Source organism: Ovis canadensis, chromosome 8 (assembly GCF_042477335.2).
Source record: "Ovis canadensis isolate MfBH-ARS-UI-01 breed Bighorn chromosome 8, ARS-UI_OviCan_v2, whole genome shotgun sequence".
NCBI lineage: Eukaryota > Metazoa > Chordata > Mammalia > Artiodactyla > Bovidae > Ovis > Ovis canadensis.
In genome coordinates, this window is record NC_091252.1 from 60,334,145 (window position 1) to 60,406,233 (window position 72,089).

The 72,089-nt window shown below is 41.6% G+C and overlaps 2 non-coding genes across 2 annotated transcripts; one reads left to right on the plus strand and one right to left on the minus strand.

Annotated features, from left to right (window-relative positions):
- Positions 1 to 29,895: 29,895 nt before the first annotated feature.
- Positions 29,896 to 29,968, minus strand: TRNAG-CCC (transfer RNA glycine (anticodon CCC)). Its single transcript has one exon. It is a non-coding gene; the product is annotated as a tRNA-Gly (tRNA).
- A 1,966-nt stretch (positions 29,969 to 31,934) lies between these two features.
- On the plus strand, positions 31,935 to 32,007 carry TRNAE-UUC (transfer RNA glutamic acid (anticodon UUC)). The gene has a single exon. It is a non-coding gene; the product is annotated as a tRNA-Glu (tRNA).
- The last annotated feature ends 40,082 nt before the right edge of the window (positions 32,008 to 72,089 follow it).

Consider the following 72,089-nt stretch of genomic DNA (forward strand, 5'->3'; position numbering starts at 1 on the left):
CTCTTTGGACCGATGCTAAGGACTGAGCCTGCAAAGTTCCTCTGTCCATGGGATTCTCCAGGCAAGAATACTGGAGTGGGTTGCCATGCCCTCCTCCCAACCCAGGGTTCAAACCCACGTCTCCTGCAGCTCCTGCATTGCAGGTGGACTCTTTACCACTGAGCCACCAGGGATGACCTCCGAATAAGTATACACATATGCTTTAAATACAGCACCCCACCTTTCACTGTAGGGTATGTGGATTTGGTCCTTGGTCAGGGAAATAAGAGGAGCAGCTAAGCCCTTGTGCTGCAACTACGGAGAGTCCACATGCCACAACCAAGACCCGAGGCAGCCTAATTAATTAATTAATATAAATAAATAAATATAGCACCCCAAACAGCAGTGAAGCCTCCCTGTCCTATGTGCATGTGTATAATATTGGTTTATCCCCAAATCATAATAGATTCTTATGGCCATGCATGATTCTGTTTTATCTTACATGAAAAAAGGAACATTAACTATAAGCTAGGGACTAGATCTGGGGGTAATGGAAGTAGGGGAAAACCCACATCTTTCGGCATTTTTTTTTTACTGTGATCATTGCTAGGGAAACCATTTCCTATCCATACATGGCACACATTTCCCCTACTTATTATTTTCCTACTTATTATTCTTATTATTCTTATTCCCCTACTTATTATTCTTATTATTTTTAATGTGGTATTTAAAAATTTAAAAACATGAGGACAAGAGCTCAGTAACACATATTCAGAAATACTCAAAGCTCTGAAATAATTGGGAAAAGACTCCTGAGGTTGTCCTAAGAGTTGGGGACCAAGGTGCATTCAGCCAAGAGAGAACCTGCTCCTTATGGTTAGTACTCGCTATCCAATCCAAGGTAGAAGGAATGCCCTGGGGCTTCAGAAAAGGGGCTGCTTCTGTTCCCATGACTCCTCCTCCATCAGGCAAGGATGCTGGAGCTCACAGTTCACAGAATCACACAGAATGTGAGAGCTAGAGGAGTTCTAACCTAATTGAAGTTCCTTTTTTTATATCGAGGAAGCAGAGCGGCTTGTCAAGGTACCCTGGCCGGGTCATGGCTGAACCAAAACCAGGAGTCATTTTCTGACCCCCCAACACAGAAAGAGGAGTTCAGGAAGTGTTGTTGGATGGCTGGAACCAAAAGACTTGTAAAGTCTTAGCATGAAAAACAACTGACAAAGAACAGATATATATGTATGTAAATACATAAACTAATTCACTTGGCTCTACACCCGAAACTAACACAACATTGTAAGTCAACTACACTATATGTCAACTATAAATTTTTTTAAAAAATTTTAAAATCCAAAGCAAAAAAAAATCTTAGAGTGAAATGATAGCTTGAGGTCTTACAAGTTCAACTTTGCCCTGCAGTACAGAAATTCCCCAAAAGTTTCATTTTTATTCACACTATGAACTTGGGTAATTATGACTCCTTCCTTAATCCACCAACAAACATCTACGCACAGTTCACTCTGTCTGAGGAAGCAATGGAGGTTAAGGGCAGTGTGGACCTCTATGGCACAGATGTGATCACAATGCTCGTTCAACTCTCAGGAGTGTGCCAAGGCTGCTTCCAAAGCTTTTCTCAGGGCCCTAGAAACTTCCTGGCTGACCATTTTCCTCTTCTCCTATTTTCAGCGCTCTCTCTCTCTCTTACTGTGCCTTTATTGGCTACGCTAACAGCCAAAGAGATATCCTCTAAAGGAAAGAAAATAGAAGAGAAAGGACCAGGAGCAACCAAGAAACAACCAAGAAAAGAACCTAGGCTTTGATGGGATAATATGGTTGATGACAATGGTGGTAAAGGAGAATTTTATACCAATTTGGCTTTCCATCAAGTTGGCTTTCCACTGCTGCAAATCAGTTATGTGAAACAGCTAGGTCAAACTGCAGTTATCTAAACTCCTCTTCTCCCCACTAACAAGAAATCCCTTCGATTGCCTGAAGTTAATTAGAAGTTTGCAAACATTAAATAGATTTCTTTTGTTTGACAGAATTATTGCATTTTCTTCTCCGCAAATGCCTTGATTGAAAATATTTCAGCACAGTGGCATTTATCAGTATGTCAGATGTCCATCAGCCCTAGGAATATAATCCTATTGGTGTTTTGTCTACAGTCCATTAGCTCTATCCTTTCCCATACTCAGTCACTAAGCTATAAAGAAATGCACACACCACAAAATACTATTCTGCCTCCACCTTCTGAAAAAATGTTAATCTAATAATTCTGTTCTGTGGCATATAGGAAATACACACGCACTTGAAAGCAAATATAACTGAAATTTCTCTAGTTTGGATTTTTTCCTTTTATGGTTCCAAACTCAAATATGAGTCAAAGAAACTGCTTCCCTTAATTGTACACCTGATCTCTGGTTAACACAAGGGAGATATAGTGAGTGACAAAAAGAAAGCAAGAAGAGTCTTAGCAAACCAATCTGACTTTCTTTTTTTTTTTTAATTTATTGGGAGTATAGTTGCTTTACAATGTTGTGTTAGTTTCTGCTGCAAAACGAAATGAATCATCTATGTGTATAAAAATATTCCCTCCCTCATGGACCTCCCTCCCATTCCCACTCCCCAACTTTAAACTGTACTTTTCCTCTCCTGTGCTTTTGAGAGAGTAATGCCACCCTTGATATTATCAACTGTTTGTTCCCATTGTATTTCTTGTACAATTTCTAATTCTATGATCAAAAACATATGTTGGTCCTTAGCTACTAAGAAACTAGATATGTCTTTTTCAAACATGGTCAGAATATTGTTTCACATTATGAAATCATTAAAAGATGTGTGATATAAAAAATATGAAGTTTCCTCAAGAACTGTTTTCATAGTATCTTTATTTCTATACAGATATGTACTTTTGAAAATACTTTCTCATGATAATAGCAGCTAATATTTACTGAACACTTATTTTCTGTTGGACATTGTTTTACGCTTTTTACATAATAACACATTTCATTGTCTTGTCTGCAGTTTAAAGAAGAGAAAAAAAACTGAGACATTTTTTCCTATGTAAATGTTAGCTCTTCTATAAATCAGAAATTATCTCACTTAAGCCTTCACCAGTTTGTAAGAAAAACTAAATCTACAGCTTCCTATCCCTGCCACTGTATTTTATCTGTGAAGAAACCAAAACTCATTCATTTTCTCTCAGAGAATTTTTCATGTTTTCAATTTAATTACTTGGTTGTGAAAATACAAAGTCCCAAGTTTTCAAATATGAAAACCAAATCCCAATTAATATTGGTAACAAAAAAAAGAACAATTTGCAGGTTACAGACTGATTTTCTATTAGTCCTGTATGGCTTAACCATCACCATAAATAAAATATCTGCCTCAAACAAAAAACAAAGAGGATTTATTGAACACAGGTCTTGAGTAAAATACAAACTCTTGAATTTTTGGATTATGAGCAGAGCAATGGCCTTACATTAAAGAATGAGTCTTCAAAATATTAAGTTGAAAAACAAAATGCATGTATTTACCTACTTTTTCTTTTCTCACTGCAAATTTTTTGTGTGTGACCTTTAACCATAGCTCAAGTGCATCTGTATTTATGTCTGTGTGTGCAGAGAGCTAGAGAAACAAATGGACAGTCAGAATATCAGGATCTTAGAGAGATATCCAGACATTTGTAACTGGAAGTCAGATCTTTTTCTTTTTAACTCAGAGAAATATTTAGGATAATTCTAAATCCATAACGTTTTTTACTTTAAGATATGCCCCCTAAAATACCTTCTCTATTACTAGAGAAATTAATGCTATCGACCTAGTTCATCAACTAACGTTGCTTTGGGACTTCCCTGGTGGTCCAATGGTTGAGAATCCGCCTGTCAATGCAGGGGACACGAGATTTAGCCCTGATCCAGGAAGATCCCACATGCCTTGGGACAACTAAACCTGTGCACCACAAATATTGAGCCCGAGCTCTAGAGCCTGTGCTCCAGAGCCTGTGCTCCAAAACAAGAGAAGCCACCGCAATGAGAAACCTGCACACTTCAATGGAGAGTAGCCCCCACTCACTGCAGCTAGAGAAAACCCCTGTGCAGCAACGAAGACCCAGCACAGCCAAAAAAATAAAAATTGATTAATTAATTTTTTAAAGTAAAGTTGCTTAAATATATTAATTTAGTCATGTTGTCAAGTTGCAGAAGTGCAAGGACACATCCTATTTATCCTTGCCTCTCCTATAACTCATAGCATTACACCATGACTTGGGGGAATCACAAAACCGGAAAATGGGATCCCTGAGTTCTCGTCCTTGGTTCTCCAACTGGCTAGGTGGGCTATGAGCCCCTACTCTAACCCAGACTACAGCATCCTCTAAAGCTGAAGACTTTATCTTGACACATAGTGAGGTTGTTGTTGTTCAGTCGCTAAGTCATGTCCAACTCTTTGCAACCCCATGGACTGCAGCATGCCAGGCTTCTCTGTCCTTCACCATCTTCCAGAGTCTGCTCAAACTCATGTACATTGAGTCGGTAATGCCATCCAACCAACTCATCTTCTCTCATCCCCTTTCCCTCCTGCCTTCAATCTTTCCCAGCATCAGTGTCTTTTCCTTAGTGAGGACAGAGCACCTATTCATCATCGAAAATAACAAGTTATGATTCTAACCGATAATCACAAATATTTCTCCAAACTGGAATCTGAGGTGATGTATCATTTATATTCCAATACTCATTAATGATAGCACAAAGTCTGCATCATCATTCAGAATATGTTCAGGCATTTTGGAAAGTACTCAACTGGCCACTTGCAGGTAACTGTTCTTATTTATGCTGCTAATTCACTTCAGTCGTGTCCGACTCTGTGTGACCCCACAGACGGCAGCCCAACAGGCTCCCCCGTCCCTGGGATTCTCCAGGCAAGAACACTGGAGTGGGTTGCCATTTCCTTCTCCAATGCATGAAAGTGGAAAGTGAAAAGTGAAAGTGAAGTCTCTCAGTCGTGTCCGACTCTTAGAGACCCCATAGACTGCGGCCCACCAGGCTCCTCCAGCCATGGGATTTTCCAGGCAGGAGTACTGGAATGGGGTGCCATTGCCTTCTTCAGTCCTTATTTATACATAGGGACAAAAGCTAATATTCTCAGTAAACTCCTTTCTTACTAGCAAGCTTGCAAGAAGAGACCTCTGTTTTACTAAATAAGAAATTAAACATCAGAGAAGTTAGATAATTTGCTCAAGCTCACATAGCTAGCAAGTGGAAGAGCCAGAATCTAACCCAAGACTGATAGGTTTCTTGGATACCAACTTGTTTCTACTATATTTGGCCATCTCAACCCTCTATATTAAAGCATGTATTAAGGTAATACAACTCCTCAAGGGTAGAAAATGAGTCCTAGTCATCTTTTTCTTGCTAGCACCAACAGATAAATCTACTGAATGAAGGAATTCATGCTCAAAAACATGCAGTTTCCCAGCCCTCATTAGGAATGTGCCCTGGACTGTGTTTGCTTCTCAGGGCAGTTGGACAAGACTCCATCCATAAGCAGCCTTATTTGTTACCGATGCACCCCACTTTGTCTATGAATGTTATCATTGTCTCTATGTAATGTTGTGGGAAGGATTGGGAAGCAGTGCATAACTTGCCAGCATGAGCAAGAGAAAATTATATGCTCATTGCAGTCAGGCTGGGCTGGGAAGAAAAGAAAACTTGAAGTTTGAAAGTCACAGCCTAGCCACAGTTGGAGTGGAAACCACAAGAACCAATGGACACTATGGCAATGAACTTCCTGAATCAGGAATGGAGGGAGAGTTTCTTGGCAAGGGAAACAGAAGAAGTCCTGTACCCAAAGCAAAGAAGGAGAAAATAGCACACTGAATCATTCATCAGAGCAGTGGGTGGGGTCGAGGGAGAGCTAGAGGGTAGGGGGCAGGGAGGTGTGTGATATGAGCTCCCAAGGAGTAAGACTCAGACTGATTTTGCTTAAGGAGTGTAGAAATGCAAAGGAATCTTAGGAAAAGCTCCCAGCCCCTATACCACTCATAATGGCAGTAGTTGCTATTTATTATGTATTATATACCAGCCATTCTACATACATGTATAATTTCATTTTTAAAATCTCACACCGCTCTCTAAAATGTATGCATTGTTCTTATTTACACAGCAGAAAACTGAATCTCAAAGGAGTTAAGTAACTCGTCCAATGTCCTACACTTGGTCAGAAAGGAATAGCCAGGACTCAATCTCAAACTGCCCATCTCTAAAGATCACATTTTTCCCATCATGCTTTGCTGCCTCCATCCACCCAAGCTCCATTTGAGAGGCAGAGTCTCCTTCATCTTTCTTAGCAAACATCTTCTGTGAAAAAGAGTGGGGCAAAGATTTATCTAACTCCCAAAGCCCTGTTACAGCTTAATGAATCAACGGTGGCAGAGCACTTTGAAAATGCCAATGAAGCTCCATGAATGCCTGGGGCTTTGCTGGGGCCTAGAAGCCCTGAGATATGAGGTGCCACAGAGCTTATATGTCATACAACCATCACTAAGCAGGATTCCAGGAGCAGAATAGAGCCCTTCTCTTGGGAGGAGCTTTCAGGACCCTGGGCTGATGGGGTGGTAGGAAGACATCTCACACAGTGTGTGCATGCTTAGTCACCTTAGTTTTGGTTGACTCTTTGTAACCCTATGGAGCGTAACTTTCCAGGTTCCTCTGTCCATGGGATTCTCCAGGCAAGAATACTGGAGTGGGTCGTCATGCCCTCCTCCAAGACATCTTCCCCACCCAGGGACTGAACCTGCGTCTCTTATGTCTATCGCATTTGCGGGCGGGTTCTTTACACTAGCGCTACCTGGGAAGCCTCTCACAACAGAGCTGTCTCCAATTAAAGCTTCTACTCAACAAAGGGGGAGAAACAGAATTTAAGCTTCCAGAAGTACCTCAATAAATTTTTATAAAACACGCTGAGCAGAAAAAATGGGATAAAAGAAAACTTGTTTTTTTAGAAGAGTCATGAGTTGCCTTGCAAGGATTTGCATGGCATTAACTGAGTCTCAGGAAGCCTGGGGTGAGGAGGGTGAGGAGAAAAACCCTGAAATTTCCCAGATAAATACTGACGAACAATTAAAAGCTACTACCACTGGCTGGATCACTGAGCCACCAGCTTTTTACAGAGCTATAACTTGATCACGAACCTCAGAAAGCCATCCAGAGAAAAGACTGCTTAAGACAGCAGAGATAGCAGCATTTTCTTTTTTAGTTTGTTCTTTGTTTTGTTTTGTTTTGTTGTAGTTCTGAGACAAACCCCACAGTCAGATTGACTGAGCAGCATATAGCTGATTATATGTATGGGAGAAGGCAGAGTTTTGATACTAGAAGATACTAGTATTGATACTAGAGGACAGAAAAGCTTAGAAGACAAACAGTTATGGCTACTTGGTTCTTCTTTGTCAATTCTAAGCTCGCTTCATGTTTATATCACAGCACAGTTCATGATGGCATGATTTCCCAACCTCCGTCTCTCGTCTACTTTGCTTCTCCCCTGCTCTACTACCTTCCCAAGACCACATGGGTGTCTCAGGTAGCTTTCACTGTGTTATGAAACACTGCAGATCTTAGCAACCTAACACAGCAATCACTCATGTAGTTCACAGTTCTGTAAATTAGTCAGCCATTTGGGCTGGGCTCAGCTGTGTTGTCTTTCTGTTCTTGTCTGAGCTCACTCGTGCTGCTTCCTAGCTAGGTGACTCATTCTGAGGTTGACTGGCTATTAGCTGAGGCCATGGGGACAGCTAGGCCACCATCAGCCAGCAGGTTAGCCTTGGCTTGTTCTTAGGGAGCTTGGCAGGGTTCCAGAGTTAGAGCAGAAGGGTGCATGGCCTCTTGAGGCCTAAGCTCAAAATGAACAGAATCCACTTCCCTCAAATTCTGTTGGCCAAACAAGTCACAAGTTCAACTGAATTCCAGGGCCAGGGAAACAGACACCATTTCTGAATGGGAAGAACTGCACAGTTACATTTCAAAGGGTCATGGGTTTACAGAGGGACATAATCATTCCCCTTTCTGCAAAATATCTAATGTATCTGTGTTTAGGGAAAAGGATCACTATTCCTTTGCTTCTCCTTCCCTTTTCTCTGCTTTCCTTTCCCCCTTTTTAGTCAATGCCTCACTCAATCTCTATGGGTTTTTACTTCTTCTCTCTGCCACAATCTCTTCTGAGATGATCTGGTCAATAAGATTTTATACAGCTATCTCCCTCTCTGTTTAGCTTTTTTTGGTAATGTCAAATATCTTGCCAACACAAGACAAATAACATTAGGAAAATAGCAGATTTCCAGAGCCTGAAGAATTTAGCTTGTATTTTTTTTTCTCTAAATTAACAATACACTTTGCACATAGTCCAAAACCCAAACCACTCTCATATTCTTGGCATACTATTTGCTCTCAATAGCTCCAAGCTTCCTCTTAAATCCTCTGTAATACTGCTGGAAATCATTAAGCAATGAGTCATGGAAGCTCTCTGATGGCCTTCAATAATGATTTTACCATCCACACCAGAGTGGTTTTTTTTTAAGCTCCGTTTAACCAATTTAGTCCATTGCTGAGATTTCTTCTTGGGAGGATCCCAATTTTTCCTTTTTTCCAGGAGGAGCCTTAGGGTCACTGAGCCCCTGGCACTCAAGGTGCTATAGGGGCCAGCTGGTACAGTCTGATAAACCAAGGTGCCTCCTGAAAAAGAGTACTCATTGCTGCTGCTTCTGCCCTTTCTCACATTCTGGAATTTGTTCTGAGATCTCCTGAGCCTCTCCTTTGACATATCTCCTGTTCGCAGAGTTTCAAGAAAGGAGATCATCCTCAGGTCAAGAGCTGGAGTTTGTGCTGGAGAATTGAGCTTCTTAAACCTTCATGTCTATGGGCATCTACACGCATAATAGACACTGAGAATGCACTAACATCAAGCTGCATAATTCAAATATCAGTATAAGTCTGAAAAGACTCACCATATTTCTTTGCAAATTCTCAGTGTATCTTCATATTCTTTACCAGTTGTTATCATCTTCCTTTTCGTCCCAGGGACAGAGGCAGCCCTACCCCAGCTACAGATGGTTCAGATCCATCTCACCAAGTCTTTCCATAGCCCCATTTACCATGCAAATATCCCACCATTAGTATTCTCTCTTATTTTCATTTCAATCTCTTCTCCCTTGTATCCATGCCCTCAGCCTCCAGACATGACCAAATCCATGACCTCAGCCTGCAGACATATCAAGGGTTCCTATCCCCCAAATAAACTTTCTCTCCCTCCACCTGCTGCCCTTTTCCTGCTGCCTGTCTACTCTTCACACTTCCACTTCATCTCCTACCCACAGCTCAACCCACTGCAATTTGTCATCAGCCCCCATCTCTACACTGAGTTAGCAATGGACAAATCAAATGGCTTTTGCTCCACCCCTTTTCTACTTGTCTTCTCAGAAGCATTTGACTCTCTTGATAACTGCCTCCTTCCTTAAACTCTTTCTATGACTTTTCAGAGAGTTACCTTCTCCTAAATCTCTTATTTCTCTGTCTGCTCTTTTCTAATTTCTGTCAGACACTCCCCTTCTTCCACTTCATCCTTACATTTTGACCCTCTTTCCCTCTCTCTAAACTCTCCCTAGGTAAGATTGCCTTCCCCTGTCTATCTTAATGGACATCTCTCACTAGATGTGCTGCAGCCTCTTAGATACTTCCCAACCCAGATTCATTTCTGCCTGCCCACAACTTCCTTACCAAACTTGCTCCCCTTTCTGCATTCTTTGACTCAGTTAATGGAAATACCACTGATTATCTCCCCAATATTCAGTCTAACTTTTATAGTAATAGTTTTACTTGGGCACATGGCTATCCAGCTAAAGACTACATTTCCCAGCCTCCCTTACAAGTAGGTGAGGTCATATAACTAGGCCATGGCAAACAGATTGTGAGCCTAAGTAGTGCAAACTTCTGAGTCATGCCTTATTAACCAGTGTGGATATTGTTGTCTACAAATGAAAAACACTGAGTAATAGAGTAATGAATGCCAAAAATAAAGTTTGTGAGTTTGGTTCTCAATCATCCAATGCACCCCAATGTCCTTTATTTCAATTCTGTGGGCCCCACTCTTCCCTGTGTCTTAATTTTTACTTGAGAGACCTGGCAAGACTATAAATTCAAACTATGTTGTAATTCAGCAACTCACAGGATTAGATTCTGAACATGATTTTCAGCTACAGAAGTCCTTTGCTATTAAATATTACAAAAATTCTTCAAGACAATCTTAGAAATTTCTTAGTCTTCTGATCACTCACTGAGCTGAGAATTTAAAACTTGAAACTGTTGTTTTCTTTATGTTTTTCAGGGTACTTTGGAGCAATAAGACAAACCCACAGATCTTAGATTCTTCATGTGGCCCCCACAGTGATTTCTTGCAACAGCCACTCACATTCAAAGACTTGCATGGGTGACCACTTACGTAATTCTTCCCCCACCTTACAGGTAATAAGAGTTGAAAAACTTTCATCTTTAATAATAACTGCTTCTTATTGCCTTCAAAATCCAACCCAAACATGTATCCAATCCTAGCTTCTGATTCCTTAAGGATCTGTTTAGAATGAATGTGTTTAATATTTAAAAATGATGCTATGGACATTTGGATATTAAAGGATTAAACTAAGGTAGAGAGTTCTAGTTCTGTCTTCCCTCTTAGTAACAGAGCCCTAATTTTATTTAGGATGGCAAGACAGCCAACCTAAAAGTCACATTTCCCAGGATTTCTGGCAGCTGGCTATGGTCACATGTCTGGCTAGTAAGACAAAGTAGAGGAATTATTTAAGACTTCTGGGTAGCCTGCTTCAAGGGAACTGTCTCAGCAAAGCTGTTTGTCCTTCTGTCTCTCCTCTTGTTTCTGGCCTGCATCACAGATAAGACACATTGCCTTGCAACAACCATCTTAGATTATGACATGAGCTTGAGAATGAAAATGTTGGACTAGAAGTATGGGACAGAAAGATACAAGATGTCTATGTTTCTGATGCTTGCAGCATCTAGCTGCCTACTTTCAGATTTCACTTACATGGGAGAGAAATAAAATCCTCACTTGTGAATCCTCTGTTATTTGGGGTTTTACTGTTATATGCAGCCTAACCTAATTCCAGCTGATACAGACAATGCTTCAAGGACCAAAAAAAATTTAAAGGAAGAGAGAGCTTCAGTAATAAACGAGTGCAGGACAAACAGCTGAGTGATTCCAACCCAAGAATGTCTCTCACCTAAGGAATGATTTTCATTGCAAACTTTTTCAATAACCCTGGGAAGTGACTCAATTATATTATCCTCATCTTTCATTGAGATAACCCAGCCTATGAAAATTTAAAGGACCACGCTAGAATTTTGAGCCTACATGGCAGAAAGATGACCAAAATTCAGAGTATATTTGCCTATATGTGTGGTTCCTATGGTCAACCAATGAAAACAGCAAAAACATGAGAAGGCCATAACAGGATTAGCCAACCTTCCCCTCCTACAAGATAGGGTGAGTTTGGATGATTGATCACCTGATCCCTTTTAGATAAGCAATATTCCATGAGGGCTTGTCAGGCCAAGTCCCTCTATGGATCATAAAAAGAAGGGAGTCTTGGAGTCATATTTAGTCTTCTTCTGACCTTCCTGAGAAACTCTGGTAGCACTTCTGTTCAACAGGTATTCTGGATCTCAGTGTGACCATGGGAGTCTGAAAGAAAGGGTGTGGATCAACTCAACTATAGGTTTTAACCTTTTCCTTTGTCTTTACAAATGTATGTTACTGAAGTATAGTTGATTTACAATGTTGTGTTAGTTCCTAGTGTACAGCAAAGCGATTCAGCTTTACATATTTATATATATTCTTTTTCACATTCTTTTCCATTATGGTTTACTACACAATAGTAAATACAGTAATGGGCTTCCCTGGCAGCTCATGCAGGAGACAAGGGTTCGATCCCTGAGTTGGCAAGATCCTCTGAAAAAGGAAATGGCAACCCGCTCTAGTATTCTTGCCTGGGGAATCCCATGGACAGAGGAGCATGGCAGGCTACAATCCATGAGGTCACAAAGAGTTGGACATGACTGAGCAACTAAGTACACATAAATATATTCATAATTCCCTGTGCTATACCGTGGGACTTTGTTGTCTATCCATTCTATCTGTATATGCTAATTGCAAATTCCTAATCCATTCCTCCCCCAGCTTCTCTCTCCCTTGGCAACCAGTCTGTTCTCTAGGTCTGTCTGTTTCTGTTTTGTGAAGTGAAGTGAAGTGAAAGTTGCTCAGTCATGTCTGACTCTTTGTGACCCCATGGACTATACAGTCCACGAAATTCTCTAGTCCAGAATACTGGAGTGGGTAGCCTTTCCCTTCTCCCGGGGATCTTCCCAACCCAGGGATTGAAGATAAGTTCATTTGTATTATATTTTAGATGTCATATATAGATGATATTATACAGTATTCATCTTCCTCTTTCTGACTTACTTGATTTTAGTATGATACTCTCTAGGTCCATCCATGTTGCTGCAAATGGCATTATTCCATTCATTTTTATGGCTGAATAGTACTCATTGTGTATATATATATACAATATATATTTTTTAAAGATGTGGTATATATATATCTTCTTTATCCATTCATCTGTTGATGGACATTTAGGTCATTTCCTTATCTTGGCTATTTTAAATAGAGCAGCTATCAACATAGGGGCCCATATATGTTTTCAAACTATAGTTTTGCCCAGATATGTGCCCAGGAGTGGGATTGCTGGGTCAGGTTTTAACCCTTTTCTAGGAGAGGCTTTTATTCATTTTCCCCCATATCTGGATGAGCTAGGGATAATGTATAAAAAGATTTTGCCTTACAAATTAGTGATAAATATAACTAGGCCAACTAAGGGTTCCTGAAATTGAAATCAACAAACCAAGATTAGGTTGATGCTTCCGTGGCTTTCCAGGTAGCACTAGTGGTAAAAAAAAAATTCACCTACCAATGCAAGAGATGCAAGAGATGCAGGTTTGATCCCTGAGTTAGGAAGATCTGTTGCAGTAGGAAATGGCAACCTCCTCCAGTAATCTTGCCTGGAGAATTCCATGGACAGAAGAGCCTGGCGGGCTACAGTCCATAGGGAAGTCCGACAAAAAGTTGGACACATGGAGCATGCACACATACTTCCACGGCTATGATGAAAATGGAATGCATTTTTCAGATGCAGGCAAAGCCAGCTTTTACAGTCTGGTTCATCCACCTGGGTGAATATAAGGATTCAGCATCCCCTGCTGATTTAGAAGGTTTGATATGTTCAGTTTTGCATATTTTAGAATACATTTGGACACTGCAAATCCTAAAGGAATAGGCCTTAGTGAATAATAGAAAACATCAAACAAACAAATGCTGCTTTCAAGATGTATATGTCAACAAGTCATTTGATCATAAACTTCCTGTTAGAAACCAGCTTCCTGCCATTTCACAGAGGATTCAGGCTTCTTTCCGGCAATTCCAAAGCAAAATCTTCCACAAGGAGATCAGAGAAACCCCAGGAAGGGAGTCAAGGTTCTAGGAACAATGGATTGTCGAAGATTCTAATGTCAGGTTTTCAGATCCTACTGGGGAGTCTTATTCAGAACATTGGCACATTCTTCAGAGGGGTCCAAAAATGACCAACCCAGAACTGTGAGTTGAGGGCTGTGTGTTGCCATGAAATAGTCTTTCTAGAGAACAAAATCTTTGGAGCTATTAAACTGATTTGAAAGCAAAGTCTTCAGCAGTCAACTCACTAGTAATAAGAGACTCTGCATCAGTCTTCTTCAAGCCCTGAGCTTCCCACTCATCAGTCTATTTGTGGTTTCCTAATTGCACTGTGCTTGCTGGAGACCTGCTCCTTTTGCCTGTGATATCCTGCACTCACCCTTTCTTTTTTTTTAACATGTACAATTTTTCTGATTTATTTTATTTCTTATTTTTGGCTGTGCTGGCTATTCATTGCTGTAGGCAGGCTTTCTCTAGTTTCAGTGAGCAGGGCCTACCCCCAGTGGCAGTGTGCAGGCTTCTCGTTGTTGCAGAGCTTGGACTCTGGATCGTGGGCTCAGTAGTTGTGGTATAAGGACTTAGTTGCTCCTCAGCATGTGGGATCCTCTCAGACCAGGCATCAAACCCATGTCCCCTCCATTGGCAGGCAGATTCTTAATCACTGGACCACCAGGAAAGTCCTCATTCTTTCTCTACCTGGTTACTACCCACTCAGCAAGTAACTCCCTGCTTCAGGGGTCACTTCCTTCAGAAATGTTCTTCAGCCACCTTAGCAGCAGGCAATGAGCTTCATCTGAGCCCCCTACACCCCAGGTATACCTTTCACCATAGTATTATCACACTGTATTATAATTTTCACATTATTTGAAGGCAGGTTCTGTTTTCTTTTTTATTCTGTGCTATCAGAGTGCCTAGCATAGTGCCAAGCCTGTAATAAGTCCTCAAAATCTGTCAAGTAAACAAATTAACCAATTACCAGTGGTAGGAGCACAGTACACCATAGTATGACCAGCATTGGAAGTAGCATCAAAAAACCTGCTTCCAAAGCATGGCTCCATCACTTATTCAACAGATTAAAGTCTCTTAAATTCATGTCAACTACAAACTTGCACTTGCCAAGAGCATTGCCAACAACTGAACAACAGAGGCTTTTGCTTTCTGTCTTTACAGAGATTGAACCCCTTGCTGCTATAGCTGTTAATCTCCAACAACCCCTGAGGGAATTCAGGGTGGAGTGAGGTACTCTGTGCTCCAGGGAATCTGGTGGGACAGGTCTTTAGGTAGTTGGATATTTTTAGAAACAGATTTTATGACCTTCTTGGCCTTTTGGCTAAGATCAAGTGGTGGCTCAGATGGAAAGCGTCTGTCTACAATGTGGGAGACCTGGGTTCGATCCCTAGGTCAGGAAGTTCTCTGGAGAAGGAAATGGCAACCTACTCCAGTACTCTTGCCTAGAAAATCCCATGGACAGAGGAGCCTGGTGTCCATGGGGTTGCGAAGAGTTGGACACGACTAAGCGACTTCACTTTTTTTTTTATGACCTCAGTCCTTGCATCTCCTCATATCTAGAGAAGCACTAAATCCCTTCATGGTGACATCAGATCCTTATGACCAGCAAAAAACCTTTTGTAAAATGAGTGCTTTAATGGTGTTGAACTCCCCCTTCACCAAAACCTTATATTTTGACCTTACCCCACTGCACTTTGCAGCAATCTCTCAGAGCTAACTGAGGGGCTGCCTCCTGGGCTGCAGTTCTCATTTTGACCCAAATAAAACTTAACTAGCAACTCAAGTGTTGTGCATCGTTTTTAGTCGATACTCAGTTGCTCCACTTGTATAAGGAGAGTTGTAAGCCCTGGTCCATTCAATGGCTGAAGGATTAAATAAGATAATACGGGTAAAAACACTGTGCTAGATTTCTAGTAGCCACTTACAAGATGTTATTTAAATGCTCTTTGAGCATTTGTATTAACAGTAATGTACAATTTGTACTATCTGCTTTGGAAAAGGACTTATAGCATCATAGATAACAGGAGATGCATACTTCTTATGCTAAACTTGGCTCAGTCTAAAGGAAATTATTCTTCAGCTATTTCACTTTGTTATCAGCTGGGATATCCACTTCACTCCACTGACTGCCCGTGTTAATATTTTTCACCCATAACTACAATCCCCAAAGAATGGGCAGTCTCAGAGTCCTCATTTCTAAAACAGGGAGTCAAATTAGACGTCATTTATCTGCCTTTGACTGATGAAGTGTCCTCTGGGTTAAGTTCTTTATGTGTCCTCTGCTATATTCCCAAAGCCTAGAACAATGTGTGGCATATAGCATACCCTCAGTAAACATTGATTGAATCAGTTCTGTTCAGTTCAGTCACTCAGTTGTGTCTGACTTTTTGCAACCCCATGGACTGAAGCACGGAGGCTTCCCTGTCCTTTACCATCTCCCAGAGCTTGCTCAAACTCATGTCCATCAAGTCGGTGATGCCATCCAACCATCCCATGCTCTGTCATCCCCTACTCCTGCCCTAAATCTTTCCCAGCATCAAGGTCTTTTCTAATGAGTCAGTTCTTCACATCAGGTGGCCAAAGTATTGGAGTTTCAGCTTCAGCATCAGTCCTTCCAATGAATAATCAGGAGTGATTTCTTTTAGAATTGACTGGTTGGATCTCCTTACAGTCCAAGGGACTCTCAAGAGTCTTCTCCAACACCATAGTTCAAAAGCATCAATTCTTCAGCGCTCAGCTTTCATTACAGTCCAACTCTCACATACATACATGACTACTGGAAAAACCATAACTTTGACTAGATGGACCTTTGTCGGCAAAGTCATGTCTCTGCTTTTTAACCTGCTGTCTAGATTAGTCATGGCTTTTCTTCAAAGGAGCATCTTTTAATTTCATGGCTACAGTTACCATCTGCAGTAATTTTGGAGTCCAAGAAAATAAAGTCAGCCACTGTTTCCACTGTTTCCCCATCTATTTCCCATGAAGTGATGGGACCAGATGCCATGATCTTAGTTTTCTGAATGTTGAGCTTTAAGCCAACTTTTTCACTCTCCTCTTTCACTTTTATCAAGAGGCTCTTTAGTTCTTCTTCACTTTCTGCTGTAAGGATGGTGTCATCTTCATATCTGAGGTTATTGATATTTCTCCTGGCAATCTTGATTCCAGCTTGTGCTTCTTCCAGCCCAGCGTTTCTTACGATGTACTCTGCATAAAAGTTAAATAAGCAGGGTGACAATATACAGCCTTGACGTACTCCTTTTCCTATTTGGAACCAGTCTGTTGTTCCATGTCCAGTTCTAACTATTGCTTCCTGACCTGCATACAGATTTCTCAAGAGGCAAGTCAGATGATCTGGTATTCCCATCTCTTTCAGAATTGTCCACAGTTTATTGTGATCCACACAGTCAAAGGCTTTGACATAATCAATAAAGCAGAAATAGATGTTTTTCTGGAACCCTCTTGCTTTTTTGATGATCCAGCAGATGTTGGCAATTTGATCTCTGGTTCCTCTGCCTTTTCTAAAACCTGCTTGAACATCTGGAAGTTCACAGTTCATGTATTGCTGAAGCCTGGCTTGAAGAATTTTGAGCATCACTTTACTAGCATGTGAGATGAGTGCAATTGTGCAGTAGTTTGAGCATTCTTTGGCATAGCCTTTCTTTGGGATTAGGTTGAAAACTGACCTTTTCCAGTCCTGTGGCTACTGCTGAGGTTTCAAATTTGCTGACATATTGAGTGCAGCACTTTCACAGCATCATCTTTTAGGATTTGAAATAGCTCAACTGGAATTCCATCACCTCTACTAGCTTTGTTCATAGTGATACTTCTTAAGGCCCACTTGACTTCACATTCCAGGATGTCTGGCTCTAGGTGAGTGGTCACACCTTCGTGATTATCTGGGTCATAAAGATCTTTTTTGTATGGTTCTTCTTGTATTCTTGCCACCTCTTCTTAATATCTTCTGCTTCTGTTTCAAAGGCAAAAATACATCCATGAATGGGTGAATTGATGATACTTAGAATAAGCTAATGAACACATTTTTCATGAGCATCTTCCATGAATATTTTATGCCCCTCTGGAATAAATCATTTGCTGAGTATATTTTAAATAAGAATCCTATAGTAATAGTTCTTCAAAAGCAGCAGCAGCAGCTATTCCACTTGTGCTGCTGAGCAGGGACAAAAATGGTAGTCAGGCTAAAAAAAACCAAGAGCATATTGAGGGTCTTCTCAGCAGTGGACACCACCGATGCTGCCAAACTGTAGAAGGAAGTGGACACCTGTCCCTTTGACCTCATCTAACCACTTCCACAGAAGAGCCAACGGCCATAACCTGTGTATGGTGTAGTGTTTATGATAGTGAAGCAGTTGAGGACCACCCTACATTATCTGCTTATAAAAGACAATCCAACAGGCTTCTCTGTGCTAATGTGTTGCTTGCTCCATAAAACATCTCATATATGAGAACAAAGGAAAAATCCCAAGTCTCCCACAGAAGGCAGGAGCTAAAGGAAGCTGGACTTCTTATTTCTTATCTCTTCTCTTCCCTTCTCTTCCTTTCCCTTCCCTTCTCTTCCCTTGGGGTAGGAGGAAATTTTGACCTGCGGGGAGAAGTTGGTCTCTGCCTCCACTTGCCAGGGTATTCTTCAATCTCAACCTTGCTCTTTTCGAGTCTTTTCTCTTTTGTGTTTGTCAATCCCCAACAAATGAGTTTGAATACAATTGAATAATGTTGCGCAATGTAATTTTCCTTAATCCTGTATAGTTGAGATAGGAGCTCTGTATTGAAGAAGCAAATGAGCACAGCCCTGGGCCTCTACTGCATACCCAACCTCATATTATACTCTGCATCCACTTCCTCTCCACCTAGGAGGGGCAGGAGCTGAGTGATTGTGTTGGAGGTACAAAGTGCTTTTCGGCACAAAGCTTGTATGAAAGACCCAAGTCCAAAGTCATTAACTCTGTTGGCTCCTTTTCCTCTGCTAAAACCTTGTAAAAGGCATTCATGCTATCTGAGTCATGAACCTACTCCTGTGTACCAATTCATTTCACTGAATGAGTCCTAATCACTTAGATTCTGAAGAGTGTAGTCAAGTTGTTAGATCTGACTAATGAACCTTTCCAACACATACACCATTTACTGTAAGCAATACTAGACCCACACAGCTAAATTACATGTCATTTAATCTCCAAAAAAAGCAGGGAGCTTAAATAGTGGGATTCAGCTCTGAATCAGTCACTTAACAGGTTTACCCTGTAATCTTGGTGTTTAGTTAACATTCAGGAAAGAGCAGAGCCATGCAAGTCATTCAAGACTGCCCAGTAGGTTGGAAATTGGTAGGTGTGAACACAGAGTACATGATTTTCACAACTTTGAATGAAGTCGTTCATATTTTGGCAATGTTGTGACCACTGTGAATAAATAGAATGGCTCATCTAGTGGTTTCTCAGCTACCAAGAATATAGGCAAAATTCTGCCTTCATTTTTAAAATGCTTCAAGGTCATGCTATAGGAATGAAATTCACCCTCACTTAAGTGCAAAGTCATGGACCAGGCACAGTGGGGCACACAAGATTGGGTCTATTATGGTTCCTTCCCCCTGGAGTCCACATTCAAGCGGGAGATGAACATTATACAAGGCATAATGGGGTGAGTGTCTTCTAAAGAAAGAGTTCCTTCTGTAGAAGGTGGGAGGAAGGAGACCAGAATTCTAACTTGCTGATCAAGGGAAGATGACAAAGAGGAAGTGGACCTAAAGGATGAAGGAAATTTCAGTTGGAGGAGAATGAGGATGATGGCATTCCAGAAAGATGGAATACCAGGAACAATGGCATGGAGGCATGAAACCATTACAAGCGCTAGAACTATATAATTATATCAACTCCTAAATCTTACTTACATGTCCTGCCTACACTGTGCTCAAAGCATAGAGGCCTTGAAAAAAAGAAACCTAGTACTGCCTCTTCTTCTGTGCTCTAAAGATACATGAAGACTCCCAAGCATCTTTTATCACAGTTATAGTCAGAAGAAACTAAACAGTATCTTCATCATTCTATACCCAGACCATAATAATAGCTCCTTATTGATCTTCTGGCCATGGGCTCTGTTTCTAGTCCATTCTGTTCACTGAGGCTTCATGAACCTTCCTGTAAGATGCATTTCTTCAGGTAAGAAGAACTCATGGAGTGGAAGAACTTATAGTCCTCTTCCAGAACATCCTAATATTCACAAGATAAAGCTGAAACTCCTCAGCCTGGACCTCAGATCCCTCCTTGATCTGGTTTCAGTCACTCATTCCATCTTAAACTTCTGCTCCTCCTCATCGTGCAAACCAGGAAGGCATCTTATCACTAGGAAGCTACACAGAATTCAGGATGTAGAAAGAAGACAACTCTGTTGGGATTGATCAGAGACAAGGAAAAGAGCAAGACTCTGAATGGTGTGCCAGAGAGAGAGGCTTGCTAGCAAAGAGCTGGTGAGAGAAAAGACTTGTTTTTCTCAGTGAAAACTGCATTTCAAATTTGAACTTTAAAAATAAAAATAAAGTCTTAATGAGATTTTAACTCTCATCATATTTGGTCTAGTGAACCTCCTCCACAACTATTTAAGATGATCATTTATTTATTTGCTCAGCAAACACTGACTGAGTGCCCATACTATGCCAGGCACTGTTCTAAGTTCATGATGTTAGAGTGGTTAACATGACAGAAGTAGCCACAGAGAGTTTAGTAAAAACTAATATGGTAACATCAAAATGAAGTGGTTATGTAATAAGAAAGAATCTTCGTATACCATTACAAGTTAATCATTAAAGGGATGTTGCCTGTAAGTTTATATTATATATAATGCCCTGGTGGCTCAGACAGTAAAACGTCTGCCTACAATGTGGGAGACCCAGGTTCGATCCTTGGGTCGGGAAGATCTCCTGTAGAAGGAAATGGCAACCCACTCCAGTACTCTTGCCTGGAAAATTCCATGGACAGAGGAGCCTGGTAGGCTACAGTCCATGGGTTCACAAAGAGTTGGAGACGACTGAGCGACTTCAATGTCAATGTCAATGCCCTATCTATGGGAGCCCTGCCTCCCAGGTGAGTGCCAAAGGCATGAACTGTTAGTCGTTCAGTCATGTCCAACTCTTTGCAACCCCACGGACTGTAGCCTGACAGGCTCGTCTGTCCATGGAATTCTCCAGGCAAGAATACTGGAGAAGGTTGCCATTCTCTTCTTCAGGGCATCTTCCTGACCCAGGATTCGAACCCAAGTCTCCTACATTGCAGGCAGACTCTTCACCATCTGAGCCACCGAGGAAGCCCAGATAATGAGTGTTCATCAAAACTACCTTTGTTTAGTTCACAGAAGACATCCTGACCAGACCCAGCAGTGAATGGCTACAGGAAGGAAGAAATTAACACATCTCCTCCAGAGGCTAGCTGGAACCAAGAATTTACCTTCTTCCCTTTTAATAGAAAAGAAGCCTAAACTCTAGCTTGGGGAAGATGATTCTTTGGGACATTAATCCATCAGCTTCTCAGTCTTTCTGAATAAAGTTACTGTCTTCTTGCCCCAACACCTTATCTCTCAGTTGATTGGCCTATTGTGGGGTAAGCAGTACAAGACTGGACTCAGTAACAGTAAGACCAGAAGGTGTGTATATGAGGTGCGCTCACACACCCACACTCCAATAAAGCAGAGAAGGGACTGGGTAACAAGATGGGCCAGAAAAGACAGATGCTCCTTCATTTCACTGGCAGATTACCCATCCACCACATTCTACCTGCCCTTCTGAAGAAAGGTGACGCCTATAAACATTGCTAAAATTTTAAATAGGGACAGCGAGATACATTTCCTTATCAATGTCCCTATTCTTTCTCTTAAATTATTTTTAGTTCTTTCTGAGATATTTTCTAATGCACCCTTAAACAAGAGTAATACCGTCACAAAAATTTCAGTTCTGTAGAAATTGAGTCTGCATTCAGATCTGCTTGGTTAACAACAACAGAAATCAACTTGAGCTAACTTTATTGAAAGGGAAATTTTACTTTAAGGTTACAAGGGTAATTCATAAAACCCAAGGGCATGAAGACAGCCAAGCTTCAGAAGGGTCTAGAGCAAAGACCCAGAAAACCATTGGGGACCTCTCGATTTCTCCTTATTTCTCTCAGTACTCCTGTCTCTCTCTCAGGTCATCTTTATCTGGGTGATTTGCCTCTGCTTGAGTTTTCACTAACTCAGTTTAGGCCATAAAGAAAAGGTTACTGGCTGTCTCTGAATCTCAGCACCAAATTTCCGAGAGTGAGACTCTAATTGGCTGAGCTTAAGTTTACTCTGTTCTATTCAACAGTATCAGGACTTGGTATCCATAACACAAACATCATGCCAGGGTCCTGTTAGTAGAAGTAACACGGTGAGCTGGTAAGATTATCGGAAAGTTGTCTCCGATACCGGGAAAGTGCAAGTTCATGAGAATGCAATTCCATTACCTCCTAGCACTGATAAATTTCAAGGTTCAGTAACTTACAAGTTTACTCTGCTAGAAAGGAATACAAAGAAAAGGAAGAATAACATGTTTAACAAATACACCCAACATCCTTTTCCATCCAAATTTTATAGTACATAAGAGCAGTGATTCTCAAACCTTGTGATCTCAAGGCCCCTTCACAATCTCAAAAGTTATTGATGATCCCAATGAGCTTTTGCTTATGTGGGTTACATCTATTGATAGTTACCATATAAACATTGGGCTTCCCAAATGGTGCAGTGGTAGAGAAGCTGCCTACTAATGCAAGAAATGCAAGAGATGTGGGTCTGATCCCTTGGTCAGGAAGATCCTCTGGAATAGGAAATGGCAATCCACTCCAGTATTCTTGCCTAGAAAATTCCATGGACAGAGGAGCCTGGTGGCCTACAGTCCATGGGATCGCAAACAAAATTAAAATACATTTGAATTGGTTAGAATAAAACTAAAGTCAAGTCCTGTAGAATAATACTAGAATACTAGAATAATACTGGTTCTACTCCAAACCCTTTTTTTAATTTTAATATCTTGACTCAAAGGAGTATTTCTTGGAGGCCTGCAGAAGTTTCTCTTCTGGTTAAAAGAAAAAGGCAGCATCTGGGCATGGTGCTTTCTCATTGGCAACTCACAAATCTAGCTCTATTCTATTTAAACTTCATCTTCTACAGGTAAACCTTTTTACAAAACGGAAATAGTCAGAGATGTATAAAATAAATTTATGGTTTCCAAGGGGGAAAAGGGAGGGGGAGGATAAATTGAGAGATTCAGATTGACATATACACGCTAGTATATATAGAAGAGATAACTAATAGGAAATTACTGTATAGCACAGGGAACTCTACTCAATAGTCTATAATGATCTATACGGGAAGAGAATCTAAAAAAGAGTTGGATGTCTGTATAACTGATTCGCTTTGCTGTACAGCAGACAAATAACACAACATTGTAAATTAACTATACTCCAATAAAAATTAATTTTAAGTAAATACATAAACTGCATCTCTTCCAAATTGACAGGAAATGAGGAAGAAGGGAGTGAAATTTTTCTTATGGGGTCCCATCACAAACCATACATAAAAAGTAAAGAGAACAGAAGTCAGATTACTGCCCTCTGGCTTAATAAACTCTCTTCACTCACATTTCACAACTTTGGTTGAAGACACAAAATTCATAAGTTATTTAATTTTCTTTATCCAATGCCACTGTATTTTTATCAAAGGAAACAGGGAAATATTTCCTTGGACCACATGCCAAGTGGCCAAAGGCAACGAACATATTTTATGAGACAATACATTTGCACAAGAAAGAAAATAAGAAAATAAGACATTATCCTGTGTAGCCACTAGAGTTTCATCCAGGTCTTACTCCCACACTATCCTGCCAAACTGCTGATCTAGGGTCTGGGACCCAATATGCCATAATATAGAGTCAGGAAATAACTCAGTTACTTGGCAAGCGCAGGGACTTGATTTGGAGAATATCCTTTTCTCCGGTTATCTTTTACACTAAAGCACTTTCCCATGAGCTTCATACGGAAACATTTAGATTCCTCCTTACACTAAAATCTCCAGAACCAAACAACTAAAATGCAGTGCCTTTGGTTTAATTTTAACGAGAGAATGCAACAAAACATCCATCCAGGATGACATAAACCAGAACAAGAGTTTTGTAAAAATATAATCAGCAGGGTAACAAAGCACACACTGGTAACTTGTTATTTGGATCAAATAACAAAGTGTTTGTTTACATGATATTTTTTTGTTTTGTTTTTCTAAAGCTAAAAGATTCACATTTTTTGTTAGATACTTTTCAGAATTTAGAGTATGCTTCTTCCAGCCTCTCCTGGCTCAGTGGTTGGACAGGATATGGTGACAGTAGGACCTGTATAAAACTTTTTAGTGGCCACATAAGATCATGTCTAAGGGACTTTCCTGGTGGTTCAATGGCTAAAACTCCCCACTCCCAATGCAGGGGGCTCAGGTTCAATCCCTGGTCAGGGAACTAAATCCCACATGCTCTAACTAAAGATCCTGTATGCTGCAACTAAGATCTGGCACAGCCACATAAATGACAAAGTAAATAAATGAATATTTAAAAAGAAAAAGATCATGCCTATCCACTTCATTCCTTACTTATGTAAATGTATTGCCTCTTATAAAAAATATTTGTTGTCTCAGGCCACCTAGCACATGTTTCAAGAAAGTACTTTGCTAAAAAAAAAAAAAAAAAAAGAAAGTACTTTGCTGTTTCATTGTGCAAGAAAATAATGGTGGGAGTTCCCTGCCAGTCTAGTGGTTAGAACCCAACATTTTTACTGCTGGGGCCTGGGTTCAATCTCCAGTCAGGGAACCAAGATCCTGCAAACTGCACAGAGTAGCCAAAAAAAGAAAATACTGGTATTGGGTAAAGAAAATTAAATAACATGTACTTGAGTCCTGAAAAATATTATTTAAATATATTGAGTACGTCAAGGCTGTATATTGTCACCCTGCTTATTTAACTTTTATGCAGAGTACATCATAAGAAATGCTGGGCTGGAAGAAGCACAAGCTGGAATCAAGATTGCCAGGAAAAATATCAATAACCTCAGATATGCAGATCACACCACTCTTATGGCAGAAAGTGAAGAAGAACTAAAGAGCCTCTTGATGCAAGTGAAAGAGGAGAATGAAAAAGTTGGCTTAAAGCTCAATATTCAGAAAGCTAAGATCATGACATATGGTCCCATCACTTCATGGGAAATAGATGGGGAAACAGTGGAAACAGTGGCTGACTTTATTTTGTGGGGCTCCAAAATCATTGCAGATGGTGATTGCAGCCATGAAATTAAAAGATGCTTACTCCTTCGAAGGAAAGTTTTGACCAAGCTAGAGAGCATATTAAAAAGCAGAGACATTACTCTGCTTTTGCCTACAAAGGTCCGTCTAGTCAAGGCTATGGCTTTTCCAGTAGTCACGTATGGATGTGAGAGTCGGATTATAAAGAAAGCTGAGCACCGAAGAATTGATGCTTTTGAACTGTGGTGTTGGAGAAGATTCTTGAGAGTCCCTTAGACTGCAAGGAGATCCAACCAGTCCATCCTAAAGGAGATCAGTCCTGAGTGTTCATTGAAAAGACTGATGTTGAAGCTGAAACTCCAATATTTTGGCCACCTGATGCGAAGAGCTGACTAATTTGAAAAGACCCTGATGTTGGGAAAGATTGAAGGCAGGAGGAGAAGGGAACAACGGAGGATGAGATGGTTGGATGGCATCACTGACTCAATAGACGTGAGTTTGGGTAAACTCCAGGAGTTGGTGATGGACAGGGAGGCCTGGCGTGCTGTGGTTCATGGGGTTGCAAAGAGTCAGACACGACTGAGTGACTGAACTGAACTGAACTGATATTTTATTTCTTAATAAAATTATTTATCACGTAGAGTAATATGTTATTTCATTTTTTAAAGTGGTAATCATTTAAAAATTGGGGAGCTAATATTCAAGCCTTTATAAAATGCAATCAAGATAAATATCTCATATTAATAGACAATGTCTTGGAGGATAGTCTAACCTTGTCTCCTGGGCATGTTTAGCCATGGTTAAAATATCAGGGTTCTATTCATTTTATATCTTATAAGATTCAGAAGTTTGGGAAACTTAGCACTTTAGGATTCGTTGCTGAGCAAAGACATTAAGGATTTCAGCATTTTCTATATCTGTGTTCCAACAATAGTATTGGGCTTCCCAGGTGGCACCAGTGGTAAAGAACCCACCTGCCAATATGGGAGACTTTTAACAGTCGCAGTTTCGATCCCTGGGTCCAGAATATCCCCTGGAGGAGGGCATGGAAACCCACTCCAGTATTCTCGCCTAGAGAATCCACTGGACAGAGGACCCTGGTGGGCTATATGCCATAGGGTTGCAAAGAGTAGGACACAACTGAAGTGACTTAGCATGCATACACAACAATAGTATTAACTCCAATGTTCCATGAGAAGCTCAGTACTCACCAATCAAATGAAATGATAGATTGAAGCATTAGAATTTTTACAGGATGATTTACATAATATGCAGAAAGCCACAATGGGATTTTTCTTCATTTAATGCACAAAAATTTCTTTCTGGTCTGCCTCCAAAATAAAGACAAGGGTTAGCCCTAAAGTAATGAAATTTCTCTGTTTTTTAGATCCAACTCTACTCTTTTAACGTCATTATCCACAAAAATTGAAATCTATTTTAGCACCCACATATTATGTAAGTTAATATAAAGAGAATACTGATGGATGAAGTTTAGAATGAGCCAAATAAGAAAAGTTTTCATTTTTCCATGCAACGAGAAAAAAACTACTAGAAAAGGATTCTTAAAATTTTTTCCATTATTCTAAAGCTCCTTGTTTGTGGAAACTATCCAATTTTCCAAAGAAAATATTATCCTTAGGGCTTTGTACAAGAGCATATTTATTGTTATGATTTTAAAATTACTGTACTTTTATTATTAATATTAACTACTTTTTTAACACTGGAAACATTTCTGATGCCAAAGAAAGCATTTTTTATCATTACCTTTACCATACTATTTTAATAAAACAAACACAATATCAAGTCATAAGATCATTAGGCAAGAACAGAGGACAAGATTCCATTTCTAGTAATTGCTAAGTAGCTCATATTAGACCAATCCTCTCAAAGTCACAATTATAAACTCTGGACAAAACACACACACACACAAAATCAATGTCTGAAGCCATTTGAGAGTAGCCAAAAGCAGACAAAAAACTGGTTGTCAACATTTAGAAGAAAAGCTTGGCACTTGGATAATTGCCCATTTTTAATGTCCTTTTTCCTGAATATAGTCCACAAATGATGTCACTAGAAAGCAACTAAAGATTGAATAGAAACCTCTCTGGCTCAGTAATCAGAAGACAATATTCAGAGCAACAGTAGCTGTAAAATGGAGGGGGAAATACTGGAAAGAAGAGAGCCCCAAAGGGGAAGCCCCAAATTCTACATATAAACTCTAAGAAAATCTCTGGCCAACTCTAAAGTAAGCATATGTTAGGCTAATACCAAGATGCCCAGCTTAGGCTGAAGGAACTAAACAGAAATTTTAATTGCTGTATAACACAGGGGAATTTAGAATTTGAGATTGGATTAGCCAGGTTAATTGCCTGCTAAAACAGAAGAACACTATTCTTTATAGTAACCTAACAGAGGCCATGTATGGATGTGAGAGTTGGACTGTGAAGAAGGCTGAGCACCAAAGAACTGATGCTTTTGAACTGTGGTGTTGGAGAAGACTCTCGAGAGTCCCTTGGACTGCAAGGAGGTCCAACCAGTCCATTCTGAAGGATATCAGCCCTGGGATTTCTTTGGAAGGAATGATGTTAAAGCTGAAACTCCAGTACTTTGGTCACCTCATGCGAAGAGTTGACTCATTGGAAAAGACTCTGATCCTGGGAGGGATTGGGGGCAGGAGAAGAAGGGGACGACAGAGGATAAGATGGCTGGATGGCATCACTGACTCTATGGACATGAGTCTGAGTGAACTCCGGGAGTTGGTGATGGACAGGGAGGCCTGGCGTGCTGCAATTCACGGGGTTGCAAAGAGTCAGACACAACTGAGTGACTGAACTGAACAGAGGCCAGGGTCTCTGCAACATACTATTCATAATATACATGATATAATCTAAAATTACTAGACATTGAGGGGAGATAAGAAAATATGACTCATACACAAGAGAAATGACAGTCAAGTGAAACCAACTCCAAGATGACTTAGATGTAAAATCAAAAAGTATGTTAAAACAGCCATTACAATGGTGCTCAAATATATAAAGCAATATAATGAGTGGACAGAAAATAACCAAAGAGAACTAGAAATTATAAAAGAATTAAATGGAAATATTGGAATTAAAAATATATCTGAAATAAAAATTTCATTGGGTGAGCTTAACAGTAGGTTGGAAATAACAAAAGAGTCAGTCAATATGAAATCAGATCAAGAGAATTATCCAATTGAAGAAGAAAGAAAACATTTTAAAAAATAAAGCTTCCAAGACTTGTGAGAAATAGGAAATAATAGTACGTACTAATGATATTACACATGTAATAATACATATATTATTAATATACATAATAATAATACATGTATGGCAACCCACTCCAGTATTCTTGCTGGGAAAATCCCATGGACAGAGGAGCCTGATGGGCTACAGTCCATGGGGTTGCAAAGAGTTGGACACGACTGAGCAACTGAGCACAGACACACACAGTATTATAATATTATTATGTATTATAATGGACTTCCCTGGTGGCTGAGACGGTAAAGTGTCTGTCTACAATGCGAGAGACCTGGGTTCAATCCCTGGGTTGGGAAGATTCCCTAGAGAAGGAAATGGCAACACACTCCGGTACTCTTGCCTTGAAAATCCCATGGACGGAGGAGCTTGGTGCAGGCTACTGTCCATGGGGTCGGGTGGTTCAGATGGTAAAGAATCTTCCTGCAATGCGGGAGACCGGGGTTCAGTCCCTGGGTTGGGAAGATCCCCTGGAGAATGGACTGGCTACCCACTCCAGTACTCTTGCTCGGAGAATTCCATGGACAGACTAGCCTGGTGGGCTAAAAGCCATAGGGTCACAGAGTTGGACAGGACTGAATGACTAAAACACACACATATTTTAATAATAATACATATAGCCTCAGATGGAGGGAAAACAGAAGAAGGGGGCAGGAAAAAAAACCTTTGAAGAAAATGATAACAAAAAGTCCCATGTTTGGTAAAGGACATTTATAGATTTAAGAATCTCAGGGCACACTAAGCAGAGTAAATAAAAACTTATGTCATCTTAGTCAAAATACTGGAACCCAAATATAAAAAGAAAATCTTGAAAGCATCAGAGAAAAACAATACATTATATACAGGGAAACGATGATACAGATTGTAGCTGATTTCTCATCAGGAGAAAAAAAAAGGCCAAAACTTTTGGGAAAAAATATCTTTACACTGAAGAGAAAAAGAGAGAAGGGAGGGCAGGAGAGAAAAGAAGGAGGGAGAACTAGGATTATTTTTCAATGAAAATTTGAAACTGAAGGAAAAGTAAAAACACTTTTCACATAAAGGAAAACTAAGAATATTTGTTGTCAGCCCTTATTATAAGTACTTAACGAATGCTCTGGAGAAGGCAGTGGCAACTCATTCCAGTACTCTTGCCTGGAAAATTCCATGGATGGAGGAGCCAGGTGGGCTACAGTCCATAGGGTTGCGAAGAGTCGGACACGACTGAGCGAATTCACTTTCACTTTTCACTTTCATGTATTGGAGAAGGAAATGGCAATCCACTCCAATATTCTTGCCTGGAGAATCCCAGGGACAGGGGAACCTGGTGGGCTGCCGTCTATGGGGTTGCACAGAGTTGGGCACGACTGACTTGACTTAGCAGCAGCAGCAGCAGCAACAAATGCTCTTCAGACTGACGGGAAATAGATAGAAATATGGATCTCCCAAAAGGATCTTCAAAAATGATAAATACATGGGTAAATATAAAAAACAATCTTTCTGCTCTTTTCCTTAAAATAATATTACCATTTAAAGTAAAATTTATAGCCTTGTATTAAGGGGTTTATTTCACACGGCTATGTGTTATGTATGACACTTGAGAGGATGATGGAGGAAACTGGGGGTAAGTGCAGGTAATCAGGGCAAGAAGAAACTTTCTGACGGCTTTTTCTCTCTTTCTTTTTAAAATATTTATTTATCTGATTGGCTGTACCATGTCTTAGTTGGGACACTCCAGATCTTCAATCTTCATTGCAGCTTGCGGGACCTCTTAGCTTCAGCATGCAGGATCTATTTCCCTGACCAGGGACTGAACCTGGGCCCCCTGCATTGGGAGCACATAGTCCTAGCCACTGGACCACCAGGGAAATCCTTAGATTTTTCTTTTTTTTTTTCAGTGTGCAACTTCCATTCAGTAAAGTGCACAAATCTAAGTGGACAGCTGGATGACTTTTTTTATTTTCCTGAATTTACAGCTTTGCTGATTTGACCACGGTGTGTTAATTTCTGCTGTAGCAGATGCACAGATTTTTACATAGGCATTCACCCAGGTAACCACCACCAAAATCAAGATATAAAACATTCCAGCTTCCCCAGAAGGTTCCCTCATGGCCTCTCCCATACGATGCCATTCTGCTTGCCTCTGTCACCCCAAAATAACTGTACCTGTACTGACAACCATGTTCCCCCATGTTTGCTTTCCTACCTCTTAGCCTTCTGTTCTATGGATGCAATCTTTAAGGCTGTATTAGTTGGCACCCCTATCAAAGGCTCACTGGAGGGAGATGTATATCTATTCTTTAATGGTAGAAGAAGAGACTAATTAATTTCTGAAAAAAGGAGGCATGAGCGTGAAAAAGACATAGAAAGGGCATAGAAAGAGGAGAGGAAGGGAGATGCTTTCTTGAACATGCTGAACCTACCAACTCCATGGAATGAAAACAAACACTACTTCTCTTCAAATTTCCCCCACAAGCCTGTAAACAGCCACAGACTCCGCCTGGGACAATCTCGAAGGACTTTCGGTTCCAGCTTTCTCTGATTTTACAGCCTCTGCAAATGGGCTTCAAAGCTCTTCCCCAAAGCAATTCCAGCAGGGCTCAGTGCCCGTGGCAGCCAAGGGCACCCTGGCTCCAAGTCCCAGGACTTGTTAATGATGATGCTGTTGGCCTTGAGTGGAGGCTTGCTGATTAGGAGGCAGTAGGTGGGGAATGCAGCGAGCTCTGAAGATAAGTGAATTCATTACTGCAGGGTGTGCAGTAACGGCTCACATCAAAAGCCAGCAGCAAGAAGGGCTCTTTGATCTCCAGTTCAGTACCCTTTCAAGTCGTTCCCTTTCTCCTTCCCAGAAAGTTCTTGCTTCTTCCTCCCTTGATTTCTGGGGAGAATTCTAATGAGTGACCTCCAGGCCGATCCACCCACCCAGTGGTATGCAGGAGAGAGGCTGGAGCATGAGCCAGAATCCACAATCAGTTCCCCGAAGAGCCGCACGGCCAAAGCCCCTGTCCCCAGCCACACAAAATGAGAGCACAGCTTTTAAGAGCAACTCGTGCACCAGGAGACCTGTACAAGAACGCTCTCAGCAGCATTGCTGCAAATAGCTCCAACAGCCAGCAACAACAGAATGACGTCTTGGTTATGTGTCCTAGCAATGGAATATTATGTAGCCGGGAAAATGGCTGAACTCCATCTCTGGGGAACCACACAGAGGCCTCTTACACACATGATATTGGGTGAAAGAAACCAGCAGGGAAATAATAGGTGGTGCATAACCCCATTTCTATAAATTGTAAAGCTTGCAAGGATAAATTACAGTGTTTCCAGATGAATAGTTAGGCGGCCAAAGCATAAAGAGAAGCAAAGAAACAATTGACATTAAAACCTGGAATCTAGAAAAATTGTATTGATGAATCTATTTGCAAGGAAGGAAAAGAGATGCAGATGTAGAGAGTGGACTTATGGATACAGTGAGGGAGGAAGAGAGTGAGAAAAACAAAGAAAGTGGCATCAACATATATACATTATCAGGTGTAAGATGAGTCACTGATGAGAACTTGCTCTGTAGCACAGGGAGCCAGTCTGGCTCTCTGTGACGACCTGGAGGGATGAGATGGGGGAGGGGTGGAAAGCTAAGGAGGGAGGGAGTGTATGTATATGGCTATATACACACATATATGTATGTATGTATATGTATGTGTGTATGGATGGATATGTATATGGCAAATCAGCAAATTATGGCTGATTTGCATTGTTGTATGGCCACAACCAACACAACGTTTGAATTTTTTTAATTTTTAAATAAAAAAAAAATAAAAACCTGGAAGGACTGGGAATTCCCTAGTGGTCCAGTGGTTAGGATTCTGCACTTTCAACGCTGAGGGCCCAGGTTCAATCCCTGGTTAGGGAACTAAGATTCCCACAAGCTACCTGGGAAAAAAAAAAAAAAGAAAATGTGAGTTCCTTCTGGCTGTTAAAAAAAAAGACAGAGAAGAGGGGGAGGAGTGTAGCCAAGCAGGGGGGCTGTGTTTCCGGGAGCCAGGAATGGTCTACTTCTTGATCCCTACAATGGTTTCCTGGATATTCCCTTCTTTATGTTCTATTTTTTTTCCTTCTGATCTTTTCAGTGACTGTATCACACAGTTTTAATAAATGGGCTTCACAAAAGCAAAGCCTGAGAATTTCAAGACTAGCTCGGGGAACTGGGGTTAAACAAAACAAAACAAAAAAAGCAAAGTCTGCTCAGCTGCTGTGATGCCTAACAGAGCTGCAAAGGCAGCCCAAACCCACAGGCTATCAGATGCACCAAGTGCAAGCATGATGCATGCTGTGGAGATGAATCCTTGCATGAGGGTTTCACTGAAAAGAAGTCTGTCCTTGGCCACCCACCCTTCACCCGTGCAGCACCAGCCCGGGTGCTCGGTGCCTCAGAGAGGCCGGGGGAGGCCCACCTTTCACCGGGAAGCTCCCTGGCTCGGCTCCCCTTCACTTCTCCTGATGCCAGAAATCCTGACGGAAGAACAGTCTCCACGGTGCCAGAAGAGGAGGCTATAGTGCCGCCTGGAGACACATCCTTGCCGAGTCTGTGCTTCCCGTAGAGAAAATGTTGCTTTCAGCCTCCGGGCCCTGCAGGCAGAACGTGCCCCCGCGGCACCCAGCATGTGACAGCAGGGGATTCTTGCCCATTAACCTCAGGCCCCGACCGTGGTGTATACTTTCCATCAGATTGGATCATCCAGCTGAGTTTTGCGGCCTCGCAGACAAACCGAATCAGATGAAGGTCGCTGATCCCAAGAGCTTGATTCTATGGCCAGTGCACCCAGCTGGCCCCAAGCGGCTTTGACTTTATGGCAAAGATGGAGGCGTCAGGTGTGTCCTTATCCCTAGGTTAAGGGATGTCATCAGGTCTTGAGGGTAGACTGTCCCTGTCCTCAGAGAAGCAGAGAAAGTCCTTTCTGTTCTTTTTCCTTTCACATCCAGTTCAGAGAGTCTGCTCACGTCATAACAGGACAACCAGAACAGGCTGTGATCTAGGGATGGCCACCGAGGGCCTTGGATGAAGCCGACCTGTGCGGAGACACACATGGCCAAGGCATGGCTGTCTCACTGCACTTTTAGCTCTGGGTCTTTCGTGGCAACTCCTCCCATCTCATGTTGTAATTATCTGTGAACTTGCCACTTACCATATCTCCTCCATTACTGGGCACAGGCTCCGGAGGACACACCCCATGCCTGGCACAGTGCCCCTGCAGTCATTAGTCCCTCTAAATGTTTGCAGAATAGAAGGAAGAGAATCAGCACATATTAATCTCAAAAATACACCAGTTACTATAGTAGATGCCTAGTGTATACTTAATGTACACTTCTCACGACCAGCATCTGGTCAGTGTTGACATCACCATGTTCAGACTGAGTCTCAAAACTCTTAAGAGCCGCAGTTCCTATACTTTTGGGCACCAGGGACCAGTTTCATAAAAGACAATTTTTCCACATATGGGGTGGTGGGGGTGGTTTTAGTACTATTCCCATAAGGAGTAGACAACCTAGTTCATGCATGCTCTGTTCACAGTAGGGTTGGAGCACCTGTGAGAATCTAATGCCTCTACTGATCTGACAGGAGGTGGAGCTCAGGCAGTAATAAGAACCAAGAACAGATGCAAATACAGATGAAGGTTTGTTGACTCTCCCACCTGCGGCTCACCTCCTGCTGTGTGGCCCGGTTCCTAACATGCCAAGGACCGGAACCAGGGCTGGGGACTCCTGTCTTGGAGGACTTGCCCAAGGTCACTCAGCCAGCCAGAGTCCAGTCTAGACTGGAGTCTAAAGCTGTTGTTCTGCCAGGTCCTTCCCTTCTGTCTCCATGAATGAGTGGGTGAATGGGGTTGATGTCTACAAGACACTTGAGTCCCCCAAGTGCTACTAACACTGCTTTTCAACAACCCTCACCTGAGGTTCGGGGGGCATTTTTCATCTGTACTGCAAGCAGAACAAACCCAAAGACAATAGAGAAGTGGCCTTGGCACAATTCTGTGAGCTACTTTCTCTGCCCACGTCACCACCAAGGCTAAAGTGAATGCCACTTCACTACTTGTGCTTGCTTTGTCCTTAAGCGTGACCATGCCCACAAGTGTGCAGCCAACTCCTGAACTCACCCAGGTCTGTTCTTTGAGTTGTCTGCCCCATCACCTACCTGCCAATGCCTGCTCATCTGTCAAGACCCAGGTCCTGCAGGAAACCTCTCCTGGCTCCCTCAGCAGAGCCACTCACTGTCTCTTCAGCTCCTGAGGACTCAGGGGTCACCAAACATACTGGAGGCTACAGTACTTGAGAGTCCCTCCCCCCCCCCACCCCCCCGCCCCGAGAAACAGCAGGTCAAACCGGGAAGACAAGAACATAGACCATGAGAATACAACATGCACATCCTGACGTGGTATAATGGGAGACCTACAACGATGTTGTATTATTGTCAGAAAAATATAATCTGACTACGGTTATGCTCAGTTGCTCAGCCATGTCTGACTCTTTGTGACCCCATGGACTGTGGACAGTCCTTTGTCCACAAGATTTTTCATTCCAGAATACTGGAATGAGTTGCCATTTCCTCCTCCAAGGGATCTTCTTGACCCAGGGATGGAACTCAGGTCTCCTGAATGTCCTTCATTGGCAGGCTGATTCTTCACTACGTGGGATGGTTAAGTCTCTAGATCTAACTGCCAGTTGAACGGAATGCAGGGAATAAAAAGACATAGTAAAAACACTCCAAGAGTAGAATCAGCCAAAACTGATTGTGGAAACAAAAACAATTGAGCTGATTTCATCAACAAATACATAGGGATGGTACAGGGCAGGAAAGGAAGTGATGGGAAGTTAAACTTAAGAATCTCTTTTTTAAAAATGTGTTTATAAGTTGCACTATTGATGGGGGGTGGTATTCTTGGATTGCAGGAATTGTTGTCAGTGTGTGATTTTGTGTTTTTATTTTATAGAATCACCTAATGTGATATACCAATTTTTATATAAATGATATTTAGATAATTCTAATAACTGTACCTTTGACAACTATTAAAATGTTTTGCATTAAAAAAGAAACTTCAGAAACCTACCAATCAAATGCAACTATTGACCTAACGTTAAAAACGAAAATTATTTCAAAAAGACATTTTTGAGATAACTGGAGAAAAACACAAGCCAGACATTAGATGACAGTAGAGAATTATTGTTAATATTGTTAGGTGTGATCATAGTTTTGCAGTGACATTTTTCCAAAAGTCCTTATCTGTTATAGATGGATCCTGAGGTATTAGTGAATGAAATGATACAGCATCTAAGGTTTGCCTTAAATTTCTCTCTCACGAAAAGTAACTGAAACCAGAATGGAAAAGGTTAATAATTGCTGAAGCAGGGAAGGACCGTTGTTACACTCTTCTTTCTACTTGTATATATGTTTAACATTTTCATAATAAATGGTTAGATTTTTTGTTGTTGTTTTGGCCATGCCATGCAGCTTGTGGGATCTTAGTTCCCTGACCAGGGATCGAACTGGCACCCCTTGCCAGTTCAGTGTCTTAACCACTGGACCATCGAGGAAGTCCAAATATTAGATTTTTTAACATACAGATGGCATGTTAAGCACACTAGCATGCATACTAAGTACACTTATCATGGATAAAGGCTGAGGGCACCAGAGGACCAGAGAGGAAGGGGTTCTAAACTAGCCTGAAGTGGTTGGGGACAGCTAGACTCTCCACTAGTGAACTCTGCTGACACTTCCCCTTCTGCTTTCTCAAGTTCACATAAGAGATGTCACCAATTTATCTTTGAGACCCCCGGGCCCAATATAGTATAGCACCCAGCAGCTGCTAAATAAAAGCTGTTGAATGATTGACCTACAATCCTCCAAAGACCCCTTTGGTGTTCCTATGAAAGCAGCAGTGGCAGCAAACACTGTATGTTGTACTGGGCTTGAAGGATACACAGAGAAAACCGTCTCTACTCCCAAAGGAAAACAAGCCATTCACATAAGAAATGACCTGCAGAAAGGAGCTCAATGTGCTAAGTGCTAAACGAATGGTATGAGATGCTGAACACGGCACCTCTGCAGGATTCATGTGAGGATTTGTGTATGGAATGGCTCACAGAGGTACAAAGGGGATCCAGGCACACACAAATGAGGACCATCAGAAGTGCTGGTGGTGTGAAAATGAAGGATGGAATAGGAGGATATAGAGGGACCTATCCCACTGTGAGGAAGTGTGTAGACCAGAAGCGTGGCATCCCCAAGACGCTTCCCCGGGCCATCAAAGCTCACGTGGATGCCTCCATCATCTCTGCCAGGGGCCTGGTGAAGGGCATGCTGAAAGGATCACATGCACAGACAAAAGGGAGCCTGGTAAAGACTTGAGTTTTTGCCAGTGCAAGGGGTGCAGAGAGGAGGGAGAGGATGAAAATGTATTACATGGTCCTTGAGCAACTACACCCTCTCTCCCTAATCTGGCTACCTGTGGGATCCCCAAATTCCCTTTCCTTCTCTGAATATCTCAAGAAAACCAAATGGAAAGATTGTTTAGGTTTTCTCTGCATGAACAAGACATGCCCAGCCAAGACTGAGAAGGGACCCCAAGCCTTTCCTCATTTCTGCGAGAAGCCACTTCAGGCTGATCACCATTGTCTTTCTGCTCTATCTTTAGAGCCTTCAATGGAGCAGCTTTCCCAGACTGAGCTTCTGAATGCCTGGATACAACCTGGAAATGGGCAGGGAAACCTCAAGAATGACTTACCAACCCAGCAGAATGTAGGCCCAAAAGTAAAATTAAGTTGATTTATATCAATAGAAGGGCTTCCCTGGTGGCTCAGCTGGTAAAGAATCTGCCTGCAATGCAGGAGGCCTGGGTTCAATCCCTGGGTCAGGAAGATCCCCTGGAGAAGGGAAAGGCGACCCACTCCAATATTCTGGCCTGGAGAATTTCATGGACTGTATAGTCCATGGGGTTGCAGAGTTAGACACGATTGAGTGACTTTCACATATCAATATAAAATTTTATAAGGTCCTGTTTCTTGCACATCTGAGTCTGTGGATTGAGATTTATGACCCCCACCTAAGGAACAGACCCTTTTCAAGTCAGCTTAAATAGAAAAAGGGGTTAATGGAAGAATACATGGAAATCTAGAACTCTCCATTGGGCAGGGCCAGGCTTCAAGACAGATTAAAACCAGGTCCAGAAGCCATCAGGAACAAATGCATCATCTCCATGTCTCTATCTCCCTGCCTCTCTTTCACTGTCCTTTCATCTCTTCTCTCTCTCTTTCTTCAATATGATTGGAGTATAGTTGATTCAAAAGGTTGTGTTAATTTCAGGTACACAGCAAAGTGATTCAGTAATACATATACATATATCCATTATTTTTCAGATTCTTTTCTCATATGGGTTATCACAGAATATTGAGTAGAGTTCCTTGTGCTACACAGTAGGTCCTTATTAGTTATCTGTTTTATACTGGGTTGGCCAAAAATTCATTCCATAACATTTAATGGAAAAACCTAAACCAACTTTTTGGCCAATTCAATATTCAATAGTGTATATATGTTAATTCCAATTCTTCTCTCTTGTTCTCTAAATACTAACTTCCCCTATTCACTTGCACACACATAGGCCAAACATGGCTGCCAAGTCTGATTTTTTGTTGTCTCCAAAAGCAAACAAACAAAAACTATTTTAGTGACTACAATAATATTGTTTGACATTTTGCAAATCCCTTTAGTGGTTTTACTTAACAGAAGACAGCTAAATTCCTATCTCTGCTTTCAGTCTGTGGTGTCACGTTGTTTGGTTGAAGCATATGAAGACAATCCAGTCTCACAGAGACATGTAGCTAAAAAAGAGTGGCATATCTTAACAGGCTTTTCCAATGATTGTGGGTAACCTTTGATAACTACACCAAAACTTAGAGAATAGTAGTGTCCTAAAGTTTAGATGCAGTGTGGTATCTGAAATTATATCAATCAACCTTTCTTATTGTTACATTTCAATCTACTATTCTATCCACTTTGAATGAATATCTTATCCATGTCATTGTTATTTGGAAAATATGGATTTATTGAGGTCTGCATATCTTTCGAACGTTGACACATTTCATATAAATATATATTTTTAAACCACATTTGTTAATGTCATCACCAATCCTTCCAGAATACTTTTAAGTTTTGAAAAGCTGTCAAGTTCATGGTGGTAGTTACAAGTTTCTTGAGATTTTAGTTTTCATTTGGAAGCTCAAGTTTTATCATTGGCAAAAAATGCTGTTGGTTATTTTCCTTGAAGTGACAGGAAAACTTCATTCATTTTTCAAGAAAATGTCTGCCAAATATGCAGGGCTGAGAAACCACAGTTTGTTCTCTCAAGTAAGAAGAGTGTTCCTTTAAAAAAAATTTTTTTTTAATGTGTTTGGTTCGCAGCTCAAACAATTACATGTGTGGTTTTCCTCTAGACGGCTGCCTACTTCAGAAGGCAGTAAAAGTGCTATATGCAAACTTTCCATCTCATCACACAGAATATTAAAAAGAAGTGTACTTCAGAGTCAAGGGCTAATGAAATTAGTAATTTTTTTTTTACCATTTCGTCAAGAACACTCTTAAGTGAAACTGGTTTTTGCTTTTCTTTTTTTCTTCTTTTACATGAGTGCATAATGTTAAAATATATAATGACTACATTTGAGTGCCACTGACCTGGTTCATGCTAAGATGCTAACTTTTTTGCTTTTATACCATCAACAAAAAAAAGAAAGCATAATTTTAAAGAGCAAATAACCTCTTAGCATCATTATGAAAATCATTTTGACTTTATAGACCCCATGAAAGGGCCTCAGGGACACCCAGGGATCCACAGACCACATTTTGAGAGCCAACATCTAAGCCATTCAAATTCAAACAATTAATAAACTCCCTGGGTCCCAATTTCCTATTCCAGGGAGAGGAAATTTGAGTTAGGTGCCTGCTCCTAGCCCTCAGTGTGGCCAGCCATGTGCTCATGTGGTCAGTTGTCTACTTAGCAATGATCATGGGACCAGAGAGTCTGAAAAGAGATACACAAGGCTGGCAGAGCTGAGATTCAGGAAAGGGTGAGGTTAAGAGCCCCATGAACTTGAAAAAAAGAGGTGGAATGGTGAGGGAATTCAGCAGGATATATCTTGGAACTTGACTAGATAGCTTTTAACAACTGAAGTATACACAAAGTTTTATAGATTCCAAAGTGGTTTCACATGCATTACCTCATTTAATCCTTCCAACAGCTTTGTGAGATGAAAATGAGTACAGCCTCTTACAAGTGAGGAAACAGTAGCTGAGAGAGGTCAAGGAACTTGCATGGTCTTCTAACAAAGTGACAGAACTTAAGGTCTTCAGACTTGAAGTGAAGGGCTCATTCACCCAGGGCCAGCTGCCTGCCATGTAGTCACTCCCTAGGTGACCAGCAAGATGTGCTCAAGAGTGTGGCTAAGGACTTGGATGGGGATCCTGCACCTAGGGAGAGGGTGGGTGAAAGAAGGAAAATTTCAGCTCCCTGCCTACAGCCGGAGAGTCAGGCATCCTTAACTTTCTTGAACTCTGGACAATCGGGTGCTGCAAGGACTCTGTGGACTGACTCCCCCATCCATATGGGCTGCCTCCCCCATATATGTATGGGTTAACTCCCCCATCCATATGGGCTGCCTCCCCAATATGGGCTAAGTCCTCCATATATATATATACAGGCTACCTCCCCCATCCATATGTGCTGACTCCCCATATGGAGTGACCAACACTCCTTTAATTCTTATGGGAATGAGCCTGCCTTCTACATAGTGCTCACTGACAGCAAAGTACTTCCTCCTGTGGGAAAAGAACACTGCTTTCAAAATACAAAATGTGAAAGGATATGAACTAACTATCTGATGTGAATTCTTGCTTTCAGACCAGGAATTAAAATATACACTTTGCTACATTATAAACACTTTTTTTTTTCCTACAGTCAACCAGCTGGTGGACATTCTCCATGAGAAAGAGCCATCAGGTCTAAACAGACAGCCATCCACTTAGGGAATCTGGCTTTGATCTTTTCTCTGACACAATCCAGTTTCCTCTAACCCCTCTCACCCAGTATCAGTTTTTAGGATATTATTCCAAAGGGGCTGAGCCCGGAGGAAATGAAGATTAAAGTTATAAAGAAAACCAACAGCACGCTTTTTAAATACACAAGCTAAGCTTGGCTTTTCATGAGAAGATCCAGGCTGAGGTTTAAAGCAAAGCCAGTGAAACATCACGACGGAGGACAACAGGCAGTTTTCAACACCCTCAGGGCAAGGTGCCCAGGATGCTGGTCACTCGAGTTCAACCCCTGGTCTGGGAAGATCCACTAGAGGAGGAAATGGCACCCATTCCAATATACTTGCCTGGAGAACCCCAGCTCTCATTAAATTTCTGTTGACCGTATCTGCCTGAAGGAGTCAACCCGATAGCACTGCTGACCCCGTTGCATCTGACTCCTTTTTGCTTTTATTTGAACTGTATCAGTTTTGTTCTCTTTTATTTTTTCATTCCTTCTCACATTCTAATGATTAAAAAAATGATAATTTTGAAAGGCGACTCATTCCAACTTAGTTTGAGCAAGTTGCGACGATGAAAATTTAGAAAGAGAAGGAAAGAATCTAAAAACCCAAAGTCTTCTGCTTTATTAAGAAGATTTTTTAAATCTGCCCATCTAGTTCCCTTCCTTGTTAAACAGAGGATGTCCTCTCCATGACAAATTGATGTCCCTTTTAGGGGAGAAAGAATAAATAATATAATAATGACAGTTTAGTTCCCATTTGACATTCACTAACCATGAGTCTGTTGCATTTGAGGTTTCCCACAACATATTAGCAAGATGGCACCAAAGCTGGGACAAATTACCATGCAAATTACCATCACAAATTAAATGCTATTACTTTGTGGAAATAAATCCAAGTTCTGACCCAGAGAGTTAAAGTGCCAGGCATAGGGAGGATGGAGGAGAGGGGAGGTAGACAGTGGTTGTGAGTGTGACCACACCATTACACTTCAATATTTTAGAAAAGCTGCAGAGTATTTGGGATGTCTGGAGGAATTCTGTGTCTTGCCTTTAGGCTTTAACAAAGCTTTACTTCAGCAGAACACAGCCTTGAAGTTCAGGATAAGGGTTAACAAAAGGATGGGTCTTCTTGGAGCAACTTTAGCTGAAATATGAAGAAATACACAGAAAAAGGTTTGGGTGATGGGGAGTGCAATATTTGTTGTGGTTCTGTAGAGCAAGGGACCCCAACCTCCAGGATCTAATCTGAGATGGAGATGTAATAATAACAGAAATACAATAAATACAATGCCCTTGAATTATTCCGAAACCTTCCCCCAACCCTCCCACCTCACCCACCCCCCCACCCCACCCCCACCCCACCCCTCACCCCCCACCCCCTGCCAACCATGGGAAAAATCATCTTTCACAAAACTGGTCCCTGGTGCTGAAAGTGTTGGGACCACTGCTGTGGAGGATCTGATATTGCATTTCCTGGCTTCCCCATTGCCACACAAATGACCTTCACCACAGCTCCCAGGAGTGATTCACTGTTCCCCACTAGACCTCTCTCCACTAATCAGAAGCTTGTTAAACAAGTCGTACAGAAGCCCGCAGGTAGCCCATCAAACCAGCGGTGAGGTGTGATGCCTCCCACCTCCACCTCCCCTCCCATTGATTCACTCTCTGAGTGATCCTCGGGGCCTGGCTCAGCTATTGAAGTACTTTATTGAACAAAGCTGTATAAAAGAAAAAAAGAATCCGGGCAGGAGTACCAATCTTTAAAAACCAATTTTCGCAGCCTTGTTTCTACCCATCTTTCATCCATCTTACATCTCTCCTCCCTCTTTATTCTTTCCAAGCGCCTGCTGGATTTGCTCAAGGTGTGTGAATTGCTGTGAGGTTTCTGCACCTTTTCTATCTTTGGCAGCCTCCAGTTAAGCATTTCCCAATGTCCTGATGCTTCTCCGCCTGCCCATGCCTGCGTTATCCTCCCAGCTGCCTGGGAACAACCTTATTTTGCAAGTCACCACATGTGAACGAGCTGGAGTTTTGCTAGGATGTTTTGAAATGATGAAACTGATCTGTCCCCCAAGGAGACTGACTCAGCAAAGATCATTACAAAGACTCCACATCTTATGATCGTGGGAAAGAGAAATTAGAGTTGGGATTAGTTTGGAAGACTCCAATTTTCAGTATTGCACAAGTAGTGCTAAGATATTTTGAAGAAGTCATGAGAAAATAGGATATCTTCCTTAAATTTAAATGTGCATACTGGATAACTATACTTACTAAGTCTGAACAGACATGAAAGCTTAGCACTTAATCGTTCACCTTCAAAGTAGACTACAAACTTGATATGATTAATCTGAACCCACACCTCAATAGAGAAATCAGTATTACCAATCCCCATACATTTTCAAATGGAAAAACTTAGCCACAGTAAGTTTTTGAAAATTGTCCAAAGGAAATCAGCATGAATTAGCAGGTGTGACTTAAAGAGAAACAGCACCAGACAAAGGATGATGGAGAGAGAGAAAAAAAAAAGGCACAGAGATACATGCAGAAAAAAGTCATTCTGAAATCTAAGAACTATTCCCTCTGGAAGGGAATATAAGACCAGCTTTTAAACAACTATAAGGCCAAGTTTTCGTCATAGAATATTCTACTTTGAAATTATTGCAGATAATGTACTTATACAAATGAACCAAATTGGGCCAGTGTTTTCAAAAAGACAAAGTTTCCTTCTTGAAAATTGTATCAGTCTTTGAAGTAAAAATATGTATTTATTATTGCAAGAGGAATATGCTACAGTAATTGATGATGGTTATTAAAGATGCTAATTTTATATGGAAATTAATAAGAACTTTTCAACAGTTAAATATGGAGGGAAATAGATGGACAGTTAATACAACTATTAAGAGTGCATTTGCGGACAGTTGCATAAAGAAGAGATTATTGAGTCAATAAATGTAAATCCTTATGAAAATAATAATGCAAGTCAAAATAGTAGAGATAAGATTATATAATTTTAATACTTTTGCCATTATTTGTATACTAGTACAAAACAAAAAGGGTTTCCCTGGTGGCTCAGCAAAAAGAATCCGCCGGCCAATGCAGAAGATGTGGGTTCGATCCCTGGATTGGGAAGATTCCCTGGAGAAGGAAATGACAACCCACTCCAGTTTTCTTGCCGGGGAAATCCCATGGCCAGAGGACCCTGGTGGACTATAGTCCATGTGGTCACAAAAGAGTTGTACAGGATTTAGTGACTAAACAACAACAAGACATTAAACACAATAATCTTTAAGAACTCAAAAAAATTTTCTTGCTTGAGAATAACCTGTAATACTAGCCCATATTGCCTGAAATTTTCTTTCCTTCTTCATCCAAAACACTGTCTTTTTCTCCTTGTTCTCCTTACAGTACTGTACTTGAATAGTTATGAGAGATAAAAGCCCGTGCTAAGACGGGAACTAAGAATCAGATTCAAGTGAGTTCAGAAGCTGGTTCTGGGACTTCCCTGGCAGTTCAGTGGCTAAGGCTTTGCCTTCCAATGCAGGGGATTCTAGTTCAATCCCTGGCTGGGGAGCTAAGATCCCACATGCCTGTGGCCAAAAAAAAAAAAAAAAAAAAACTCCACAAAACCCATAAAACAGAAGTAATATTGTAAAAAAATTCAATAAAGGCTTCTAAGAAATGGTCTGCATCAAAAAAAAAAAATCTTGAAAAAAACAAAAACCTGGTTCCACTGCCATGTTGAAGATGGGGAAATTCCTAATTTTCTAAAGTTGCTTCTTTATCTGTAAAACGGGATGATAAAAGTACCTACCTCTTAGGATGACAGCAACATAAACTCATAAAGTGTTTAATATGCTGTATGTTCTCAATAAACATATGGCATGTATGTTCTCAATAAATGGTAATGATTAAAGTAATTCTCTTTGAAAGCAAGAAATCCCAGCTTAAAAAAAAAAAAAAAAATCAGTGTCAGCAGCCAAAACATAAACTGAGGAATTTGAAGGGTCAGTCTCTAACAGCTTATTTTCCTCTCCCACGTATGGAGCTAACTGAGATGTAGACACAGAGGTCAGATGGAGAGGCCAACAATGGGAGATCAGATCAACAACGGATGGAGATGGGAACTTCCACTGAATGACTGACACAAGTGGAGAAGAGTCAGACATGGCCCTGATGTGTGGTCGCAGGAAGTTTGTATGGCTTTACCTCCAACACAGCACAGCTAGAGGCCTTCCCTCAAGGATAAACCTTAAGACAAGACAGACAGCAGAATAGGCAGGAAATTCTTTAACAGAGAAAGGAGGGAGCTGTGCAGAATACACTCAGTTTTTCCTGTCTGGAATGGGAAAAGCCAGGGGTGTAACTCTAGCTGAAGTTATTCCACAAGGAAACATCAACAATTGAGAGAATGTTTTCACTGCACCCTATTCCCAACAGGAAGATTTCTTTGTTTTCTTTTTTTTTAATTTATTTATTTGGCTGTGCTGAGTCTTAGTTGCAGCCTACAGGATCTAGTTCCCTGACCAGGGATCAAACTCAGGCCCCCCACCTTGGGGAGCTCAGAATCTAGCCACTGGACACCAGAAAAGTCCCAGAAGATCTTTTCTTATTGAGGTTGCTCTCCAAAAACCCTTCAATTGCCCTCTTCCTTCAGGCAAGCCTTCCTCCATACAGTTCTCCCTTGGTTGCCTCTTCTCCTCCATAGTATAGTTCTCTGAGTTTGCTCCCCAGTTTTAGAGCTGCACTCCCAATCTCTGCCCCTTCATTCTGTATCAACCCAGTAATCACACACAAAGATGTTCAGGTTCAAAGCCTTTCATTTTCATAGTTCTTCGTACACAATCCTTCCTCATCGCAGCAAAACTCAATTTAGAAGAACATAATGACAGTAAGAGTGTATAAAAAAGAAACTGAGAAAAAATATTGTATTCAGTCATTCAGTCTTTATTAAGCACCCAGTATGTACGTATGGGAATATGGTGGCAAATTAGACAAGATCCCAGCTACCTCCCATGGAGCTTCCACTTGGTGTGGGAGAAACAGGGCACGCTGCTAAGAGAGGTCCATCTCTGCATACATGGAGGAAAACAGTCAAGATCTGAGATCTCACCTGGGCTCTGTCACTAAACGACTATGTGACAAGGTTTTCCATCAAATTAAAGGGAGTGGGAATTCCCTGGCAGTCCAGTGGTTAGGACTCTGTGCTTCCCCTGCAAGGAGCACAGGTTCAGTCCTTGGTCTGAAAACTAAAATCTCGAATGCCACACAACGCAGTGGCATTAAATAAAATGAAAATAAAATAAAATAAATAAAGTGAAAATAAAATGAGGCAATAGTATTAGAAACACAAGATATTGGCTGACGTTCTCAAAGATTTCCTTCACCCTTGGTCTTCCCAAGGTGATCCCCTCCTGAATGGCAGTGAAATCAAATGCAGACCTATCTCATTTGGCGGCTGTCCTAGGCAGACACTGATGAGAAACTTACAAGAATCTACAAGTCAAATATTGCTTACTTTTATTCTTTTTATTGAAGTATATTTTATTTACAATATTATATCCATTTCAGGTGTACAGCATAGCAATTCAGTATTTTGTAGATTATATTACATTATAGGTTTTACAAGTTAATGGCTATAATTCCCTGTGCTATACAGTATATCCTTATTGCTTATCTATTTTCTACATAGTAGTTTTAATCTTTTAATCTGGGCATTTTGCCCAGTGATGATGGATCAATGCCTTTTGTAGTCTATTTCTTGCCAAGCAGTTGCAAGCTCAGATGCTTTGGGGATCAAACCAACATGTAAAGTAACAAATGTATAAAGCAGTCATATGAAATGAAACTAAAAACACAGAACACAGTCAAGATTCAGACTCAAACCGTTTGAAAATTGTGACTCTTAATCAACATTTAGAGGGAGAGAAAAGTACCTCTTAAACTTAAATGCAAGGTCGCCCTCTGAAAGTGACCCTAGCAAGAGTCAATACATAATGGATGAGATTAGCTATCAGAAGAAAACGGGTCTGTACTAAGACTATGGCTGAGGAGTCACTACCTCTAGCGTTAGTCGAATAATCTAGAGTGAATCTCCCTCCTATAGTGCTGAAGGAAGTTTTTAAAAATAGGAAATATAAAAGATGGCTTGTCTTTCGCACAGCCATTCCTTTCCCTTCTTTACCATTGTCAGAACCTAACTACCATTACGGCCTGTGAAAATGCTTTTCATAGCCTCTCTTGTTGCTAAAAAAAGGGGATAGTGTTCCAGCCAAGAAGACATTAGGCAAAAACTGCTGAAGGTCATTAGGGAAACGTTTTCTCTGTTATAATCATTACCTTCACCATCATCATCAACAATAACACCAGAAGAAAGTCTATCACTTCCCTGGGCCAAGAGACTAAAGAAAAAGCTGTAAACTCTTCAAAGTGAGTACACAAAAGTATAATCTGAACTTCAAAACAGTTGCTATTACAAATCTATGTTTACTCTTGGAGATCAAAGGGCTGTATCTCTCTCTCCAGACACTTTCCAATCAAACTCTGTATTAAATAAGAAACCATGTTTGGAAAAACTGAAAATTCTGAGAGAAAACTGTCACACTCAGAAAAGAGTTGACAGTGAATAGTTTGCTCTGGGACATCAAAGTTTGCCCAGAAAGACCTAGAACAATTTTTATGAAGATGCTCCAGCATGATTAGATATCCTGCTTAACAGCAAATAAGATAGATTTGGCAACTGCAGTTGGGGATCTCTGTCAAGGAAAGTATGCTGCTGCTGCTGCTGCTGCTGCTAAGTCACTTCAGTCGTGTCCAGCTCTGTGCGACCCCATAGACGGCAGCCCACCAGGCTCCCCTGTCCCCGGGATTCTCCAGGCAAGAATTCTGGAGTGGGTTGCCATTTCCTTCTCCAATGCATGAAAGTGAAAAGGGAAAGTGACGTCACTCCATCGTGTCCGACTTATTAGGATACAGTGAATAGAATAACTAAATACAGTAAAATTGTAGCCCCTTCTTCAGCTTTCTCCAGATAAAAAGGAATGTCAAGGGACTTCCCTGGTGGTCCAGTAATTAAGACTCTATGCTTCCAATGCAAGGGGACATGGGTTTGAGTCCTGGTCTGGAGTAACTTTTAAGAATATCTCCTGTCACTGAAAGGCAGAGCTGCTAGGGAGACAAGTCCAGGGCCTCATGCCTAGTGGTAGGAGGGCAGAGGTAAGACTTCTTGCTTTTTATCTTCAAGGGATGTCCTGGAATGCCCTAGATCACTGGATCTCTAAAAACTTCACCAATATGCAAGTCCCTGAGTCTTCTGGGGACTTCTCTCTCTTTCTCTGAGACGTGTGATTCTGCTAAGGTATCTTCTACTTCCTGCTCACAAGATCCATTCAGCAAGTGCCACATGGCAATCTGATGACTGCCTGATTGAGTCCATGTGATAGAAAGCAGGAGCATCTGCTTAGTCCTGGGGCAAGAGCACGAATGTTTTACTGCCGCCCTTATATGACGGTGAACTACTTTTGATCTCCCTTTTTAGCGGAGATGGAGAAGTAAGAGTTCACAAGATCCACACCCCTTCATGGTCCAGTTCCCTTAAGATTTACCCCTTCACACATCCACCTAATACTCAGATGTATTCATCAGCTCCAGCAATTCCTCCAATACATACGCTATTTTTTCCTGAAGCAAAAACTGCACTTTCTGTTTGGGCTGTTCTCATACTGACCCTCATTTCTGCCTGCAGCGGTAGATTTTGGTGAGAACAGAGTCACCTGCCTCAGGTAAACTAATTACATAGTCTCCAAGTAAGTGAAGTCTCCTCTCTTTAGCAAAGAGAATAAGGATTTTTTCACCAACCTGGAAGTTTAAGACAGTTGGAAAGATTCCATATTCTCAGGCTTGTTCTCCCTGATATCCCAGTCCTAGATCCCAGAGTTACCCTTGTTTCTCATCAGGATCCTGACATTGACATAGGAGACTTGTCAAACCACACGTTCAGGCTCCTTTGTAATTCTGCCCCCTTCACAATTAAACCTTGGTTCTAATTTTCAGCAGAATATGCCCACAACCACAAGAGATAAAAGTCTTCTTAAACTGTGCCTTGGAGGCCTTCTGCCTTGAGTCAAAAGCTGGCTGACCGAGACCTGAGTTATTCTTTTCTCAAGGCTTCCATAGCAATCAATCGCAGCTCCACAGTCTTGATAATTTTCATTGCCCTTGTGACGTTCAAGTGCATAACCACTAATAACAATGCTTTTCCTACCACTGGGACCTCATCCTAACTCACCATGAATGAGTCTTAGTAACTGTGATGCTATTACACACCAGGATTAATCACCATCCAACCACTACCAGCAACAGAGTTCTTATCGCCATCTGACTGGCAAATGACCCCCTCTGAAATCCCATGAGGGCTTGCTTTCTGATGTCATTTCTGACACCAACTATCTCACCCCAGGTTGCCCTGAGAGTTGAACCTCAAACAAGATCAGTGTATAGGGAGTTATTTGGGAAATGATCCTAATGAGCTGGACTGAGGTACAAGAGGAGTGAGAGGAACAAGACTCCTGAAAAGCATCTCAGAACTGGTTGCCAAGTACAGAAGAAGGAAGCAGTTGTTCCATGGCTCCCATTCCCCATGGGTCAAGGATGACCCCATGGATACCAACTCCCCTGGACTTCCTGTTTTCCCATTCATGAATGTCCAGAGATTCTGTGGGTATCAGAGAAGCTCTAGGGCAGCTATCAGAGGTTGAAATAAGGTGGTATCAGAATAAAACTGCATGCAGTTAGTCTAAACCTACAGGGAACTAGCTACCACAGCAGTGGCCAGAGTAAGTGGTGGAACCAGAAATATGTACAGTTCACACAAGAAATGTTCAAAAACTGTTATATTAGAGAAACAAAAACACATTGACTCAAACCAAAAATGCATATGTGCAGAAGAATGCTGAATCCTGGAATTTAGCGTCTTTCTGCCTCAAAGAAGCAGTTCTGACACCTGATTAAATACAGCTAATTGAACACTTGTATTTTACTCCTCCTGCCAAAATCTCACCAAATGAAAGTAAAAGAATAGAAAAGCTCCCAAATAATAAATCCTTGAATATTACTTGTAAACCTGGACTCCCTAACAAAAACAATTTTGTCCTTGATTTTTACTATGTGGATGTCTAAAGATAAGTCATGATCTTATCTTTAGATATAAGGAACAAAGAAAATGAGCGAGAAGACGAGCTCAGACAAAAAGAAATCAACAGTAAAGTTGGAAGTTATAATACAAGTGGATAAGGAGTCACCGATTTGCTGTTGTTCAGTCTCTAGGTCATGTCTGACTCTGAGATCCCATGGACTGTAAGCTGCCAGGCTCCTCTGTCGATGGGATTTCCCAGGCAAGAATACTGTTGCCTTTCCTTTCTCCAGGGGATCTTCCTGATCCAGGGATCAAACCCATATCTCCTGCATTGTAGGTGGGTTCTTTACCACTGAACAATCTGGGAAGCCCAGTCATTGGTTTAGCAGAGTGGAAAAAAACTGAAATCTAAGCTTTCAAGAGGGCAGTTAGAGAGTCCATGATAAACTTCCACGAAAGCCTTAGAAATTGAAGATACCAAGAAACATCAAAAGCAAGCAAAAAGATGGAGCAGAGAATACAATCATTGTGTAAATCAGTGTAAGAAAGATTTAGAATGCCTAATACTGTCTCTGCCATCATTTCCCTCCTCCCTGTGCAGTCAAAAATCACTCTTTCCCTATCCAGACAAAAGACTGTTGCTTACTTTCTGGAGAGGTTGAACCAGACAGATTCCAAGGGTAGAAACTGATTGAGCACCCAATGTATTTAAACATTGAGGAGAAATTTTCATTACTGTCAGCAACTTTTGGATGAATTACTGATAGGTCCTATCAAGAGAGGACCTGGAAACAGAAGCATTTAGTAAAGGTGAATAAATTTCACCTGAAAAGACAGCAGGCAAGGCAGACCCATAAGGACTAGCTCACAAAATTTAAAACACAGGTTTTTAAAGGGAAAAAAAAATCACAAAATTATCAAGCTACCAAGTTTATATTAATCTGTTCATGATGGAAAAAATAATTTTCTCACATCATTGTCTCCTTTGTAAAGGTCATGACTCATCTTTAGGCATCCACATAGTAAACATCAAAGACAAAATTGTTTTGCTAGGGAGTCCAGGTTTACAAGAAATATTCAAGGTTTTATTATTTGAGGGACAAGAACCAGACAGACCCTATTATTTTGGGATTGTCTCTAGATGAAAAGTTCTTAGTCTTATTGGAATCAAAGCAAAAATATTATTTTTTTAAGTCAATAGTACTTTGCAAACAAACAGAAACAAACAGAAGGGAGGCAATTATTAACTTCAGGGAAATGAAACCATCATAAGTGCTAGCTTTCTCTGCTCTCTCTCCATCTTGGGTTTACGCTCTCTCTCTCTGTAGACTGCATGACCCAAGCTTGGGTCCATGATGTGAAGTGCCCTTTTTCCTTGGACAATTAAGTACCACCGTCTGACCTCTACCATTCTGGAATACCATCATCTCCACTGATATTATTTGTCCTCTGGCTTCTAGCTGTGCTCAGCTAGTGAGGTGTCTCCAACTGCTATCAATATCTACATCAAGAAATCAGAGGGCAGGAGAGGTTGAAATATTGACTCCACCCTTATCCTACCCTCATTTCTGGGCTGTGGCATTTGGGCAGCAGCTCTTTTCCCTGAACTATGAAACAGAGGAGACTAAGATCTCATAACCTCTCTATACCTGTGGCTCTTTATGGAGCCCATGCATGTATTGCAGTGGAATAAGTGGTAAGAAAGCTAAATCCTCATTTAATTTTATTTCAGTTTTTTGGCCACACCACATGGCATGTGGGATTCTAGTTCCCTGACCAGGAATCAAACCTGAACCCCCTGCATTGAAAGCAGGAGTCTTAACCACTGGCCTGCCAAGAAAGTCCCTTGGGAAGTCTATAGATAAGCTCAGTATTATTCAGAAATACATAAATACCAGAAAATTGCCAGCTTTTTATGCATTTTTTAAGGTTTTTGAAAGTTTTTATTTTTTTTAGAAAAGAGAATTAGGAGATGCAGAGAGATGGAATTCAGTAATACTTTTAAAATTATGTGCATGTATTTATTTCTTTTTAATAAAAATTGAGTTTTAAATGAGGACTTCCTAAACACCTCCCCCCCCAAACAAGGTCAATGCTGAATTCCCCTTTTTGACCCATAGAAGAAGGGAAAATGCCTAGGTATACTCTAGGGTCTGTTCAGACTTAGAAACAGGGCTCCACTTGCAACAGCCCCCATTCAGGATCGCTGCCCAAGGCCTTGGCAACTGTTTTCAGCCAGCTGAATGCTTTAACTCAGTGTGGAATTCCAGTTGCCTCCAAATGTTTGTTCATCTTTGAGAGACCTCAGTATATATGAAACTAAATCCACAAGGCAATCTTTTTCCTCAAACATTAGGACTTTGTTACAAGAAGATATTAAACTACCACATCTGAACTTAATTTAGAGTGATCATCCCAACATTTTGAGAAAGGTAAATATTAATTTAACTTAATCTGGTAAGTTATTGAAGAAAAATTAACCTACAAACATAAAGCCACTATAAGTTTTTTAAAGGCAGTGGGTCTTAAGCTGTTCTCTGGAGATTCAGCCAAAAACTTGAATCTAAAATGAAGTCTTACCTTACTTTGAACATAGGTTCAAGTGTTAACATATGTCCTTGTTCAACTGTGTCTGACTCTTTTGTGACCCCATGGACTGCAACCTGCCAGGCTCCTCTGTCCATGGGATTTTCCAGGCAAGAATACTGGAGTGTGTTGCCATTTGCTCCCCGAGGGGATCTTCCCGACCCAGGGATCGAGCCTACATCTCCTTTGGGTCTTGCATTGGCAGATGGATTCTTCACCACTGAGCCACCTGGGAATCCTCCTCAAATGTTACCACATTCAGAGAAAAACACATGTCAGCAAATTCTCTTGATCCTCAGAAAACTCCATGTTGGAGACTATCACACTCTTGCAGGGATACAGGGATAGGAAGAGATACAGATAGGGAGAGGATAAGCAAACAAACTCTTGCACATCCTCTCTCTGTAAACAAACTGCACTTACTTTTCCTCCCTAAATTCCATAGAGACACTGTTTGCTCCACTGCTAGAACAGATTGTTGTCTCTTGAGCCGAGCACCAGATGAAATTGCTAACATGCATTTTGGATTTTAAAAGTTAAGTTTCTTCAGCAATAGAATTGCGTTCAGTTTGGTGAGATTTTCACTCTATGCGAAGCCCTCAGAAATTGATCATAGCTAGGCAATGGCTTATTCACACATGTCAGCTCACATAAAGGAGGGACATACGCTCACTGAGTAGAATGGTGGGTGAACCCTCATACAATGATCAAAAAATATGTCTCTCTTTCTCTTTTTTTCAGAGTTTGTAATTTGCACAATTAAATGCATATATAACACAAAATACATGTAATTTGGAATTAGATGAGGAGTAATCAAAATAGGTACAGTGAGAAAATTTTTCCTCAGTACAAGAGTCCAGATGTTAAGGGATAGAATTTTCTTTGTCTGCGGCTGAAATTAAATTTACCTCCCAAGATCCCATCTCCTCAGAGAGCAGAACACTTAGTTGTGCCAATTCTAAAGACCTGAGTCATTCTCACCTCAAAAGGTAGTCTCTTAAGTTTCTCTTCCTTTCCCTTCTCTTTTTCCTCTTCTTCCCAGAATAATCTATGTTCCAGGGAAATTCCATATCAGTCTGGCATCAAAGGAAGGACATTGGTCCACATGTCATCTCTGGCCTTTCGAGGAGTAACTTATTTTCACCAAGTCTTGAGCATCAGCCTGTTTCTGCTGTGATCATGGCCAAAGTCAGGCTGGAGTAACCTCTTTGCCATTTTGGTGCTCCAGGACAGCCTGGGAACATGGTGGTCTCTCTCACAGGAGCTGTCAATGGCATTGCAGACCCTTGCCACATCTCTCATCCCATCCCTTTGCTCCTTGGCTGGACTGTTTTCCTATGACTTCTTCTCTGGGTCCCCTTGCATACATCCTGGTGGCTTGGATGGACACAGCCACCCTCATTTATTAATCTCTTTCAGGATCCCCTGAAGACATGAAAAATAATCATCAGATCTGTCCCTGCCCCATGGACTGAGGGATACAGATAAGGAGAGGATAAACAGACCAATTATTTCACGTCTTCTCCCCCTAAACATACTGCCCTTCCTTTTCTTCCCTATTGTGACCCACACATCAGTCCAGGGCACATTTCCCAGAGCTCCAGATGGACTGAGGAATCCCTCTGAGATTTCCATCAACATCCAACCAGAATTTTTATTTCGAGAGAAAAGGTGTAAAGGCAAAACTCCATTCTAACATCTCAGCTCTAGTATCCTCTTTCAATGTCCTGAGCCCCCCCCACCCAGTCCAGAAAGGGGTCTTATATATTCTCTGTCTGGCCTCTGATGTCATTATGCTTCCTGCACCTTCTGTTAATGACATGCCCTAAATAAAAATAGGCTTTTCTTCCCCCAAACTGCAAACCAAAAGCTCTTTAGTTCTCAGGCTATCATCTGCTATAAACTTTTCATTAAATTTGAAGAGTTTACAGAGATTTCATCAAGTATTCTTTCTGCTCCTTTTCCTTGCCTCTCCTTCCAAGGTTTCCATTATAAATATGTATACTCGATGATGTCCCACAAGGCTCTGAAGCTCGGATCATTTTTCTTCATTCCTTTTTTTCTTTCTCTTCCTCAAACTGAATAATTTCAATTGAAGTGTCTCCAAGTTTGCTGCTTTTTTTTCTTCTACCTGCTCAAATTTGCCATTGAGTCCCTCTAGTGAATTTTTCATTTCAGTTATTGTACTTTTAAAATCCAGAACTTCCATTTCATTCTCTATAATTTCTATCTTTTTATTGATATTTTCTACTTGGTGAAATGTCATTCTCCTATTTTTCTTTTACTTCTTTAGATTTGATTCTCAACAGTTCTCTGAATATATTTAAAGTCTCACATAAATCCAATGTCTGAGCTTTTTCATGGATAATTTCTATTGATTTTTCCCCTATCTATGGGTAACACTTTCTTTTTTCTTTGACAGTCTATAATTTTTGCTGAAAACTAGACATTTAAAATAATATATTGTGGTAGCTCTGGAGACCAAATGCTGTTCCCTGCTCGGGGTTTCCTGTTGTTTACTTACTGACTTTTCTGAAAAAATTTCTAAAGTTTATATTATTTTCATGCTTGGCTGGTGAAGTCTCTGCTTAGTTAGCTCAGTGGTCAGCTAACGATTGGACATCTGCAAACTTAAAGAACTGGAACTAAGAAGTTTTCCCGGCTTTGCTAGAGGTCTCTGCGTCTGTTGGGGCATGCCTTCAGTATTTAGCCAGGAAGCTGACAATTTTGCCTGAGCCTTCACTTTCTGTAGAGCCTCAGATCAGTCAGTCGTGAGAGCTCAAGACCTTCTCAGGTCTTTCCTGAACATGTACACAGGTCTAGACATGCCCAGAGCCCTACTCACACCCACGGCCTTCCACATTCCCAGGACGGTGTGGAAATAGGGGAAAAATCAATAGAAATTATCCATGAAAAAGCCCCTGTTGCCTCCTCACTCCTCAGTTTTTCCTTTAAAGCTTTCCAGTTATCCACTGCCTCAGGCAGCCGCAAAGTTAAACAATTGCTCTGAATTTTTCAACAAACATCTCATGCCACGGGAAAGGACTCTTTACAGAGGCAGTGAACAAGTTCCAAGCTGAAGTTAAATACAGTCTTGAAATGAGTCTTCCATTATACAGGAACCATTATAGTATAACAGAAACTATTATGAAGGAACCGTTATACAAGTCAAATAATGACAGTTCTCTGGAAATGAGGCTTTAAAGGAGTCGCAACACCATTCTGCCTTCTCCAGTGGCTAACACTGCTGCTTTTCCTCTCGTTTGTGGGTTCTTTGATTTCTGGCTACCATGTACATGAACAGTGGGGTATGTTAAAAAGCCACAAAGCTGGCTATTCTTATTGAGAGTCAGCTGTTTTCTTTAATGAATGCTCCCTGGAAGGCTGCAAGCCTTTGATTAATTTCTAAAGTTCTCCCAAAAATTGATTCTATCTTTTGCTAGTTTTCTTGCTGCTTTCGTGTAATATTTGCAGGTCCTGGCTCTGCCATTTTTCTTTCTTTTTTAAGTATTTTTAAATGTAAAGCTAAGCATGACTATTTTGCTTTCGGCTAAGATGATGATAATATTTACATGTATTATCTCAGTTAATCCTCAAAATAATTCTTTTAGATGGGTACTATTATTATCCCAGTTCACAAACAAAGAAAATATAGTATACGCTGTTCAAATAATTTGCCTAAAATAAATAAGAACCAAGTGGTAGAAACTGGATTTAAACTGAGGCTATTTGGCTCTAGAATTAAGGGCCACGCTGCTGCTGCTGCTAAGTCGTTTCAGTCGTGTCCAAACTGTGTGACCCCAGAGACGGCAGCCCACCAGCCTCCCCCATCCCTGGGATTCTCCAGGCAAGAACACTGGAGTGGGTTGCCATTCCCTTCTCTAGTGCATGAAAGTGAAAAATGAAAGTGAAGTCGCTCAGTCGTGTCTGACTCTTCACGACCCCATGGACTGTAGCCTACCAGACTCCTCTGTCCATGGGATTTTCCAGGCAAGAGTACTGGAGTGGGTGGCCATTGAGGAATTGTGAAAAAACTAAAAATTACTAGAATTAACAATACGTCATTTAGTATTTTATAAATATTAACCCACGACATCAGTTCAGTTCAGTCAATCACTCATGTCCAACTCCTCGCGACCCCATGAATAACAGCTCACCAGGCCTCCCTGTCCATCATCAAACTCACGTCCATCGAGTCGGTGATGCCATCCAGCCATCTCATCCTCTGTCGTCCCCTCTCCTCCTGCCCCCAATCCCTCCCAGCATCAGGGTCTTTTCCAATGAGTCAGTTCTTCACATCAGGTGGCCAAAGTATTGGAGTTTCAGCTTCAGCATCAGCCCTTCCAATGAACATCCAGGACTGATCCCCTTTAGGATGGACTGGTTGGATCTCCTTGCAGTCCAAGGGACTCTCAAGAGTCTTCTCCAACACCACAATTCAAAAGCATCAATTCTTCGGCACTCAGCTTGCTTCACAGTCCAACTCTCACATCCATACATGACCACTGGAAAAACCATACCCTTGACTAGACGGACCTTTGTTGGCAAAGTAATGTCTCTGCTTTTTAATAAACCGTCTAGGTTGGTCATAACTTTCCTTTTAATAGTAAGCGTCTTTTAATGTTATGGCTGCAATCACCATCTGCAGTGAGTCTGGAAGCCAAAAAAATGAAGTATGACACTGTTTCGACTGTTTCCCCATCTATTTCCCATGAAGTGATGGGACCAGATGCCATGATCTTAGTTTTCTAAATGTTGAGCTTTAAGCCAACTTTTTCACTCTCCTCTTTTACCTTCATCAAGAGGCTTTTTAGTTCCTCTTCACTTTCTGCCATAAGGGTGGTGTCATCTGCCTATCTGAAGTTATTGATATTTCTCCCAGCAATCTTGATTTCGGCTTGTGCTTCTTCCAGCCCAGCGTTTCTCATGATGTACTCTGAATATAAGTTAAATAAGCAGGGTGATAATATACAGACTTGATGTACTCCATTTGGTTCCTATTTGGAACCAGTCTGTTGTTCCATGTCCAGTTCTAACTGTTGCTTCCTGACTTGCATATAGGTTTCTCAAGAGGCAGGTCAGGTGGTCTGGTATTCCCATCTCTTGAAGAATTTTCCACAGTATATTGTGATCCACACAGTCAAAGGCTTTGGCATAGTCAATAAAGCAGAAATAGATGTTTCTCTGGAACTCTCTTGATTTTTTCATGATCCAGTGGATGTTGGTAATTTGATTTCTAGTTCTGTGCCTTTTTTAAAACCAGTTTGAACATCTGGAAGTTCACGGTTCACATATTGCTGAAGCCTGGCTTGGAGAATTTTGAGCATTACTTTACTAGCATGTGAGATGAGTGCAATTTTGCAGTAGTTTGAGCACTCTTTAGCATTGCCTTTCTTTGGGATTGGAATGAAAACTGACCTTTTCCAGTCCTCTGGCCACTGCTGAGTTTTCCAAATTTGCTGGCATATTGAGTGCAGCACTTTCACAGCATCAGCTTTCAGGATTTGAAATAGCTCAACTGGAATTCCATCACCTCCACTAGCTTTGTTCATAGCGATGCTTTCTAAGGCCCACTTGACTTCACATTCCAGGATGTCTGGCTCTAGGTGAGTGATCACACCATCGTGATTATCTTGGTCATGAAGGTCTTTTTTGTACAGTTTTTCTGTGTATTCTTGCCACTTCTTCTTAGTATCTTCTGCTTCTGTTATGTCCATACCATTTCTGTCCTTTATCAAGCCCATCTTTGCATGAAATGTTCCCTTAGTATCTCTAATTTTCTTGAAGAGATCTCTAGTCTTTCCTATTCTGTTGTTTTCCTCTATTTCTTTGCATTGATTGTTGAGGAAGGCTTTCTTATCTCTTCTTGATATTCTTTGGAACTCTGCATTCAGATGCTTATATCTTTCCTTTTCTCCTTTGCTTTTCGCTTCTCTTCTTTTCACAGCTATTTGTAAGGCCTCCCCAGACAGCCATTTTGCTTTTTTGCATTTCTTTTCCATGGGGATGGTCTTGATCCGTGTCTCCTGTACAATGTAAGGAACCTCATTCCATAGTTCATCAGGCACTCTATCAGATCTAGGCCCTTAAATCTATTTCTCACTTCCACTGTATAATCATAAGGGATTTGATTTAGGTCATACCTGAATGGTCTGGTGGTTTTCCCCACTTTCTTCAATTTAAGTCTGAATTTGGCAATAAGGAGTTCATGATCTGAGCCACAGTCAGCTTCCGGTCTTGTTTTTGCTGACTGTATAGAGCTTCTCCATCTTTGTCTGCAAAGAATATAATCAGTCTGATTTCAGTGTTAACCATCTGGTGATGTCCATGTGTAGAGTCTTCTTTTGTGTTGTTGGAAGAGAGTGTTTGTTATGACCAGTGCGTTCTCTTGGCAAAACTCCATTAGTCTTTGCCCTGCTTCATTCCATACTCCACGGCCAAATTTGGCTCTTACACCTGGTGTTTCTTGACTTCCTAGTTTTGCATTCCAGTCCCCTATAATGAAAAGGACATCTTTTTGGGGTGTTAGTTCTAAAAGTTCTTGTAGGTCTTCATAGAACTGTTCAACTTCAGCTTCTTTAGTGTTACTGGTTGGGGCATAGGTTTGGATTACTGTGATATTGAATGTTTTGCCTTGGAAACGAACAGAGATCATTCTGTCGTTTTTGAGACTGCATTAAAGTACTGCATTTCAGACTCTCTTGTTGACCATGATGGCTACTCCATTTCTTCTAAGGGATTCCTGCCCACAGTAGCAGATATAATGGTCATCTGAGTTAAATTCACCCATTCCATTCCATTTTAGTTTGCTGATTCCTAGAATGTCGACATTCACTCTTGCCATCTCCTGTTTACCACTTCCAATTTGCCTTGTTTCATGGACCTAACATGCCAGGTTTCTATGCAATATTGCTCTTTACAGCATCGGACCTTGCTTCTATCACCAGTCCCATCCACAACTCGGTATTGTTTTTGCTTTGGCTCCATCCCTTCATTCTTTCTGGTGTTATTTCTCCACTGATCTCCAGTAGCATATTGGGCACCTACAGACCCGGGGCGTTCCTCTTTCAGTATCCTATCATTTTGCCTTTTCATACTGTTCATGGGGTTCTCAAGGCAAGAATACTGAGGTGGTTTGCCATTCCCTTCTGCAGTGGACCACATTCTGTCAGACCTCTCCACCATGACCTGCCCATCTTGGGTGGCCCCACAGGGCATGGCTTAGTTTCATTGAGTTAGACAAGGCTGTGGTCCTAGTGTGATTAGATTGACTAGTTTTCTGTGATTATGATTTCAGTGTGTCTGCCGTCTGATGCCCTCTTGCAACACCTACCGTCTTACTTGGGTTTCTCTTACCTTGGGCATGGGGTATCTCCTCACGGCCGCCCCTCCTGACCTTGGACATGGAGTAGCTCCTCTCGGCCCTCCTGCACCCGCGCAGCCGCTGCTCCTTGGACATGTGGTAGCTCCTCTCAGCCGCCGTCCTGACCTCTAGGCCGCAGCCCCTGACCTCAGACGTCGGGTAGCTTGTCTCGGCTGCCGCCCCTGACCTCAGACGTGCGGTAGCTCCTCGCGGCCGCTCCTGTGCTGACACAGCCTGGCACTCTCAGGTGCCACCCCTGACCTTGGGTGAGAACCTATGACATAGACTTTTCTTTTATTGAACTCTAGATAATTATAGGAGTAAGAAGCATTCATATCAGATATTTCTTGTCAAGTAATTTTAATATTTTTAATAAAGGCAAATTATTAAATATATAACTGAAGAGTCTTCAATTTTCAGGTTTATTTGAATTTTCATATAAGAAATTTAACAAATTAAAAACAAAATCCTTTATCAGACATAATTTTGTTGTTGTTCAAGAAGATATTGCCACTATATTTTTGAGATCCATTCCTCCATCCTGGTGCTAAAATCTTTTCTGAGGTATTGCTTTAGTTTCAGTTCGGTTCAGTCCTTCAGTCATGTCCAACTCTTGGCGATCCCATGGATTGCAGCACACAAGGCCTCCCTGTCCATCACCAACTCCCAGAGTTTACTCAAGCTCATGTCCATTGAGTCGGTGATGCCATCCAACTATCTCATCCTCTGTCTCCCCCTTTTCCTCTCACCTTCAATCTTTCCCAGCATCAGGGTCTTTTCAAATGAGTCAGCTCTTTGCATCAAAGCCAAATTATTGGAGTTTCAGCTTCAACACCAGTCCTTCCAATGAACGCTCAGGACTGACCTCCTTTAGGATGGACTGGTTGGATCTCCTTGCAGTTTCAGGGACTCTCAAGAGTCGTCTCCAACACCACAGTTCAAAAGCATCAATTCTTCAGTGCTCAAGAAGACTATCTTTATTTAACTTTAACTTGAAACTTGTTCACTGCCTTGGTTTAGCTTGTTAAATTTCAATTCAACAAAAATTTCAGAGTGTTTACTTTGTGCCAATTACTGGGAATACTGGTGAATAAAGTAGGTTCTGTCATTAACAGGTTCACAGAAGAGTGGAAAAGTCATGGAATAATGACAGGTGTGCTTAGTATTATAAAGGGGGAAGCACGGATATTATGGGATAATATGATGAGAGACTAGAAAAGGCATCCTTGAGGATATGACATTTAAAATGAAACCTACAGGACAGGGTGCAGTGATGGGAAGTCTTGGCAGAGGAAACAGACATGCAAAGGCTAGAGGTCAAGAAAGAATGTGGTTTATTCAAGCAGTGAGAACTTATCATGGCCAGAAAACAGAAACTATGCAGAGAGGCAGTCATGGAAATAAAAGGACTTGGCTGAAAGATCCTGCTTGTTCAAAAGCATTTGTTTAGATGAGTTTAAAGTCCCTCAAAGAGAAAGGCACTATCTTCATACATAAATATTCTTTTAGCACATCATTAAGAAGTTGCCCGGTGGTAGCATACGTGATAGGATTCTACTCTCTTGTTGATAGTTTTAAATGAAGAATTGCCTGTGTTCTGCAATAGAGCTAAAATCTACCAGGAGAGAGGGACAAAAGGTTCATGAGCAAATTGGTAAAAGCAAGCCAAAATATAAAGCTTAAAAGAGAGACAGAGGGAATGAAAAACAAACTTACCTGAAGACAACAATACCACTGAAGTTATTCCAAAGTCTTCTGTAATTCAGACTGTCTTCTCTGCTTAGGTATTTTACAAAACATCAATTCCTATCTCCGTGACAACTTTTTGAAGTATTACATTTCCTTCTTTCATTTGTGGAAACCAAGGTTCAGAACCATATATGACTTCACTCACTTAGCAAGTACTTATTGAGTGCCTATTACAGACTGGCTTGTCAGTGAACTCAGGCTAATGGGAACTTATATTCTAGCAGGAACTTGTTCAAATTCACACAGCTGGTAAACCTCAGCTAGAAAGACTAGACTCTCCTGTTGCAACGCACTGAACAGGAAAGGGCTACTGTTTTCTTTAAAAAGTGATCTAGAAGACCCTAAATGTTTCACTAACAATAAATTGTACTATAATATCGGTTCAATGAAGCTCTCTATTATCTGCTGGCAATACAACCAGTATGTTGATTTCTAGCTGTAGGCAAAGATACCTAACGGGAGGCCGATTGAGCCCCTTTATCAGGCAGTTAGAACCATTCAGATCCCTGAGGACTGAGGAACATGGACATATTCCCACTAGGATGTCACTTGCTTCTTCTTGGCTCCACCTCCCATTCTCCTTCTTTAATCTCTCTTGAAGTGAAGTGAAGTGAAGTGAATTCACTCAGTTGTGTCCGATTCTTTGCGACCCCATGGACTGTAGTCTATCAGGCTCCTCTGCCCATGGAATTCTCCAGGCAAGAATACTGGACTGAGTTGCCATTCCCTTCTCCAGGGGATCTTCCCAACCCAGGGATCAAACCCTGGTCTCCTGCATTGCAGGCAGATTCTTTACCATGTGAGACATCAGGGTAGACCAAATTACTAAGTTATTATTAGTTACATTTTCAAATAAACATTAGCAGGCTACTTGGCCAAGTAGAGAGAGTTTTTTCCTAAGGAGATGCTCTTCTGAAAACACAAGCAGATTCATGCAGTGTCAAGCAATCCTGGAGGAGTACACATCCTGTCTGCCCTGTGATGTGTGTCTTGTCTTAATATCAGCTCACATAGCATCCTTGGTGTCCTTCTGTGACCCTCTCACCAAGGAGACACATATCTAGTGAAATTCATCCAGCCTGCAGTCTTATACAAACAAATACAACTGGAGCAGATAAGAAATTAATGACCCAAACTAAGAGAACATTAGTACATCACACAACCCTCCAGATTTAACTGCCCATCAACTAATGCACTGACTTGCTAGGATCATCAAGAGAAGACACATGACTTGTTTTCTATCTTGGTAGGTGTTGGGGGAAATATGAACACTTTCAGCATCTTCACTGAAACTTTGGCCTCAAAGCGAAGTTTACAGTTATAGAGCCTCCACGTTCCATGTCATTTTGAAGAATCATTTCACTTTCAGAGATTAAAGTATATCATGAAGTTCTATGGATTCTTCCCCACATCTACCCTCGTCTCTCCATTGGTCCTGCCCCTTCTCTTTCCGGATGTGGTCGTATCTTGCGTGGACTTCTTCAGGAGCCTCTGAATTGATCTCCCCACTTTCACCTCTCCAATCCATTCTCTGCACAGTACTCAGAGCTACAACATCATTTCCCCTATCTAACTCTCTCTAATGGCTTCCCTTGAATGAGAAGATAAGATCTGGGATCCCCAACATGGGCTCTGAAGCCCCTCCCTACTTCTCCAGCCCCTGCTTTGCTCTCTAAATCCCAACAATATTCTGACCTTGACTTCTCTTGAAACTCCAAGTTCTTTCCTGCTTCAAAGATTTTGCACACATTATTCTCTTGGCCTGGAATACTCTTTCCTCATGCTTTGTTTGATTAACTCCTGTTCATCCATCACATCTCAGTTTAAGTATCAGTTCCTTAAGAGGCCTCTCCACTCATTCTGCCTATCAGAGCTTTCTATCATCTCTCATGGCACTCGCTTTCCAAATTTATACCTTAACTTGTGTGTTAATTTGTCCCATGTCTATCTACTTCACTATAATCAATCTCCAGGCAGACATGGACATTGATGCCTTGGATCCCATTGTTCCCAGTGCTCAGAGTGGTATCTAGTATAATGTGACGTGCTCAACAAATAGTTAGTGAATGAGCAGATGAATATTTGTGAAAGGAGGGGAATCATAAATCCCCCAAACATGTCTTGCAGAAGCCTTCCTATAGACAATACGAGACTTCCCGAAAACCCAACAGACCTCCTCCTAAAGGCATGTCATTCCACAGTTAGTGAAATTTGGGGGGGATAGGGCACGCTGCCCCTCCCTCTGCTGTACTGTGCTTAGTCGCTCAGTCATGCCCAACTCTCTTTGTGACCCTATGGACTGTAGCCCACCAGGCTCCACTGTCCATGGGAATTCTCCAGGCAAGAATACTGGAGTGGGTTGCCATGCCCTCCTCCAGGGCATCTTCCCAACCCAGGGATCAAACCCAGGTTTCCCATACTGCAGGCAGATTTTTTTCCCATTCGAGCCACCAGGGAAGCCCCTGCTGCTCCCAATCCATTAATTCTACAGATACCCTTGACTGATTCTGCCTCCATCACTCCTACCCCCTACCTCCACCTCCACCCCTGACAACTAGCTCTGAGAAGGGAGTTGAGAGATCTTTTTAAAGACTGCCCCTTCATGTGGTCCACTAAGACCCTCAGTGTTTTCTCTTTTCAGATCCTGTGCCCATGAGCCACACAGGCCTACTCTTGCTTCATTTTTTCTTTAACATTGATTTTGTTTGTTTGTTTGTTTAATTTTTATTTTATATTAGAGTATAGCTGGTTTACAATCTTGCTTCTTGCAGTTATTACAAACAAGCCCTAGCCTACCAGCTCTATTCATCAGACATGCTTGGACCCAGGCTCTGGCCCTTCACTTACCCTTACCTCTCCACCCCATCCTAGTGTTCAGCTCACTTCCGAAACTCAGCTTGGTTTCCCAGTTATGGCCCCACTGAAAGAGCAGCCCAGTTTGGCTTCCTTCCTTCCTAAGGGCAAAGCTTGCATTCACCCTTAAAATCTCTCCTTTGCTGTTTGGAGAAAATTTCAGCCTGGCACCAAGCCTCTGGCCAGTGCTCAGGCCAAACTTAGGCAAGTTTCCCCACAAGACAGGAGATCATGGGAATTCCCTGGTGGTCCAGTGGTTTAGACTGTGAGCCTCCCCTGCAGGCGGGATGGGTCGGTTGGGGAACTAAGGTCCCACATGCCAGCGGCGTGAACAAAAAAGAAAAAGTCAAACAGCAGTGGCCCTTACCCAACTCTGAGGCCCCATTTCCCTCTGGTCTTCCATGAATATTCCTTTTGGCCTCTCCTTCACTCATATTCTCAGCCCTGAACACTTTTTTCACTCCACTCCCACCCAACCACCCACTGAATCTGTAACCAAGTCTAATTCCTTTGTCAAGTTCATCTCCAGATCTAAGAAGCCCTTTTCGTCCCCCTCAACTATTCATCATGACTTATTCACATTCAGCTCATGAGATTCTCTGTAGAAAGACGAAAACAGGACTGACTTAAATTTTTGTTCCCTCCTTGTAACTTGCCAGCTTGAGCAAATAACTTAAAACCTTAAAGTCTCATTAAAAAAACAATCTGTGAAATGGGAATAATATCCACTTAGCACATCTGGCTACTAGCACAGATGTGTCATGCCATAAGCATTCATTAAATGTGCAAGGAGGGACCCTTTTGTCAATAGCAAAAATTTTAAAAAGCCTTTTTTTGGCTGCATCAAGTCTTAGTTTGGCACTCAGAATCTTCATTGAGCTCACAGGTATCTCTTTAATTGTGGCGTGGGCTCAGTCTTCATGGTGCACAGACTCAGTTGCCCCACAGCATGTGGGATCTTAATTCCCTGACCAGAGATCAAACCTACATCCCCTGCACTGGAAGGTGGATTCTTAACCACTGGACCATCAGCGAAGTTCCTGGAAGCCTTTTTTTACATACATAATTGTTTTTACATACATACTAGGTGCTGAGAGAAATCATGAGAGCAGCATAGAAAGGGAGATATACATGGGGAGGAAAGCTGATTTTGGGGGCCTTAAAAGATAAGCAGAATGTGGATTGGAAGGTAAGAAAGGGAAACTCTCCAAGATGGCCAACATGATGAAAGCCTGAGTACTTGGTGACATTGGGACCATGGGAGGCAGAGCTGAAGCAAATGAAGGGAAAAGCAGAAAATCAGCCCAAATAGGAACAGTAGGGCCAGTTAAAAAAAGACAAAACCCACGTGAGATCCAGGTTTTCCCTGACTCCGTGGCTTTGGACTCTCTCATCTCTGTAAGTGAATCCTTCAGAACACAACATCTCAAAGCTTTTGTTTATTTGTAACTGAATGAACCCAGTCCAGAGAGTGACACAGTGCACACCTCACCCCAGAAACTAACTAATGTTTGTAAAATGCAAATGCCATCTAAAATAGTTGTTATGAGGCTCTCGCTGGAGATCCTGTAAATGCTTCGGCCTAAGCCTGGATGTGGTGATAGGGGCAGGGACCTCCCAGTCTGCTCCTTGATCTTGTGGCACTCTGCTTATTCTTTAGATGTTTGCTGACATCATGGGGAGGAAGTTGTGAAATAGTCCCAGTGAGTTCACATTTGCAAAAGTTCTTGGCTTGTCTATAAAATGCCTGGATTAAAAAAAAAAAAAAACGTAGACTCAAGGTAAATTTCTATTTGTGCTTATTGCTTTACTTCTTTGAACCTCAGTATCTCTGGTTAGATCATAATAGTAATACCAGTACTAGCTCCAGACACATAAAACAACACTAATGCTGACAGGACAAGCATTTTATCTGTATTCTGACACATAGTCTACACAACAGTCCTAAGAAGTAAGGTACTGTTGTTATCCCCATTTTACAGATGAGGAAACTGAGGCACAGAGATATGTTAACTTGCTCAAAGTTGAACACTTAGAAGGGGTGGGGTTAAAACTCAAACAGGGCATCTGCCTCTAAACAATCCTTTTGTCATATTGCTGGTGCCATGAAGGTAAGCATCTTGACTTCATCCTGACTTTACAGAGAGAGAAATGGAGTTGAGAAGCAATCAAGAGTGGGTTCAGCTCACTGCACAAGTAGATCAGTGACAAAGCCGTAACCCTACCAACCCTGGCCTTTCCTCGGCTCAGTTTCTCTACCAACTGATCTGTCTAAAGATGCTTGTCATCTTGTCATCATGCTTCCATTTTTAATGGTTCCCAAGGCAGTGACACTTGAGATTGAAGAAACAAAAATACATTTCAAAAACAAAGCTGCTCTATCCTCCAGCTAAAATGCCATTTTCCTAAAGCTCAGGAGTCCTAGTAAAAATTTAAAACAGCCAGTCCTAGCCTTTTGATACACCACAGAGTGATCTTACAGGGTCCAAAGCCCAAGGAAATGGACAAGCCCCTCCTCCTTTGTAGGAGCCCAGGGAATGTCAACATCAACAGGTTAGACCGCAGGCCTCTGGGCTTTTTTCAGTCCTGAGATTACACATGTAAAGACAGGAGAATTTTACTTTTAAACACTTGAAACTTCACGGATTCTTTTTAAAGTCTCATCCTTCCTCCTTCACCAAGAAAGAGAAAATAGAGTTTGGGGAGAAAAACCAAGCTCTCGATGTGGGAGTTGCTTAAAGAACTGATAACAGTGTCCCTTCTTTTCGAATGCGTATTAGAAATACCCGGGCATCTTAAACGTTGCAATCCTAGAGAATTTCTTTTGGCTTCCAACTGAAGGGCTCACTGGTACCTTAGATTCAGACACAGTTTTAAAAAAGAAAAATCAGGCTGGGCTTTGTTGTCCTCCAGAAACATCAGCAGCAACAACGTGGAGAAGCTCTAACAGGGGGTGGTCTCACCGCTAAGCAGTGAGGCTCTGGGGAATGTCTCCATGTTTGGGAACTACCCTCAGTAATCAGACTGCAGGACGAGGACAGAAGGCAGCCAATGCTATGTGCTAGAGCCAGCCAAGACTGAAGTAATAATAGACATTTCATGTGGCCTGTTCCGTCTGTCGAAAATAGTCCAAAGGTTTTCCAGAAGTGGCAGTCAGAAGCCCTACTCAGAACCAAAGCCAGCAACTGGAAACAAAGTTGCCAAACCCTTCTTTCCCACTCTGCCTTGTATTATTTTGTGGGTTTTTTTCCCCCTTGGTATTTGAAACTTAGACCTCAGCTCTGGTTGATACAAAAAGCACAAGGCTTTCCTGCTGCTGCACTTACAAAGGTCATGTCATTGAAGGCAGAGGCCATCTGCATGGGGAGGGGGTGGTGGCCAGTGGGAAGCAGTTTTTTCCACATGGGCAGGGTGAAGACTTTCCAGGAGGATGAGATAATCATTTTTAGCTTAGTTTTCAATTCATGTCCAATTTGGCTTAACCTCCCTGTGTTGAGAATATTTGATGGTATTCAATTTTACTACCTGCTTAGCACTGCAAAGGGACAGGCCTGATTTGGGTTAATGCCCTTTTTAGCAGGGAACAGCTATGTGGAAATTAAGTGGAACACCATGTCTTTAGGGGGACTGTCATTCTATGAGAGATTGGCTAACACGGAGCCTTTCCTTTTAAAAAAAAACTAAGCTATGTCTTTCACAAATACTCAGGAAACTGAAGCTCAGCTTCCCTCAGATAAGTTATATGACAAAAAATAGGCACCTCGGTTCAAACAAATAAATCATCAGAGGGAACAGTAGAAACATAAACATGAATTTGCTCATAAATATTTCACATTTTTTGACCTTCCCATAATTTGGTTTTTCCTTAGGTTTTTAAGTCTAGTACAGAGAGTGCCAAGCACACAGGAAGTACACAAAAAATACTGAAGTGGATGACTTCATCTGTATTGAGCCAAGCATATTATTATGTATATAACTAATGATAGCATGAGTTGAACTAATAAGACAAACAGTGAAATGGCCCCAAATTACTAGCACTATAAACAGAGCTCATTCCTGAATGGAAAGATCACCCCTAATTGGAAGAAGTCTCAGGGTTCATGGTCTCACTTTTCTGAGCTCATCACACGTATGCAAAGTTTGACTGCCCTGTACATTAATCAGCCGTGACGACATCCCCATGAGATAAATGGACAGTGGGTATCATTTGCTCCATATGGTGGATGAAGTAGACCAAACATGTGGAAAGGAAGTGACTTGCCTAATGTCACTGAGAAGTCAGAGGAGGAACTGAGATTAGAACCCACAAGCTTCTTCTTTCTGTGCAGCCAACCCACAGCCCCTTATTGCAAAGTCAAGCACAACCCCAGACCCTCTCGGGAAAACTGGTCCTCCCTAGTCACTGCAGACAGCATCATTAGTCTGGGTGCTAGGGGGTCAAAAGAGAAGGCAGCCGAGCTAAGATGCCAAATATCCCCTCAGAAAGAAAGAAACTCATACATCTTTAAGCCTCAGAGTTTATTTTTGAAGTGCCCTTCTCAGCAGTTAGATAAACGCTCAGCAATTTGAGAAGGAACTTTATCTTAAAGAAAAATAAGGGATGAAAAGGGCGATTACGATGGGCTTTCTCCAGATTAAAAGGATTTGAAACCTTTCTGTTCAATGAACTTGGAATGAAGTTCAAATTCAGTTCATAAGCTTATCTCCCAACTTCATTTTTTAAAGTACCTCAAACATCGACTCCCACTCAACGTGATCAAAAGCTTCTTCTGCTTCAAGAGACTGAGCAGCAATCAGCCCTCTTGCTCATGTAGCCAAGTCAGTGTTCTTAATCAGCATAAAAAACACCAGGAGCCAAAGGGAGGTTTTTAAATAAAAAGTGGTTTGATGCGGCTCCAGGCTGGTGGCAGCCTTCTCAGCCCAGAAAAATATGCGGCGACTCCTCAAATATGCAGAGGCCAAAGAACAGGGCCACATTACTGCACAGATATTTCTCAGGCCTCAAGTCCCCAGTTGTTTGGTCCTTTTCTCTCAGTTTACTCTTCTTCCACCCCAACAGCACACCACATTGCCCACCCTCATTCGGACCAGGATTTCAGTGCCCCTTCTCCTTCCTAAAAATATGCCAGTTGGACTTTTCTTCTTCCTCCTCACAACAGATTGCTCCTAAATCCGTTAGGTGGGGCAAGCCACGGATCTAAGAGGTGATCAGAACTGGCTGTTGGAGCCCCAGCAGGGGGAGAAGGGTGTCCCCATAGTGGGTCTGCTGGGGCTGCTTCTGCAAGCAGCAGGCGGGCTTGGAGTAGCAGAGTCCACGTGGAGTGAGAGGGTGTCCCCAAGGAAGGGCAGCCAAGTGTAACATATCAGAGTCCAGGAAGATCAGAGGACATTCCTGCAGGGGTCAGAGGACGGGAGTGGAATAAGAGACTGGTTACACACAAGTGATAAATCACATGAGTTAACTTACCAAGGACAGGGGGAGCTAGGTTTCTCACTGTTGGTGAAGAGTGAAAGTGAAAGTCACTCAGTCATGTCCAACTCTTCGTGACCCCATAGATAGTCCATGGTATTCTGTAGGCCAAAATACTGGTGGGTAGCCTTTCCCTTCTCCAGGGGATCTTCCCAATCCAGGAATTGAACCCAGGTCTCCTGCATTGCAGGTGGATTCTTTACCAGCTGAGCCATAAGAGAGTTGCAAATATTGAAACAGAAATGAACTCTGCAGTTGTTTGGTCAGAATTGGCAGTATCTAGGTGAATCATGGTTTCTAATGTATTCATATAGATACAGAAATCAATGTGTATATACCCACATACCTACCATGGAAGGTAGAATAATGGATTCCCCAAATGTCTCCATCTTAATGCCCCGCATCTGTGACTGTGTTACCTCACAGGGCAAAAGGGACTTTGTGGATATAATTACATATCCTGAGATGGGAAACTTATCCTGGGTTATCTAGGGGGCAGAGGGCCCAATATAATCACAAGGGTACTTGTGATTATTACGTTGCAAGGCAGGAGGGTCAGAGACGTTATGACCAGAAGTAGAGGCAGGAGAGAAAGATTGGAAGATGCTGTGCTGGCTGGCTACTGGACATTTGTGACAAAGAGGCCACAAGCTAAGGAATGCAGGCAGCTTCTAGAAGCTGGAAAGGCAAGGAAATGAATACTCTCTGAGAGCCTCCAAAAGGAACATGGCACGGCTGACACCTTGATTTGAAGCATTCTGATCTCCAGAGCTTAAGATAATAAATGTGTATTGTCGTAAGCATTATAGCAGCAATAGGAAAGTAGTACACATGCATATTGGTGAGTTCTGTACAATAAGAGACTCTGAGAGAAGAGCCCCAGTAACAAGGAGCATGTGGATGTGCGCTTAGTCCCTCCGTCGGGTCCAGCTCTTTGTGATCCCATGGACTGTAGCCTGCCAGGCTCCTCAGTCCATGGAATTTTCCAGGCAAAAATACTGAGGCAGGTTTCCATTTCCTCCTCCAGGGGATCTTTCAGACCCAGGGATTGAACTCACATCTCTTGTATCTCCTGCATGAGCAGGTGGATTCTTTATCACCACCCCACCTGGGAAACCCAACAGAAGCATACTCGGCTTATATCGTATTGGCCAAAAAGTTCATTCAGATTTTTCTGTAACATCTTATGGAAAAACCCAAACAAACTTTTTGGTCAATCCAATAAATACCATTCTCCACTAAAAGGAACCAAGGCTCCTTGGAGAAATGGCTGGTTCAGGGCTGGAACCTGGAAAGTATAGGTAAATTTGGAATATATCTTATGTCAGAAAGAAAGAAGTGCTCAAAGAATGATGAGGCTTTATCAAAAGGCCATATAAGTCAGCTCAAAAGGGCTATGGTTAAACAAATCCAGGAAAGTCTGAGCATCAAAATACACAGTGATAGTAACATATTATAAACCATTGACTAAAGTGGAAATACAAACCTTAAGAACAAAAATTAATAAATGAATGAATTTGAAGCTTGAATAAAATCAGGACATTTGCATCATTACAAAATACCTCCTCACAAAATACTAAATAATTGCAAAAGAGAAAAAGGTAACTTTACAACAATGCAGCTTGGCAGATAACATCTTAAAGTATCAAAGTGAATATTGTCACTAAAGGGACAAATCAAAATCTTGCCACCCAAATGGGTTGCAATTAGAAGACCACATCATCATCAGCCCTGTAGTATTCCTGCCAAGGGTGTGCAAACTTAATCTACTTGTGTGCAAACATCTGACAAAAACAAACCAAGGGGCATCCTACAAAACAACTGGTCCAGAGTCCTCAGAGTTTTTTAAATCACAAAATTCAAGTCAAGACTGAGGGATTTTTCCAGATTGGAGATTACAGGGATGTGACAAATAACGGCAACATGTGATTCCAAACTGAACCTTTTTTCTATAAAGGAATTTGGTGAAATTTGTACGAGAACTGAGTGTTAGATCATAGTAACCTATTAGGGTTAATTCCCTAATTTTGGTAGATGTACTGTGATTCCATAGGTCACAGAGGTCCCCAGCTTCCAGGATCTAGTGCCTGATGACCTGAGGTGGAGCTGATGTAATACTAGCATAAACAAAGTGCACAATAATTAATGTGCTTGAATCATTTCAAAACCTACCCCACCCACCCAATGGCAACCCACTCCAGTACTCTTGCCTGGAAAGTCCCATGGACGGAGGAGCCTGGTGGGCTGCAGTCCATGGGGTCGCTATGAGTCAGACAAGACTGAGCAACTTCACTTTCACTTTTCACTTTCATGCATTGGAGAAGGAAATGGCAACCCACTCCAGTGTTCTTGTCTGGAGAATCCTAGGGACGGGGGAGCCTGGTGGGCTTCCGTCTATGGGGTCGCACAGAGTCGGACACGACTGAAGCGACTTAGCAGCAGCAGCAGCAGCCACCCACCCCCTGGCCCCGATCCATAGGAAAATTGTCTTCCACAAAACCAGTCCCTGGTGCCAAAAAGGAATAAAGTATTAGGGATTATGTTGTTGCTAAGTCACTTCAGTCGTGTCCAACTCTGTGCGACCCCACAGACTGCAGCCCACCAGGCTCCCCCGTCCCTGGGATTCTCCAGGCAAGAACACTGGAGTGGGTTGCCATTTCCTTCTCCAATGCATGAAAGTGAAAAGTGAAAGGGAAGTTGCTCAGTCATGTCCGACTCTTAGCGACCCCATGGACTGCAGCCTACCAGGCTCCTCCATCCATGG